Here is a 72089-nt window from a genome sequence, read left to right on the forward strand (position 1 = left end):
AGGATGTTGGAGTAATTGAGATGCAAGATTAGAGTCTGCCAGAGAATTCTAGCTGTGTGGATGGATAAGAAAGGCTATAAATTAGCTATGTTATGCAGAAAAAAAGATTATGTCATAGTCTGGACGTGAGGACCTAGAAAGAAATCCAAGTCATAGATGATGCATATGTTATGGGGCTGAGTGACACAAGAACTAGTGACAATTTGGTGAATACAAAACCTTAAGATTTACAAAAAGGATATCATTGTCACAGTCACTGGACTAACTGCACCTCTGACTGTTCCTTGTCTCTCCAACTGCATCCTTTTTAGGTCTCAGGCCTCTAATGATCACCAGTATCTCAGGGTGGAATTGCGCAATTCTTCCACTCTCAGCCTGGACCCTGGCTGCAGTACCCAGTGTATCAACCATGATTTACCTGAACAGGCCTGATTTATGTCCACACCCTGCAATTCTGTTCTTTCTGGTGCAGTGATGGTGGTAACAGGAATCAAACAGACGCCTTACGGCAAAGTGATATTTATTAGAGCAAAAACATTTCAAGAAAACATATCTTAAAAATACATTGACTTGAAAGGTTAGATTTTAAATGATAATCTTTGGTAAATGTCAATTTCAACGTACACACACAAACTGATGAAAAATATTTTCATTCATAATAATTGAAATTTACAAAATGAATTAAGAAAAATGCTGTTTGAGGACATCTTAGAATTTGATTTTAGGATATTTATTTTGTATATTTTGGAAAGTGATGTTCACAATTTGTGTTTTAGCAGTTATAAAGCTTTAAAATTTTTAATATCAATGTTGCCTGTCATTAAATAATTATCTGAACCCCTGTCCTCCATTTTCTGCAACTGGGAAAATTTAAATTGATAAAATTAAAAGAAATGCTTAAAAATAAACATAGATATTATCCATCAAAACTATAAAACAAATAAAAATCAAATTCTTCCCAGGCTAAATAATACTGCATGCAAATCCAGTTTACCAGCTGTTTAATCCTCTTCCACTTGGGGACTCTATAGGACCCTACTAGGACTAGCTCCCTATACACTCTTCCTTAGAGCCATTCTCAGCCAACTTATTTTCCTGTCTGAGCTCACTGGCACTTCCTGGACAACCCATGGGACTCATTTCCCCTTTGTAGAGGCCAAAACACTTATACCAGTTATAGGTCTTTTGAATTATAACTCCCATCTTGGCAGTACAGCAGTGTCACTTTGGCCTATAGCCTGGAAGGATGCCATTGTCTTTCAGATGTCTGCATGGGTGTTTTTACCTGGTAAGCCACTGTGCCACTTTCTTGTACAGATCCCACTGAATCTGAGAATTGCAGGTTTATAATAAACATTTCACTACCTCTCACATACAGTTCTTCTTCTCATTGACCAGGTCACATAGAATTCATAAAATTATTGCATATCACCTCCACGTGTGTCACAGTCGCATTTTGGAGAAAACAAGAAAAATCCATTGAAAATATTATATCAAATAATCTAGACAAATTCTCTCTTGCTGCTGTTCCCCACCTGAGTTGGTTTATTACCAATTAAAGTATGAAGAAAGCATTCTGTGGAAGTACAGAAAAGAGAAACACTAAAAATTTCCTTCCTGCCTATAATAAATGCATGTTTTCAATTAATGAATATTCAGTGAATTTCTAGTCTGTTTTGTATTCATGAAATAATAGGTTGACTTACAAATATTGTAAAATAGACCTTAATCCAACTCAAACTCCCAATTGTCCACACTGGCATACCATACTCCTTCAGAATTCAGATCCTCAGTGACTACAACAGCTGAAGTTAATTTTACTCTAAGGCTATGTATACTATGTAGTTTTTTCTCAAACTCCTCAGTAGGTACATAAAATATCCTACTATTAAACAGATCAACCTGGGCAGTAACAGTAGGCACCAAGGTTCAACACCTTTTGAATACAGAGAATGTGATGCATGCTGGAGGAGGAGAATGCAAAAGTGCTTATTGTATACAAAGGTAAACATTCATCTGTCGATAACTCATTAATGTGATTTTCTTTCTGAGATAGATAAGCATGTGGTGAGATAAATGGAGCAGGTAATTACTGCAGAAAAGTACTCACAAATTAACTAAATACCATAAGTTTCCTTCAGTGGATCTGCAGCTTCTCATTTGCTCTCTATAAACATTTGAATGTGTGATCTTGTTCTCAAGAGTGCTCACAGAAAGTCAAAGTCTTACCAATATTTATTTAAATGTATGTTTACAGGGAGTCCTTGGACTTACGAGCCAATTCATTCCTCAGAATTGCGTTGTAAGTAGAAATGTTGTAAGTCGAAACCGCTTTTCCCACAGGAATCAATGGTATGAAGGGGGGATTGGTTCTTGAACCAAGGCTTGATATACTATTTTCACCACAATAACCCAGATTTTTGTACTAAATGAATTATAGATGACTCATGTTGCAACATCAATGTATTTACTGTACACTGTATTTTGTAAACAGCATTCAAATAAACATATAAACTCACATATGATGCTCAGAATGCGGGAAACACAGGCCCAGAAAGCCAGGGAGAAGGCACACATGCTGAGCTTCAGCCAATCACTGTTCAAGCTTTCTGATTGGCTAAGCCCGGGGCTGGAAGCCAATAAAAACAAATAGCAACCCTACCCGGCAACAAGCTACCCTGCTGCCTCAAAGCCAATCAGAAGTGACCCCTTCCAGTTCCATACCAGTATAACACAACCAGGAAGTGATTTAAAGCAAACTTTATGCAAATCGAGCTTCCTAAGGGTGAAACAAGCATCACAGAGGAAAAACAGGTAGTCAATTGAAAAGTGTCGTAAGTCAGGCATTGTAAGTCCAAGGACTCCCTGTACGCCAAGGTTTGACCTGAAGAATTTGTTTGCCATCTTGAGATATCTTTGATTCCCCTTGTCCCCCCTGCTAAAAGATTAAGTGATCCCAATCAGGTACAGAAAGACCGCTGTATGGTATAGGGAAGCAATCCTACATCATGAATAAGCAATGGTTTCAGAGAGGTAGTCGTGTTAGTCTGTATCAGCAAAAAGAATGAGTAGTACTTGTGGCACCTTAGAGACTAACAAATTTATTTGAGCATAAGCTTTTGTGGGCTAAAACCCACTTCATCAGATGCATGTAGTGAAAAATACAGTAGGAAGATATATACACAGAGAGCACATGAAACAATGGGTATTGTCATATCCACTATAATGAGAGTGATCATGAAAAAATGGGTATTGCTATACCCACTATAACGAGAGTGATCAGTTAAGGTGAGCTATTATCAGCAGGAGAAAAAAACCTTTTGTAGTGATAATCAGGATGGCCCATTTCCAACAAGACAAGAAGGTGTGAGTAACAGTAGGGGGAAAAATAAGCATGGGGAAATAGTTTTACTTTGTGTAATTGTTGCTGGCACCCAGTGCCAAGAGGCTAAACAACAGCTGGGTTGGTTCGCTACCAGGTGTGCTACACCCAGGAATCACAACGGGGTGGAGAAGTAGACAAGTTTATTTGCAGCTGCAAAAAGGTACAGGGAGAATAAAATCTCAAATCCTGCACCCAGAGCAGGAAGTTACACAGGCTTTTATACATCCTTTTTCCCAGCATACTTATCCAATAGCACGCTGCCCTAAGTATCCATATAGCCAGCCAATCCAGTTCCCAGCTAGTTCCCTTGTTCTCTGTATCATTTGTTAAACTATACATAAAGCCGCTTTATTCAGCATTGTTCTTCCATATCTGCCCTGTTCGGCCTTGCTTAGTTTCAGGCAGTCTGACTCTGCAACATATTGTTGCAGATCCTCAGCATAACTGTTGTGAGTGCCTCCAGGCGGGGGGGCCAAGGACACTTGGGCCTAGTATGCAAAGCTGCTGCGAGTGCCTCCAGGCGGGAGGTGGGGGCAAGGACACTTGGGCCTAGTGCGAGGGGGCTTCATCGACACTCGTGGTCTTCCATCACCTCGAGTTACCTAGTGGCCATGCCCCAGTGTCCCCAACATAATGACCCTGGACACCATTAAATTAGGCTTGAATAAAGACTGGGAGTGGATGGGTCATTACACTAAGTAAAACTATTTCCCCATGCTTATTTTTCCCTCTACTGTTACTCACACCTTCTTGTCAACTGTTGGAAATGGGCCATCCTGATTATCACTACAAAAGGTTTTTTTTTCTCTTGCTGATAATAGCTCACCTTAACTGATCACTCTCATTATAGTGGGTATGGCAACACACATTTTTTCATGTTATCTATGTATATATATATATCTCCTACTGTATTTTCCACTTCATGCATCCGATGAAGTGGGTTTTAGCCCACAAAAGCTTATGCTCAAATAAATGTGTTAGACTTTAAGGTGCCACAAGTACTCCTTGTTCTTTTTTCATGAATAAGCAATAGTAGTCATAAACAAATAGTTTGCATATTTCCATAGGTTGAAATATGGTTGTATAAAATGCTCTAACAAATTCATATGTATTTCTATAAATACACACACACACATGCACACACACACACACACAGGCATTATCCTGCTCTACGCAGCACTGGTGAGGCCCCAGCTGAAGTGCTGTGTCCAAGTCTGGGCACCACACTTTAGAAAAGATTGGTCTCTCTCCAGTTTGTCCACAAGGAGAGCAACCAACATGAAAAAAGTTTTAGAAAATCTAACTTATGAGAAACGGTTAAAAAACTGGACATGTTTAGTCTCGAGAAAAGACAGGTACAGAGGCAGCTGATAACAGTCTTCAAATATGTTAAGTGTTGTTATAAAGAGGATGGTGATCAGTTTTTCACGTACACTGGAGATAGCACAAGAAGTAATGAGTTTAGTCTGCAGCAAGAGAGATTTAGGTTTGCTATGAGGAAAAACATTCTAACTGTAAGGGTAGTTAAGCTCTGGAACAAGCTTCCAAGGGAGGTTGTGGAATTCCCATCACTGGAGGTTTCTAAGAACAGGCTGGATAAACAACTGTCAGGGATGGTCTAGATTTATTTCATCCTTCCTCAGCACAGAAGGCTGGAATTTATGACATCTCAAGGTCCCTTCAAGCCCTACATTCCTATGATTTTATGAAGCCAGCATGGTGCCAGCTACTCTTTATGGCAGAAAAGACCAGAAAGGTTATTCTATAAAATGCCATAGGGCAGGTGGTACTATAATTTCTCCCTTCTCTGTCCCAGGTCCCAGCACACAGCACAGCTATTCCAGCTATGTGCTTAGGAAGAATTTGCCCTCTTCAGATCAGCAATAGCAGATCAAATTTAGTATGTTCTGGAATTTGTCATTTGAACTTTCTATTAATGTTTAACACCAGCTATTTTGGTAAATGGTAAGTTAATTATTTGGTCAAGGGCAATGATTACAGCTTTATTGAGATTCAGGTCCTTACGAACAAAACAAACGTGAATGTGTTATTTTGGAGCAAGTCAACATTTTTTCATACTTCTTACTCTAATGACTTCAAACTTACTTATCATTTCTATAAATTACAGGGTATAAGGACAAAGTCAAATTACTGAGTCCCTGATCCTGTATGTGTGTGCCTGAGTAGTCTACTGATTTAAATATCTTAGGTATGCAAAATTTCTCATGTGTGAAAGTGTTTGCAGGAGTGGGCCCTTAGAAGGTAAATAAACCCCACTTTTCCCTCCTCCCTCATTCCCATTGATAACATTGGTAATGCTATAAATTATATACCTATATGACCATATGATTTGCCTGTTATGGAAGAAAATTCACTGGAGAAAGCAAACGATAAAACTAGGGAAAACTGTAGTTCAAATACTGAAGGCATTGCAACTGATTTTGTCAAAGTAAAAAATGATATCTTAGTTCCTTTTTCACAAAAAATATTTCCTTATTTGCAGTAGCTATAATATGTCTCCTTCATTTCATAAAACAGCTCTACCTCAGGTCTTACATTTCCTTGAGGCAGCTAATTCCCTTGACATGTCTCTTTAACAAATAATTATGATTAGAGTCCCATGTAATTCAGTAGCTGTTTTCCAAGAAGAAAGCTTAATCTAATAATTTCTTATTAAATTCTTAGTTCCTGTAGGAGAGCTTTTGAAGGGTATTTAAGATAAATAATTTCATTCCAGAACTCAACTGCTGGTTACCCTCATCTTTTCTAATGAAAATCTATTTCAACCCCCCAAAAAGATTCACTACTTTACTATACATTGATGAGGAAGAATGTGTGTGTGTGTTGTGTTCAGCAGAGACCACATGCCTCGAAGCAAACAGGTTTATTCCTTCATAAATCGATTGATTAACATCTTGTTGCCTGAATTTAGCCTATTAAGAAAATGATGACATTTTTTGTCAGAGAAATAGCTCAAAGAATTGCAAGAATAGCATTGTCAAGTCACAGAGTAGATATATCCCCACCGGCACCTCTTTAAAATATTACGCTTAATAGAGACATAATTTTAAGTATTAAAACTTTACTTTAATTAATGGGTAAATTGTTTCACTGGTTTATCCTTACTATTTATATTATGGTAAAACCTAAATGACCCCAATGATATCAAATCCCTGTTGTGCTAGGCACTGTACAAACACATAGTATCTGTCCTGACAACTTAAAATCTAAATAGACAAAACAAAGATTGGGGTGAAAGAAGGATTATTATCCTTATTTCCTTTCTCTCACTCTCTCCCTTTTTCTATGGCATGTGAGGAACTGTGGAATTAAGTAACTTGCCCAAAGTCATACAGGAAGTCTGTGGCACAATCAAGAATTGAACCCAGAGCTCCTGAGTCCTAGTTCAGTACTTTAATCATAGAACCAGCCTCCATTTTTGGTATTCAAGAAATTAGAAGGATAATTCCCAATAATAAAAAATGTTGTGCCTTTGGTTCTCTACTGAATCGAGTAAGAGAACACTCTGTTCCCCCATTCCCTGAGCCCCACATTCCAAAGGATTTATAGTAGAACATTTCCCCCTAATTTAACTGGCACTTAGTTTTTATAAAAGAAATAAATATTATGTGAGTGCACATCATACTCCTGGGGGAATACTGTGCCACTGCACGTGTACATAATTAATGGGCTGCACATATTTTTAATTTTTCACGCAAAAGCTTCTACTGGAAAGTTGCTGCAGTTCCATCTTTTGCCCACAAGAGGGCAAAGTGGTGATAGAACACAGCAGCTACTCCCTACCAGTTAGGGAAGAGAAAGAGCCTGCCTTCTTCACAGTGCTTGCCAGGCCAGGTCAGGAGACAGGGGCTATGTAGAGACAGACAGCGTGGAGTTCTGGGGTGTCAGATAGGGGCTCTTAAGGGCTAGTGGGGGAGGACAGACTGGGGCTGAATGGGAGTGGAAGTTTAGGGCCATAAAGGGGAGAGAGGTGCAGGGCCACATGGTGATGGGGGAGGGGGAGCAGGGCCACATAGGGACAGGGGAGTGGCTGAGTGGGGGCACAGACACATGGGGATAGGGGAAAGGGCGCAGCGACACACGGGGATTGGGGGAGTGGGTGACTGAGTGGAGGTGGAGGGACAGATGTGGACAGGGAGTGCAAGGACACATAGGGTTGGGGAGAGTAGGTTTCTGAGTAGGGGTAGGGGGACATGGAGGAAATGGTATGGTGGGATTACATGATTTTGGCAAATAACTGATCTTTAACAATTCATGATAAATAGGCCCAATGGCCTGTGATGGGATGTTAGATGGAATGAGATCTGAATTACTACGGAGAATTCTTTTCTGGGTATCTGGCTGGTGAATCTTGCCCACATGCTCAGGGTTCAGCTGATTGCCATATTTGTGGTCGGGAAGGAATTTTCCTTCAGGGCAGATTGGCAGAGGCTCTGGGGGTTTTCCGCCTTCCTCTGTAGCATGGGGCATGGGTCACTTGCTGGAGGATTCTCTGTACCTTGAAGTCTTTAAACCATGATTTGAACACTTCAGTAGCTCAGACATAGGTGAGAGGTTTATTGCAGGAGTGGGTGGGTGAGATTCTGTGGCCTGCATTGTGCAGGAGGTCAGACTAGATGATCATAATGGTCCCTTCTGACCTTAATATCTATGAGACACATGTGCATGGCTGAATGGGAGAGACTAGGGGTCAGCCAGGATCTGCATGGCATAAGCTTCCTAACAATCCCTCCCCTCCCCCCTGTAACAGGGCATACCAGGGTCCCCCTTGGTTCAGCCTCTTCTCTGCTCTAAAAATCACTCTGAGAACTTCTGGCTCAGGAGTCACTGGTGCAGTTTATTTATGCAGTGCAAACCCACCACCTCTCACCATTATTGCTGGGGGTTCCAGTCCTAGGGGGGCTTTTCTTTTTTGCAGCCAGGAGGGGATAGCCACCCCTCTCCTTCCACTCTCTGGCTTTCTCTGTTCTGCCTCCACCAATCAGGTTCAGGTTCCTCTAGTCAGCTCCAATTCACCTCCCTTAATTGGAGCTAGAGTGACAGAGGGCTGGCTCAGCAGTTCCTGGTCAGCACCCAGTCAACCCCCCCCCCCCCCCCCCCCCGGCCAAAATAAACCTATTCCATACTTTTCCCACCCATACCCAACAACCCTCCAAGTTCACACCCAGACTCCTTCCCAGCAATTATTTTCCTCTCCCTCAACTCATCCATTACCCCTGACTCCCTGCAGCCTTTGCACTGCTTCTGGTGTGTGTGTGAAATATGGTTTAAATGAATTATTACTGAGACTTCTCTATTAATGTGCCTAGTAAGGAATCTATTTGTCAAAAAAACCTTTTTCTGGAACTTTTTTTATTGTCTGCTTTGTTACAGACATACTTGCTGACAGGTATTTTGAAATAAATGACCAAAAATAATTGAAACGGGTGTGATTATATTGTGTTATTTTGACAAATAAAATATGCAGAATTTTGCAGATTTTGAAAATATTGTGCACAGAATTCTTAATGTTTTGTTGTGGAATTTTCAATTTCTTGGTGTGGAATTCCCCCAGGACTAACATCAGAATGTGCTTTCATTCATTTTCCAAGGCAAACATTTCATCAATGGCAGTTCTGGCCAAACTTCAAGGTTACACACTATAAGCCTCCTTGTTTTCTCAGTCTTGTTGAATCTCCTGAGGTCCGACTGCCTTCATGTAGGGAAAACTATTCTTTTACCTGGGGTTCTTTCAACCCAAAGCTCTTGGTAACTTTTACTCTGTGCGAGGTGGTGTCAGGAAATAAATCAGGGGAGAAACAGCCATCCGACTAATAGATGGCTGGCACAAACAGGACAACACAAGAGTGCTTTCACTTAAAGTTAAACTTTACTTAGTCTCAAGCACTTACACATGTCTGCAACAGGCTAGTAAAACACCCCCAACCCTCAATAATTACTGAAGTTGAGTGTGGCTCTCGCGTGGCATAGCAGCAGCCCATCTGAATGCAAGATGCATCCAGAGGGCGAGTCCAGTCCTGAAGAGTCCCACTACCTCAAACCTTCCCCACGTATTTTATATATTAGTAACACAATGACATGTCCCTTAAAGAAAACTTGTCAAGCAAGCAGTTTAAATGGTCAAGCAAGAGGTTTTCTTCTGATTATTGATTAACCGGGCGTGGGTTTTTCCAGAGTTTGCAGCCTTGAGACCCTGTTAGATACATTCTTGAGGGCACATCCTGCTCTTCTAAAATGCATGTATCAGCAACTTCAACACAATTCTTATCAGGAAGGACTCGGGGTCAAGCTGCCCTTTCTGTGGCACCCAAAATCTCCTCCCCTCCTGCCTTGGTCAAGCTGAGGCTGTGACATGGCCAATTTAAAGCCTGCTGACTTTGGCTGCTTTTAGCAATAAGCCATAGTGGTTTCAGGCACTTTATTGGTTTGCTGACATCTCCCCATACACTATTTGCAGATTGTTCACTGAACTGTGGGCAAAGTCCTGACGCTGCAACTTTACAGCTCTATACTGCAGAGTGCAATGCACACTGTGGGGCACTAAAACAGGTGCTCCTGAATGAATTCTTCATCTGGAAGATGGAAGCTGCCACCAGAGTATTAAATTATCAGCTTCAAATGTGGAATACAAGTGAGATAAAGGCAATTTTATTTTATTTTTAATTATTTTAAAAAATTCTGTTCAAAGAAAGCTTTCTGCAAATCATGAGCATGATAAAATCAACACTTTCACTTACAGTACACTGCAAGATGTTGATCTATTTATCTAGGCAAGTATATATGTGATGCTCATCACCACAGTACTTGAATTTCACTACTTTGATGGCCTTTTATAATCAGGGAAAGGCTGCCTAGAGTAGTCAAAAGGGTGTTAAAGTAAAAACAAAGGAGGAGGTAAAAAGAGGTAGGATATGAGCACTCAGCACAAAATTATGATGTTGAGAACAAAATTAATCAAGGAACCAAAGGACATGAAGAAAAGAAATGACTGAATTGCCAATACACCAGTGCTATGACCCAGATAACAAACAAGAGGAAATGGAATTACTCATTTAAGAGCATAAGTTTCATTTAGTTGGTATTACTGAAATCTGGTAGTATGATTTGCACAACTGGAATGTTAAAATCAACAATTTCCAACTCAAAAATTGTAGCCAAAATGGGGTAATTGTTTATTAGACTTTGTCCTAACAGATAAAGAATTAAACATTAATGGTAACTTATGTATAAGGGATCACAACTTGATCACATTTATAATGAGCAAGCAGAATAAAGTATGTATAATATATGTATATGCTTAGTGCTTTAATAGGGCCAGTTTCACAAAGCTGAATGATTATGATCCAAATCAGCTGAGAGGAAGAATTTAATCAGAATATATATATATAAGAAGGTTTTCTTAAATGATTCCCAGTTATTCATATTTTTCTTATTAAATTCTTCCTCTCAGCTGATTTAGCTCATATGTGAAACCGACCTATTAAGCACAAAGTATATGTATATTAAGCACAAAGTACATATATATATATATATATATGTATCATAACTTCGCTTCTAAATCAGCTTTTTTTCAACCAGTTCAGTTTATATAAAACACACACACACAAACAAATGAAAAAAGGGAAGATGATAATAATGAATATTAGGAATTGTTGAAAATTGATAAGGGAAGCAAAGCGACACAAGGAGAAAGCTATAATCAGCAGACTTAAGGACAATATGAAGGAAATTTTAAAATATATTAGGAACTAAAAAGGATCCTGACAATTGCATTGGTCCATTACTAGATGGAAATGGTAGAATTAACAATAATAATGCAGAAAAGACACATGCTCGATAAATATTTCTTTTCAGTAGTTGGGGGGGGAAACAGATGATATAGTTTCATCAATACTGAGGATAACACTCTTTCCATTGCACTGGTATCTCTAGTGGATGTAAAAGAGAAGCTACTAAAGTCAGACATTTGAAAAACAGTAGATCCAGACAGCTTGCGTCCAAGTTTTAAAAGAGCTGTCTGAAGAGCTCACTAGATCACAAAGGTTGAATTTCAATAAGTCATGGAACACAGGCGAAATTCCAGAAAACTGGAAGAGAGCTAGTGTTGTATCAATTTTTTAAAACGGTACACATGATGACTTGGGTAATTTTAGTCCTGTCAGCCTGACATCAATCTTGGGCAAAATAATGGAACTGCTGATATGAGACTTGATTAATAATAAATTAATGGAGGGAAATGTAATTAATGCAAATTAACATGCATTTATGAAAAATAGATCCTGCCAAACTAACTTGATATCATTTTTTGCTGAGATTCCACCTTTTGGCTGATAAAGGTAATAGTATTGATGTAATATATTTAATCTTTTGTAAGGCTTTGACTTTGTACCACATGACATTTTTGTTTTAAAAAATGGAACAGTATAAAAGTAACATGGCACACATTAAATGGATTGAAATCTGGCTAAATGATTGATCTCAAAATGTAATTGTAAATTGAAAATTGTTACCAAGTGGCTGTGTTTCCAGTGTGGTAACACAGGGATCTCTTCTTGGCCCTATGCTATTTAGCATTTTTATCATTGACCTGAAAGAAAACAAAATCACTGATAAAGTTTGAAGACTACACAAACATTAGAAGAGTGGTAAATAATGAAGAGGACAGATCACTGAGTTAGAGCCATTTAGATAGTTTGGTAAACTGAGCATGAGCAAACATGATATGTTTTAATATGGCTAAATGTAAATGGATACATCTGGGGAACAAAGAATGTAGGCCATACTTAGAGAATGGGGGACTCTATCCTGGGAACCAGTGACTCTGAAAAAGATTTTGGGGTCATGGTGGATAATCCGCTCCCAATGTGTCTCTGGCCAAAAGACCTAAAGCAATCCTGGGATGTATAAGAGGGGACTTTTGAGTAGGAGTAAAGATGTTATTTTACTTGTATATGTGTCATTGGTGAGGCTGCTGCTGGAGTATTGTGTACAGTCCTGGTGCCCATAATTTAAGAAGGAGGTTGATAAATTGGAGAGGGGCTAGAGAAGAGCCTCAAGACTTATTAAAGGATTAGAAAACATGCCTTATAGTGATAGACTCAAGAAGCTCAAACTATTTAGCTTAACAAAGAGAATGTTAAGGGATAACTTGATTATAGCCTATAAGCATCTATATGGGAAACAAATATTTAATAATGGAATCATCAGTCTGGTAATGGCTGGAAGTTGAAGCTTGACAAATTCAGACTGGAAATAAGGCATATCTTTTTTAACTGTGAGAGTAATTAACCATTGTAATTTACCAACGGTGTGGTGGATTATCCATCACTGACCATTTTTAAACCAAGATTTGATGTTTTTTTCTAAAACATATGTTTTATGAATTATTTTGGGGAAGTTCTATGATCTGCAGTTTACAGATGACCAGACTTGATGATCACAGTGGTTCCTTCTGGCCTTGGAATGTATGAATCTAGAAAGGCTGAGTGTTTACATTTTAAGTACAATGTAAATGAAAACATTTATTTCTAACCTAAAATGTGATCAGCTGGAAAACACGGATGTCCTAAATCTGCTTTAAAATATTCAGTTTTCTGAGCATCCACAGCTGTGTTGCCAAAACCTCCATAGGCTGCCCAAAGGAGGGTCTTTGAAAATTTACCTGCTCCCCACTCTGGTTGAAGTTTCTCATTTGAACCAGGGGATAATGCTTATTTATGGACCTTACCTGGCAGATATGAAGCTGGATTAATATTTGTAAAATGTTGCATATGGGCATAATCCAACTGATTTTTTCCCAATGGAAAGACTGGGCTCTTGGTGCTAATATGTTGAAGATTGGGTGAGGTATGACACACATCTTGTTCTTTGACTGAGAAAAAAAGGTTTTAATTTATTTTACATCATAAAAATGTGTTGCTGTACATGTTGGTGTCCAGGACAGAGAAAAGAGTCACATAACCACAATCCATTGTTACCCCATATCAGACCTCTCGTGTAAGACAAATTTTGTGTCATCAAATTTGACGTTTCATGGGGGTGGAGTATTATTTCTATATGCTATGGCCTCAATTGCCATTATTCTGCTTGCTGTTTCAGAGCTGACTCTCTTAAACATCCTAGTGGACCTTTGAACAGAGGTGATGAGAAAATAAAGCCATTTGAGGAAAGCTTTAACCTGTTTCTGAATTTGCTTCCTTCTCTCTTACTCTTTCTTGCATTACCCATTACCCTTAAAGGCTTGAATTTCCACAACCCATTCCATACATAATCACAGATTAAAACAAATGTGCTTTGTTTTAAAGTATTTATTTTTCCAAATGAAATTACATTTATATTAACTCATGTCTTTCATTATCATTTCAATGAGTCAATTCTGCAGTCTAATTAATTATTACACATTCATTATATAATATTATATGTTATACAAATATCTGCACCCTCTTTAAACAAAATCTTCCTATTAAGGAGGCTTCTGATGTGCCAAATAATTGTCTGTATTAGTTCTTAATGGTATTGCTCTATGTACCAATAAAACACATTTTCTGACACATTTCTCAAACCAAATCTGAATTACAACTCTGACTTGCAGGCACAGAGAGATTGCACCCTGCTTCAGAACTGATGCACGGTGGCACAAGCTTTGATTTGTTTTTGTTTTTTTCTGAATTGGAGTATGAGAGCACTGGTGATACAGGTTACAGAGGAAAAATAACTTCAAGAATTCATTACTGAGGCATTAGCCACTGGAAGCTTTAAAAGCAAAAGAATTATTCTAGAAAAAAAAAACCCTATCTTTTGTTTCTTCTTTAACTATAAAGGGAAAATATGTAAGATAATATAATTAAGGAAGTACCCTATAAGAATTAAATAAATAATTAAGATAACTTGGGAAGAGTAAATTGTTTAAACCACACATAATAAATTTTCACGTGGAGGAATGTGAGTAGTGTAAGGGAAGAAATACAGCCCTACATAATTTTCACCTTCTGTTCAGTATTTCAGAATGTCTTAAGGACAGAAAAACATCAGATCTACACTGTACATTTTATTAATATTAAGAGTCAGATGATTGCATTTAACTAACTCCAAATATGCACAGCCCTTAACAGATCAATCCATTTAGATCTATATATGCCAGAAGTTTTCATAAGTTTCTCAACCGGCCCCCAAGATGCAAGCATTATATCTATTGCTCATTCTATTATTTTGGTGGTAAGATGAAGACCAGACAATTACACTTACTAAGGGCTAGAATGTAACTCACACTTTAAGCCAGGCAATGGACCAGGAACCATCCCCTCCCGCTTTACATGAACTACACAGACCATGGGTCTAAATATGTAGGATAAGCGGGACATTTGTATTGTTTACATGGAACAAATGGGCACAGAGTGGATGGGTAGAGAGAGGGAATGTCAAAGTCTTGACTCGCTGGCCAGAGAAGCTGAGCTAGTTTTGAGTAGGAGGGTAGCTATTTGCTATAAATGCGGTTGTAGACCAACAGTAAATTACTAACTCCAGGAGCAAGTAGGGAACAGGAGAAGAATGGTGACTTGTAGTGGGGTTTGAGTCATAGTTGCCTCCTATCATAGAATCATAGAATATCAGGGTTGGAAGGGACCTCAGGAGGTTATCTAGTCCAACCCCCTGCTCAAAGCAGGACCAATCCCCAACTAAATCATCCCAGCCAGGGCTTTGTCAAGCCTGACCTTAAAAATATCTAAGGAAGGAGATTCCACCACCTCCCTAGGTAATGCATTCCAGTGTTTCACCACCCTCCTAGTGAAAAAGTTTTTCCTAATATCCAACCTAAACCTCCCCCACTGCAACTTGAGACCATTACTCCTTGTTCTGTCATCAGTTACCACTGAGAACAGTCTAGATCCATCCTCTTTGGAACCCCCTTTCAGGTAGTTGAAAGCAGCTATCAAATCCCCCTTCATTCTTCTCTTCCGCAGACTAAACAATCCCAGTTTCCTCAGCCTCTCCTCATAAGTCACGTGTTCCAGTCCCCTAATAATTTTTGTTGCCCTCCGCTGGACGTTTTCCAATTTTTCCACATCCTTCTTGTAGTGTGGGGCCCAAAACTGGACACAGTACTCCAGATGAGGCCTCACCAATGTCGAATAGAGGGGAACGATCACATCCCTCGATCTGCTGGCAATGCCCCTACGTATACATCCCAAAATGCCATTGGCCTTCTTGGCAACAAGGGCACACTGTTGACTCATATCCAGCTTCTCATCCACTGTCACCCCTAGGTCCTTTTCTGCAGAACTGCTGCCGAGCCATTCAGTCCCTAGTCTGTAGCGGTGCATGGGATTTTCCGTCCTAAGTGCAGGACTCTGCACTTGTCCTTGTTGAACCTCATCAGACTTCTTTTGGCCCAATCCTCTAATTTGTCTAGGTCCCTCTGTATCCTATCCCTACCCTCCAGCGTATCTACCTCTCCTCCCAGTTTAGTGTCATCTGCAAACTTGCTGAGGGTGCAATCCACACCATCCTCCAGATCATTTATGAAGATATTGAACAAAACTGGCCCCAGGACCGACTCTTGGGGCACTCCACTTGATACCGGCTGCCAACTAGACATGGAGCCGTTGATCACTACCTGTTGAGCCCGACAATCTAGCCAACTTTCTATCCACCTTATAGTCCATTCATCCAGCCCATACTTCTTTAACTTGCTGGCAAGAATATTGTGGGAGACCGTGTCAAAAGCTTTGCTAAAGTCAAGGAACAACACATCCACCACTTTCCCCTCATCCACAGAGCCAGTTATTTCATCATAGAAGGCAATTAGATTAGTCAGGCATGACTTGCCCTTGGTGAATCCATGCTGACTGTTCCTGATCACTTCCCTCTCCTCTAAGTGCTTCAGAATTGATTCCTTGAGGACCTGCTCCATGATTTTTCCAGGGACTGAGGTGAGGCTGACTGGCCTGTAGTTCCCAGGATCCTCCTTCTTCCCTTTTTTAAAGATGGGCACTACATTAGCCTTTTTCCAGTCGTCCGGGACTTCCCCCGATCGCCATGAGTTTTCAAAGATAATAGCCAATGGTTCTGCAATCACATCCGCCTACTCCTTTAGCACTCTCAGATGCAACGCATCCGGCCCCATGGACTTGTGCACATCCAGCTTTTCTAAATAGTCCCAAACCATTTCTTTCTCCACAGAGGGCTGGTCACCTCCTCCCCATGCTGTGCTGCCCAGTGCAGCAGTCTGGGAGCTGACCTTGTTCATGAAGACAGAGGCAAAAAAAGCACTGAGTACATTAGCTTTTTCCACATCCTCTGTCACTAGGTAGCCTCCCTCATTCAGTAAGGGGCCCACACTTTCCTTGACTTTCTTCTACCTAAGGCTATGCCTGGTGCGGTGAAGCCTATGCAACACCCTATGGTGGTGCCCAGAGTTAGAATCTATCCTTTAATTTGTTCCAAGTATAATCAGAGCTGAATTTTGCTTATTTTCATGGATATTCCATTTCTGTTTGATTCCCAGTGTGGATATAACTGGAATCCAGGATAGAGGCAATGTGCTAACATGTGTAAAAGGCTCCAATAAAGCCAAGTCTTAAACTATCCTTTCCTGGAGATAAATCTGCAGAAGGACAGCCAGATTTATGGGGAAATATCAGCAAGTTCCCCTTGATTGTTTCCTTCACGTTGATTCCTCAAGGACTAGCAACCCTATGGATATTGGGGATCCACAATCAGGACCTCAAGTTCTCCAGGTGAATGAGGGGTGATTACATGACCCTTGGAGTGAATGTGTTGTGTTAGTTTGTTTGTTGTGTGTTTGTTTGCTTGCTTCTCCTGTGCCTGCTTGACTGAAGTTTATAGTGTTGTCTTTTTGTGTGACTGTGTGCTGAACCTAGCGGCTTAATAGGCTAGGCTGAGAGCTTACTAATGAGGCTGTAGCCTGCTATCCTTTGATTCCTAACCCTTTTAGGACCCCTTGACAAGGGGGAGGAGCTAACTCAGGGAGAACCAGGGTTTAAAAAGCCAGCTCCTATGGAACCAAAGGAGTTAGCAAACAGAAGCAGCAAACAGGGGAGTTTTGTTCCTCAGAACAAGCATCCAGTCTTATGGGGCCTCAGAAGGCAAAGTCCTTCCAAACCTTCCCTAAGGATTGGGGCCCTCCATGGACCAGAGGTCCTGTCTGTTTGCTGGTTCAGGAAGAAGGCCCTGAGCCTGTTTAAAACCAGACTATTTATCCAAAAATTCTTTATTTGTCTATTGGTCTCTGAAGAATCCATTCTGAACTAGTATACACAGTGCCTGTCCAGGGGACTGGCTTCGAAGGGCTGATAATAGAGGAATTACATCAGCATACCCCTCCTACTAGATAAGGTACAGAAAATGCCCACAATAACACATACACAATTGCATTTTTAATATAATGTACTTCAAAGGTATTAAAACGAATTGAATAAGGTTTAACTTAATTCTAAATTTTATTTTAAGGTTTATCTATAAGGTTTGTCCAGGATGTTGCAGGATATCATCAATCTTTTATATCTCTCACTTACAGAAGTGGGTGTAACTAGGGTGCTGACCAGCGGGCAGGTCTTCACTACCCGCCGGATCGGCAGGTAGTGATCGATCTATCGGGGATCGATTTATCATGTCTCATCTAGAGGGGATAAATCGATCCCTGAATGTGCTCCCCATCGACTCCGGAACTCCAGCTGACAAGAGGTGGAAGCAGAGTCAACAGGGGAGCAGCAGCGGCCAACTCACTGCCGTCCTCTCGGCCAGGTAAGTCAACCTAAGATACGCCGACTTCAGCTATGCTGTAGACCAGGGCTAAGAAAACCCACTGGCTTACTGCCTGGAGTCCTTTTAGTCCCTGGATGACAGTTTTGACATTACTTTTCACAATTTTACATTTAAGCTGTTCAGATAACAAACATTCTGCTAGCCAGCATACCTCCTTTAAAAATATCTGTGGAATTTGCTGGCAACCATCTTGTATATATTTTCTCTTTAGAACCGATGGGGCTGAGCTTTCACACATCCCTTCTTACCCTTTTTATCCCAAAATCTTTGGATGTAAACTTGAGACTTGATTCTCCCACTCCCACCTCCATGAAGTTTCTAGGAAGTGTTTGTGGTGATGTCCCTTGGTTCCCCAAGAAGTGAGCTGCCTCAGCAATGGATTGAGGTTCCCCACCCCACCAGGATTATTACAAGCCATCATTCTCTGGACCAAAGGGAGAAATATGTCAGGGGTACCTCCCTATGCAGCGGCTCTCAACCACGCACTGCTTTTAACATCAGGGGAGTCAGAGATGGGAGAGACCCCTACCTCCCCCATAGTGAAATCCCTTCTCTTTCCCACCTACCATGAGGTTGAGATCCAGGGACTCTGGTAGCCTCACCTCTGCTTCTTTGGGGGAGGGGAGCAGTATTGATCCCCCATCCTAGTGGGGTGTCATTTTGTTCCCCATCCAGTGAGTTAAATTGGGTCAGGGTCTGTTCCACTTCCACGTGGCTCAGGGTCTGTTATGTTTTCACAGATCCTCAGGCAGTCAGAGACTGCAGGAAGAAGTTCCCCCTACTTCCTGCCTGTAGCTACCTTCATCATCTCTCAAGCAGCTGTCTTACCTTCTACTTGGGCACTTCCCACTCTGGGGTAGGTGTCATAGATTTGGCAGTGCACTGTAGCTCCCTCAGTGTATCTATTTTTGGTCCCAAGACACTGCCAACACCATTCTGTTCTGCCTCAATTTCCCTTTTAAGGGATGGCTTCCCTGACCTGGGCTTTAAGACCCAGAGAATTTCCCTTCAAGTCACTAGGTCTTGTCCTTCTCTGGAGAGGAAGGTGATCTCATCATCTTTCACCCTAGGAATTTGTCTGCATTATCATTCCTTTTCTACTAGAGGAGGTACATACGATGCCACAACAACACGTACACAATTGCATTTTTAATGCAATGTACCACAGAGGTCTTAATCCTAATTCAATAAGGTTTAGTTTAACTCCATAAAGTTTATCTTAATTCCATGATGTTTGTTCAGGATATTAAAGGATATTATTAGTCTGTCACCAGGACAGCATTCACTATTCTCCTTCCATCCCAGCAGAAAGTGTTTTCCATATAACAATCCCAGAGAAGCAACTTGCCCTCATGAGCCATCTGTTTTTCTTCTAGTTTCTCAATTTATATTCCTTTGATGAACTGACAAATGACAGAGCAATACATGAGAAATTTGAATTGTGACATACTATATTAATGAATGTTGTTACGTTCATACCTAGTGGTAGTAGAGGTGATGGGAGAAATGAAGTAATTTCTAGAATGCTTTGATTAAACTTTCTCATGCTATATACATATAGATAATATATTTATGAGTCCCTTATCAAGTAATATCTAAATACTGCACAGTGAAATACAGAATATTGTAGTCTGAAATAATTAACTAATCTGAATGGATGATCAGTCAGAACCACAGAATTCAACAAACCAGCTTGAAAATGGGGAGTTGCAGCAAGGGAGGTTTAGGTTGGACATTAGGAAAAATTTCCTGTCAGGGTGGTTAAGCACTGGAATAAATTGCCTAGGGAAGGTGTGGAGTCTCCATCATTGGAGATTTTTAAGCGCAGGTTAGACAAACACCTGTCTTGAATGGTCTAGATGATACTTAGTCCTGCCACAAGTGCAGGGGACTGGACTAAATGACCTCTCAAGGTCCCTTCCAGTTCTTTGATTCTATGATGATTCTATATTAGTGTATGGGGGAGCAGAATCTCTGAGGATAAAATTTCACCTCAGGGTTAGGATCAGCAAAAAGACAAAAAGAAAAGGAGTACTTGTGGCACCTTAGAGACTAACCAATTTATTTGAGCATAAGCTTTCGTGAGCTACAGCTCACTTCATCGGATGCATACTGTGGAAACTGCAGAAGACATTATATACACAGAGACCATGAAAAAATACCTCTTCCCACCCCACTCTCCTGCTGGTAATAGCTTATCTAAAGTGATCACTCTCCTTACAATGTGTATGAAAATCAAGGTGGGCCATTTCCAGCACAAATCCAGGTCCCCCCCCGCCCCCAAACATACACACACACACACACAAACTCACTCTCCTGCTGGTAGTAGCTTATCCAAGGTGACCACTCTCCCTACAATGTGCATGATAATCAAGGTGGGCCATTTCCAGCACAAATCCAGGTTTTCTCACCCCCCCACCCCCATACACACACAAACTCACTCTCCTGCTGGTAATAGCTCATCCAAAGTGACCACTCTCCCTACAATGTGCATGATAATCAAGGTGGAGAGCTTCCTCACCCTTGGATGTCTCCATGTGAATATTCTCGAGGAATTCCTCTTGGGCACGGATGCTCCTCAGCCTAGCCACCTCCTCCTGTCGATCTTCCACCTGCTTCCTGAGAGATTCTACGCACAGGCACCTTTCACATTGGATGGTCCCCCCAGCCTGGCTTTCTGAGAGTGGGAAATGCAGGCCACAGTCTCTGCAAATCCACACTCAGGTTCTGAGTAGAGACATCCTGGTCAGACTGTCTGTCTGGATACAAGCGCAGGTGGAGGAGACAGGAGCAGCATTGGCACTGGCGATGCAACCCTTCCTAACCAGAGCGACTATATTACGACTCCCTCTCAAACTCTCCTGTTTGCAGTCACCTGTTTGCTAGCTCCCCTTGGTCACTTAGCCTCTGGCTTTTAAGGCCTTCTGTCCTAGGTCAGCCCTACCCCCTCGTTAATCACACGGGGAGGGTGATCACAAGGCTGATTGAGGCTGATCAAAGATGATCAAGGATGATCCAGGGAACAAAGGCTCAAACAGTCCCCAGACACACAATTCCAACTGGCCCAGTAACTGAAATTACTGAAAATAACTGAAATAACCTGAAAGAGAAAGAATATATATATATATGGTACTATATAGTGATATTGAGAACAGTATTAATTAGTGGTATTGTGGTAGCACCTAAGAACCCCAGTGGTGGCCCAGGACTGCACTGTGCTAGGTGCTATAGAAATGGAGAACACAATTATATCTGTGTCACTGAGAGCAGAATTTGGCTTTATGTGCATACAGTGCCTATATGAAGCATATTTTTAGGACCATTTAGGATGGGAAATGCTAAGTAGAATCTCTCTTGACACACAGATGCTAGAAAGCCTACTTCAAATTTGAGCTAAGAATGCCTCAGAACTGCCATAGTTCTGAACATATTCCATCCTAAAAATGACTCATTATTTCAAGCCAACAACTAAAAACTAAGAAAAGTGTAAAATAAAATAAAAAAATTAAAAAAGGTTTTCAAAGACTTCCAACACTGCATTTCCATGCCAATACTGGTTAAATTTCTACACCAGATAGCTTTTAAGTGGTTTAAATTGATATTATGTTTTGACAATGACTAAGGCACAGAATCATTTGTCATATTTTATATATTATTCCATCATGTATATTTTAAAAAAAAGATCAATTTTTCTGTGTTGATATAGACAAATAATGATCGGTGGTTATACTAAAAGTTCAGTGGATGCCTGCACTGCCTCTGTAAAAGACTGTAAATTAAAAACTATAAAATATATATTTTCGTACTTCATAAATACATAAGATAAAATATGAACAATTGATGTGTAAACTATTAAACCATATTAACATTTCTAGCACTTTTACACTACTTCCCAATTAGTAATTTTGGGGACAAAGCCCTAAAGGCAAAGTAGCAACTATAGTCCATAGGCCAACTTCTCCTCTCAGTTACTTTAGTGTCAATCCACCCTTTGCTTTTTAATGAGTCATTTACTGTATGTAAAGATCAATACTGTCGCTATATATAAAATGTGTAAGATGCTGATATATATACCCTCTTGTCCTTGTACAGAACTTCAGAAATCAGGCTTTTTGTTTCAGCTCTGTGTAAGTCTCAGAGCTCTTTTTGGCAACTTGCTGAGTAAGCTACCACTCACATGAATAAGGATGGAAGAATCAAGCCCTAAAACAACAAGACAGACAAGGACCAGAAGAAAGGAAGTACTGCTAATCCATTTCACAGAGAGGGAACTGAGGCACACAGAGATTAAATAATTTGCTCAAAGTCACACAGAGTCTGTGGCAGAGCTAGAGATTTCTGAGTCCAGAGAACCATCATTCTTTGAGATAAAACTATATCTTTTGAATAACAACCAAGCAATGGTTGAAATTCACAAGCCAGAGGTTCACTAGCCTCATTCTCAGATATTAAAATATATGGTCTTATGTAAGATTTAACTTTAAATAGCACTTTAATTGTGAAATGCTTGCTGAACATGATTTCTAATAATCTCTGGGCTAACCTTGAAGCTCAAGGGAATGTGCGTAACTGTAACTACATATTTTTTTTAATATCGTTTTTCTGCAACCTATTTGGGTTACCTAGGGAGGTGGTGGAATCTCCATCCTCAGAGGTTTTTAAGGCCCAGCTTGACAAAGCTCTGGCTGGGATGATTTAGTTGATGTTGGTCTTGCTTTGAACAGGGGGGGTTGAACTTGATGACCTCCTGAGGTCTCTTCCAGTCCTGATCTTCTATGATTCTATAATGCAGTAGGTTCTCTGATACCACAGTGATGACTGTGGTATAAACATCTGAATAAGGAAGGAAGATTTATACAACTTGAGTACAATTGTAGTTGTGATAATGTTTGGTTCAGTTCTTATTTTGTTCACACCAACTTTTTCTTCCCTAGCTGTAACACACATTGGTTGTGGATTAATCAATGAAGGGGAGGAGAACCATAAGAATTAGGCGTAGCAGCCTGTTGGTTGCAGAGCACTTCCATAATAATACATCTTTCCATAGCAGCAAACATTTTTGAGAGGGCTGGTGGAGGATTTGCCTTTGGCTGCAGAATGCCTTTTCTCTGAAAAGCTAGCTTGCTGTGGAGCCAGTGTCCACAACCTTCTAGCTTTTGCATGACCCTACAAAAATATGGATATCTGTTGCTAAATTGGGTTCTAAACTACTGTATTTGTGTTAATTCTTGAAATTACTTCTATAATCTTGCAAAGCTCTCACATTGGTTATGGTATCTGTATAGGCTGTATCTTTGACGCAACCATAGGACCATTAATTTGACACAAACATAGGACTATTGATCTGCTTCTAATTTTTAGTCAAGGGATAGACTTAGTGCCCAGACTTTCATTTTAGTCCCCAAACAGTGTGTCTAAATTCTCCATCTAAACCCTGGTAACATCACATCAAAATTCATACAGTTTATCTTTCACAGCTGTTGCATAGTCTCTTAGATGGTTCTTTGCTATTAATCATACAGATATTTACCCATGCACTTAGGCTATGTACATAAATTGTTTAAACTATCTGTATCTGTATAATGTATTATTCATTGCATGAAAGATTTCTCTCTTTTGAATTATAGTGTGCTTCTGTGTTCTTTTGTCATCTAGTGAAGCCTCAGAGAGGTAGCTGCTGAATACCAAGGCGGTTATCCAGAAAATGTGTTAATGAATCACCTGTAAAGATGGTTACTGACTACTGAAATCTGTATTGCAGTGCAGGTTGAGTTTAAAGTGTGCTTGAGTGGAGAAAATACACTTTGCATAATTACTACCAAGTGGTGTCATTTTGCTACCAGAGAAGTGCCATGAATTGTCAGAATAAACAACATTTTCTGTTTTGATTTCTGTCATATCCTGAGTTTGACATTATTCCAGGGCTACATCTTTTATTTGAATCCCTAGATTTTTCTTTCATTTGGCTTTTGGCATTTTCCCAACTGAGAACACAATTCTCATTGTAATATACATTAAATTTCAGAATACACTCAAACACGTGATCTCTTTGAAACACGTGATCTCTTTGGCTTCTTCCAAGTGAAACTGATTATTGTTTACTATTTGTATTACAGCAGCAACTAGCCTTGACATAGGCACACCTGGGAGAGCCAGTATTTCCTAATTATTTGTGAATTAGGCTCAAGTACATCTCTGAAAACCTGTATGTGCTGGACAGGCATCTGGAAAACCTGGTCACTCATATGGAGAGTTGGAGGTAGCCTTTAGAAGCTACAGGGCTTCTATTGCCACTGCTGAGATGTCTTAAACAACCCACCATCCTGTGTACTGATAATGTGGGACGCAGGCATAAAATAAAAGAAGGGGAGATAGATAATACTTGGCCCTGCTGTGAGTGTAGGGGACTGGACTAAATGACCTCTTGAGGTCCTTTCCAGTCCTATAATTCTGTGATTCTATGACAGGGAAAGGATATCTTTCATTTTGTCTTCTTGTACCCTGAAGAATTTTTGCATATTCTCACACAAAATATTTGCAAATTTCCCTCTCCCATTATTACCAGGGAAAATTCTCCAGTCTCTACTTTGTGATTCTGATCTCTATTCTGGATAAGCAAAAATCACTCCACCTTTAGATGAATTCCGCAGACCCTGAGCATGTTCGGTGAAAACCTAGGATTTCTTAAATGGTGCCTGGTAAAGAGCCAAGTATGTGTGTTTGTGTGGACCGACAGAATCATAGCTCTGATGTAAATGGCAATAGTGAGCATATGCAAGACTGGTGGCTACTGAGCATGTGCAGTAATGGGTGACAGAGAGGTCAGTTAGGTGAGCAGTTAGCTGGTCAGAACCTACTCATACTGGTCACAACTTGTTTTAAAGGTCAGAGCCTTCAATCAGAACTCTGAGGTAATGGTCAAGACTGAGCATGTGCAAGTGAGGTAACTGTAGCTAAGAATAGGAAGGTTATATAAAGACAGAACTTCCAACAATGATTTCGGAGTTCGGAGTCTGTGTCTGAAGAAGGAGAGAGGCATGCAGGGAAAGCCCAGAAGCCAACAAAAGAAGCCAAAGAAAAACTGCTGCAGAGAGACAAAAGAAAGCTGAAGCAGACCAGAGCTGACTGACCAGGAACTGAACAGCAATAGCAGTGATTTGTAAAAGATAACAGCAATGGATTGATAGAGTAAGCTTAATATTCTTTTAATGCAAAGTTTTGGGAAAGTACAGTATAAATAAGGTTAGTATGTGTATGCTTGAAATGTGTGTGAGTGTATTTTAATTGTATTTTATCTATCTAAACTTTAAAGCAATTTAAGATCTGCTGTCAGCAATTTGTTGCAAACTGTCCACTTACAACAAATTGCTTTGCTTAGAATCATTTAGACTATATGCTATTGCAGTGTAAGTGCTCGTTAACTTGCAATAAGGGATTTGTGTCTCAAGGCTTTTGTGTTTTGTTTAGGATTTTTAGTATACACTGTATTAGGGATTATTAGTTACATCAATAAAAAGAACATTGCCCATGTCAATTACTTTATTGGAAGGTATAGCCCTGTCCTTTAGTGTTTTCCTTAGCAACTCCAGGAACTTTTACCTCAGGGAGAACAGATTAAGGAGGCAATAGGCAAGTTATTATAGCCCTGTCCCTAAATTCATTTTTGGGATAACACCACTCCAGTATCCAACACAGAACTTCCTAACAGATGTGCAGGGGCAAGGGGCAACTACAGCCTCAAAACTTGTCACGAGATATTCTTTCTACTAATGCCTGTACAAGGCAACCAATAGACACCAGCTAACCTGCATTGATTCATTAGACCAGCTATGCCATGCACGGCAGGCAGATTAAAAACATTCCCTGGGCAGTAGTTTGTAGCTGTTTGGCACTAAGCAGTAATATGTGCTTATCCCACACGAGAAAAAGACTAAGGCATAGGACAGACAAGGAATAGGAGAAAGGGGAACAAATTAGCCACACGGATGCTTCTGAGCCTGGTTCTATTCCCAGAATAGTTTTTTTTATGGGAAACTTCTGTAGTATTTAACAAAACATGATATTTTTCTGTATCTTCTTTGGATCCAATAGAATCATATCCATGCTCTAGAATTCTACATGATGGTTGAAAAAAACCTACAGAACAGGGGTTGGCAATCTTCAGCACACGGCCTGTCAGGGTTCCTTCCCCACTCTGAACTCTAGGGTACAGATGTGGGGACCCGCGTGAAAGACCCCCTAAGCTTATTCTTACCAACTTAGGTTAAAAACTTCCCCAAGGTACAAACTTTGCCTTGGCCTTGGACAGTATGCTGCCACCACCAAGCGTTTAAAACAAAGACCAGGGAAAGAGACCACTTGGAGATGTCTTTCCCCAAAATATCCCCCCAAGTCCTACACCCCCTTTTCTGGGGAGATTTGATAATAATCCTCACCAATTTGTACAGGTGAACACAGACCCCAACCCTTGGATCTTTAGAACAACGAAAAATCGATCAGGTTCTTAAAAGAAGAATTTTAATTAAAGAAAAGGTAAAAGAATCACCTCTGTAAAATCAGGATGGAAAATACTTTACAGGGTATTCAGATTCAAAACACAGAGGATCCCCCTCTGAGCAAAACCTTAGTTACAGAAAACAGGAATAAACCTCCCCCTTAACAGAAGGAAAATTCACATAAAACAAAAGATAAACTAATCCGCCTTGCCTGGCTTACCTATACTGGTTGCAATATTGGAGACTTGGATTAGGATGGGTTGGAGAAGATGGATTTCCGTCTGGCCTCTCTCAGTCCCAAGAGAGAACAAAACGTAAACAAAGAGCACAAACAAAAGCCTTCCCCCCGCCCCCAGATTTGAAAGTATCTTGTCCCCTTATTGGTCCTTTGGGTCAGGTGCCAGCCAGGTTAGCTGAGCTTCTTAACCCTTTACAGGTAATAGGATGTTGCCTCTGGCCAGGAGGATTTTATAGCACTGTACACAGAAAAGTGGTTACCCTTCCCTTTATATTTATGACACGGCCTATCAGGGTAATCCGCTGGCAGGCCGCGAGACATTTTGTTTACGTTGAATATCTGCAGGCATGGCCCCACACAGCTCCCAGTGGCTGTGGTTTGCCGTTCCCAGCCAATGGGAGCTGTGGGAAGCAGTGGCCAGCACGTCCCTGTGTCCTGCGCCGCTTCCCGCATCTCCCATTGGCTGGAAACGGCGAATCGCAGCCTCTGGGAGCTGTGTGGGGTTGTGCCTGCAGATGGACAACATAAAGAAAATGTCTCGTAACACACCAGCGGATTACCCAGATGGGCCACGTGCTGAAGGTTGCCAACCCCTGCTATAGCAGGAATGTCATTCTCTATTCAATTCTACAGATTTTAAGAGTCACTTTGAGAAAACCTTTTAAAATTGTATAGAACCCTGAAGGTTCATTCCTTATTTCATACTTTGAGGCAAGGATTGTCTCTTTGTTCTGTGTTTGTAGAGCACCAGCCAATGGGGTTTTGGGCCTGGATCCTCAAAGCCATGGGACGTAATTTCTAAGTATCTTTGTGGATCTGGGCCTTGGTCCATAAGTAGGGTTTCTAAGTGCTAAGTAATATAAATAAATGATAATAATTCTATAGAACAGTTCATGAGGGATGGATTGAAACTAACTGACTCATCAGGTGCATCCTCCATATTACTGTACCCCCTTGCCCTTACCGATTCTTAGTCCCTGCAATGGTTTTCAAAAATGCCACTTTTGCCACTAGGGATTTGACCTGTCTCCAATTGACTTCAATGGGAGTTGGACTTCAATAGGACCCCCAACTATTCACTCATAACTGTAGTTGGTTTTGCACCAGTCCATTCTGCCTACAGCCGCAACCCTTTTTTAAAAAGAAAAAACAAAAAACCCTCTTTTTTTTAAAACTTCCTTTTTACTTTCGGAAGATGACAGTGTAACTGCAAAATCTGGCCTCTACTCACAAGCCATGTAATACTTGAACATTTGCAGATACAGCCCTCACAGACTCATAGGTTTTAAGGCCAGAAGAGACCATCATGATAATCGTGTCTGGCCTCCTGTACATTGCAGGCCATAGGTGCCAAATCTGTGAATGAGCCAGTGCTCAAGCATCCATGGACAATGGCCCCAGCTGCATTCTTCCCTGAGACCCTACCCCTGCTTGGCCTCTTCACCCACTTGTGCTGCACTTCTCTCCACCCCTACTCCACCTTTTCTCCTGAGGCCCCTGCCACTCACTCCTCTCTGCCCCATCCCTCCATCACTCAACTTTAAGGCCAGAGGGGGCAGAGAGAAGAGAGGGGTGGGCAGAAGGCACTCGGGGATGGGGTGGATTAAAGTGAGCAGCAGGTAGATGGGAGGGAGGAGCCTTGCAGGAGACGGCAGAAAGGAGCTAGAGGGAGATGCTCAGGAGAGGGAGGCGGAGAGGAGAAAGCAGTGGGCAGGGGGGCTCAGAAGAGGGAGTGAAGGGGAGTGAGTGACAGGTGGGTGGGGCCTCAGGGGCAGAGAAGAACAAATGGCAGGGACCTTGGGGGTGGGGGCAGAGAGGGCCCAGCAGCAGTCAAAGTGGGGGAGGAAGAGGCAGAGCAGGAGTGGGAAGAGGCAGAGTGGGGATGGGGCCTCAGGGGAAGAGGCTGAGCAGGAGCAGGGCCTCGGGGTAGAGCGGGCGTGGAGCACCCACCGCCAAAACCAAAAGTCAGCGCTTTTGTTGCAGGCCACAGAACCTCACCCACCCGCTCCTGTAACAGATCCCTTGCTTCTGGCTGAGTTACTGAAATGCTCAAGTTATGACTTAAAGACTTCAAGATACAGTGAATCAAACTTTTTCGCTTGTTTAAACCTGCAAGTGACCTGTGCCCCATGCTGAAGAGGAAGATGAACCCCCCACCACCCTGCCAATACACCCCACGGGAAAATTCTTTCTTGACCCACAAATATGGCAATTATTTAGGCCCTGAGCATGTCGGCAAGACATACCAGACCAGACACCTGAATAAGAATTCTCTATAGTAACTCAGAGCCCTCCCAAACTAGTGTCACCGGCCATAGGAGGTATTTGCTTCTAGCAGTCGCAGATCAGCTACATACCATTGTAAGCTGTCTCATCATACCATCCCCTCCATAAACTTATCAAGCTCAGTCTTGAAGCCAGTTACATTATTTGCCCCCACTGCTCCCTGGGAAGGCTCTTCCAAAACTTTACTCCTCTGATGGTTAGAAACCTTCATCTAATTTCAATCCTACATTAATTGATGGCCCTTAATTTCTATAATTTAAACTGATAGAATAAAACCAGCATGCATGTTGAGCAACACAACAGAAGAGATATTTTAATTATGAGAAAGCCATGTGGCTTATGTATTAGCTATTTTACTTGTATTCCATTTAATTGAAATGAAAAGTGAAGGTTTTTATAATTATCATTTTAATATTCCTTGGCAGATTTTAATTTTATGGGGTTAACAAATGGCTCTTGTGTTTCAACTAGGTTACTTTTAATAACAGTAGGAACATTTCTTGCCTGGTAAACATTTTCTGTTGCTTAACTTGAATTTGAGTACGTGTGGGTATGATACCAAAATATTGTAGCTGAAAATGTAAACTTTTCAAACATAAATAATGACGTTGGTGTTATAATTTTACAAATCTGATGGGCAACATGGTAATTGTATTGGACATAAACTTTCAATCAACTTTTTCTACAAGCTGTGCTTTAATGATTCACTAGACACTCAGATAATTAATCATTGACATTCTTATAAGATAATATTTCAAAGGCTGCAGGAGATGCATCTAGATATGTAAGTCTTACTTAGAAAACTAACATTATGTTATGAATTCCAAAGTGTAATTAAAATCTTCCTGTGTTTTATATTGTAGCACTTTGACCAATCAAAAATAACTTTCCTATTTCACTTTCAAAGTGAGTTAGATTAAATAATTTTCATTATAGCCTTGCTCAACCTTGTCCTAAACATTCAATGCAAATCAATCAGTAGTCTTCCAGTTATAAACTTTAAACTGTAATGTAATTTAGATTAGAACAGTTTTCTTTATCATTTAATCTATCACTACAAGTGGTTTGGCATAATATATGTGTTTCCAAAGTTACTTTAAGACACTTATTTGGGAATTTAAGTCAGTCTATGGTAGTCCTGTTTCCAGAACAGTTGCTCTATTTAAAAACAGTAGGGAAAAAAGAGGAGTAACCAATATGCAAGATAATCTTAATGGGGGTATTCATTATAAGAAATACCATGAATTATGGGTATGTAGCTTTCCTAAGAACTAAATAATATATAAATACTCATGGGTTTACTTCAACAATGGAGACTAAGGATGAAATATCAAGAAATTCCCATGTCAAGCTTAGGTGCAGGAGAGATATGTGGTTTCTAAAACCATTCACTGTTTGATAAATTTCAAACTGTGGACAGATCATGGGAGACTCCTTTAACATCTCTTTTGTTTATTTCACATCCTGGCCTCTCCCCCTATTTGTTGATGTCCCTCAGATTTTGGACCTCTGTCCCCCTTTTCCCCCTCTTGGTAACCTTATCAACCCTAGAGCTTTTAATTGCTGCCCCTTGGATGATTTACTTAACTCTGCCCAATCTCAATGTCCAGCTGTTACTTAAGCATCTCCTTCTTCTTGTTCTGCTTCCATTTTACACTCAAGGTGTCCAAAACAGGGTTCCCTCTTTCACACCAACCCTTTTCCATTTCCTCCTTTTTCTCTTACTGTTGACAAATCCATTATTACAGCTTGAGTGCCATCTTCAGCTCCTCACTGTCTGCTTCCTCATTCATTCAGGCTATTGTTATGTCTTATTGCTCCTTTCTGTGTAAGAACAAAAAACAAAACAGAGGTTCACAATAAGATTTTAAGTCTAAAATAAGTTAGAAGATAAGAGCAGTGGTGCTACAATGTGGATATTACAAGGTATCTTTTTTTAATCTGAATTGCTCAGAAAAACTGACAAAGATTATCTTCATATTGACCAAATACAATGACTGTAATGATAAAAACTCTGCCAGCCAGATATGGTGAAAGACTGTCGTTATCATGGTAGTTACCTCCTTCCCTAACCCTTCTAATCCATCCTGCAACTGAATCCAATAAATGATCATTTTTACTACAGAAAACAGCATCAACTCTAAGCCACAATGGAACATAAGGAACTGCTTCCCTCCACAGAAGAATTCATGAGATTTCTTTTGTTCCTGTTCACCAGTTTTCAACCTTCCAGCCACCACAATATTTTTTGCTGATTGTACCAGGTTCACCATTGGAAATTTATGGTAGGTTTCCTCAGGTTTCCATGTTTTGTGTTATTATTCCATGTGGTTTTAAATAAAATTATTGAAGGCCATCTCGTCTGATACACCTCTTTTTCTTGTGCATTAAAAAGATATTCATCCCGAAGTGTTTTCATTGGCAATGCACAGCCAGATCAGCCTGACTAAAGACAATCCTGCAGTGTTTTCCTGCAAATTCACATTAAATACAATCTGTCTGCTTCTTTAAGTCACTTATTTATTTTAAAGAGTTAATGAATGCTTCTAGTGTTAATTTACAGGATCCAGTAGTGTGAAAGCTATTTTGAACGTACAGCTCCAGAACAAGAAAAATATCAGATTTGCCCACAGCAGTGTAAGTGGTGAGAAGAAGGGGGAAAAGTGGAAACAGGGAAAGAATAGGTTATTGTAGAAAAGATGGAACTGGTTATTTGAAGTGAAGAAAGAATGTGTAGAGTCACTGGAGAATATGGACCGTCCATTAGGGTAGGAAAGAATCAGCAATGAGAATAGGAGCTGGAATATGATGAGAAATGTTTTCAGATAACATTTACAATATAGTAAATCCCCATGAATCGTCCTGATTTTCAGCAATGAAATGGCAAAGAAATAGCTATATGTTTTGTACCAATGTTCTTAACTTGACATATCAGTTATTCAGTAATTTCTAGACTTCCAAACCAGTCTAGGCAGTAATACAAATCAAAATATTTTGGTATTTGGCATCAGTCAGATTCATATTGTCACATACTTCTTTTCCTTGATAAAAAAGATGTGTATGTCAATTTTAAAGGTGCTACTTTTGGGCATCCCAAACCAGGAAGAATTTATAGACTAATGTTAAATTATCCATGTATCTGAAAATTGGATTAAATGTTTGGCCACTCATGGCCAAAATCCCACTATAAAAAAAAATCCATCACATTGTATTAATGTTCTGACCATTGTTCCTAAGTGTAACTATATGCACACAATGCCTATCTCTTTCCGACAGTACAGAATCTCTCTTCTGGAACACCTGTGACTTATAGGGTAAGCACTTTAAACATAACAGGAATACATTTGAATTGAAAGTCATCATAAACACAAAGTGTGATGATTGTTGCAATGGTCCCTGATTTAAGAAAGCAACAGTAATATAGTTTATGACCTCTCTACTTGAATGGTGCAAAAGTGAAATGCATAGCAGTGACGGTCCAGAGTCCATATTCTAAGTTCTATGCTTCTCCAGTGATATATTTTGAACGGATATTAGATCAAAATAGATAAGACCAGGTCTTCTAAAGGGATCTGAGTCATGAATGACCAAAGAGAGGCACTTGAGAAGACTTGAAGCCACTGAAATGAGATATTTGAGGGCAGTAAATAGGGGGATCATTGCTGGACCTCATGCAGAATGATGCCATCAGGAGTAAGACCAAGGACTGTGGTATCAGAGAGAATGTGCAAAAGAGGAGGCTGAAATGATATGCAAGAAAAACAGATGAAGGCAATCCTGTTAGAGAGGAATTTGAGACTAGAACTTGTGGGCACTGAACAAGAGGATAGCTAAGAAAACAGCGGATAGACTGTGTATGAGAGGATGGAGTGAATATGGAGTGAGTGCTGGACTGGCAAACCTGAAAAAGACTGCTCTGTCAACCTGACCCCAGCCGGCTGATAAAAGGGGAAGAAGAAAGATATTAGGTCAGAATATGTCCTGAAGTCTCTCCTCACTCATGTTACCCAAGCCCCCCCTCCCAGATAGCCCATTCAGAGAGGAACTTCTAGAACACAACTTGTGTTCAGCATATCTGAGATTATGGAAACTGATATTTAGCATGTCCAACAGCTCAGTGTTGAACTTTTTAAAAAAATGCTGCAGCTTGCCATCATGTCCGATTACAGAGGTTGAGCTACAACTGCAGGGGGTCAGAGGTTACCTTGTCCTATTTGAAAATGAAGTTGGAGCTCTTGTGGAATGTATTTCTGAAATAATTGAATCATAGAAGATTAGGGTTGGAAGAGACCTCAGGAGGTAATCTAGTCCAACACCCTGCTCAAAGCAGGACCAACCCCCAATAAAACATCCCAGCCAAGGCTTTTTTCAAGCTGGGCATTAAAAACCTCCAAGGATGGAGGTTCCACCACCTCCCTAGATATCCCATTTCAGTGCTTCAGCACCCTCCTAGTGAAAGAGTTTTTCCTAATATCCAACCTAGATCTCCCCCACTGCAACTTGAGACCATTGCTCCTTGTTCTGTCATCTCTTACCACTGAGAACAGCCTAGCTCCATCCTCTTTGGAACCCCACTTCAGGTAGTTGCTATCAAATCCCCCCTCACTCTTCTCTTCTGCAGACTAAATAAGCCCAGTTCCCTCAACCTCTCTTCATACGTCATGTGCCCCAGTGCCCTAATCATTTTCACTGCCCTCCTCTGAATTCTCTCCAATTTGTCCACATCCTTTCTGTAGTGGGGGCCCCAAAACTGGATGCAATACTCCAGATGTAGCCTCACCAGTACCAAATAGAGGGGAATACTGACTTCCCTTGACCTGCTATCAATGCTCCTATTAATGCAGCCCAATATGCCATAAACCTTCTTGGCAACAAGGGCATACTGTTGACTCATATCCAGCTTCTCATCCGCTGTAATCCCCAGGTCCTTTTCTGAAGAACTCCCACTTAGCCAGTCAGTCCCCAGACGGTAGCAGTGCATGGGATTATTCCATCCTAAGTGCAGGACTCTGCATTGTCCTTGTGGAAGCTCATCAGATTTCTTTGGCCCAATCCTCCAATTTGTCTAGGTCCCTCTGTATCCTATCCCTTCCCTCCAGCGTATCTATCACTCATCCCAGTTTAGTGTCATTCGTGAACTTGCTGAGGGTGCAATCCATCCCATCATCCAGATCATTAATAAAGATGTTGAATATAACCAGCCCCAGGGCCAACCCTTGGGGCACTCCGCTTGATACCGGCTGCCAACTAGACATTGAGCTGTTGATCACTACCCACTGAGCCCAACGATCTAGCCAGCTTTCTATCCACCTTATAGTCCATTCATCCAGTCCATACTTCTTTAACTTGCTAGCTAGAATACAGTGGCAGACCGTATCAAAAGCTTTGCTAAAGTCAAGGTATATCACATTCACTGCTTTCCCCATATCCACAGAGCCAGTTATCTCTCATAGAAGGTAATCAGGATTGTCAGGCATGAGTTGCCCTTGGTGAATCCATCCAAATCACTGCTTTGCTTACCACTGTGGATTGAGACACAATTAAAAGCAAACTTAATTGTTTCCCAAGACAAATAAATTGGAATTTAGCCTCTCCCCCTGGGCATGTAAGCTCCACTCCACCACATCTCCTATATCTAAGCCATAATCTAATAATACTGTCCACCTGAGGACAACAATTAGCACTAGCTCCAGAAGAAACCTATTCAGAAATAAAAAGATATATCATGTGAGATTTGCAATAAACTTTCTTGCTAATTATTCCTTAAATTAACATATTGTGTTGCAAGCACTATGTAATTGGGGCCATCTTGCAATTTGGAGAATGAGTACTTGTGGCACCTTAGAGACTAACCAATTTATTTGAGCATGAGCTTTCGTGAGCTATAGCTCACTTCATCGGATGCATACTGTGGAAACTGCAGAAGACAGCTCATGCTCAAATAAATTGGTTAGTCTCTAAGGTGCCACAAGTACTCCTTTTCTTTTTGCGAATACAGACTAACACGGCTGTTACTCTGAAATTTGGAGAATGTTGCTCCTACATAGCCAATAGTAACAATGTGGGGCATACTATGCTTTATGAAGCTGTGAAATTAGTCAAAATTTCTGCATCAACACCTCCAGTTGGTGGCATTCTTGGCATTTCTCATTTCCATATTACTGCACTAGGGTAAGTAATTAGATGGCAGGGACAAAATATCCTCTGAGCCCCACTCCTGCATGTAGCATACAATCCTACTGTGCAGCTCTTGCTCTCTCCTGGAATCGGGCTCTCCAAAACTGATTGCACTGGTACAGTCAGAGAATCACAGATGCACGGCATGTCATCTGCTCTCTGCTAGACACAGGCAGCTGAGACAGCAATTACCGACTGCCAACCGTAAGCTGCTCTGACTAGCAACAGTGCTTAAAGGCAGCCCGAGTGTTATTAAGTACCGAAGTACAGGGGATAAATAATAAATGCCTATGGATTTCTCTGTGGTTTAGTGCCTGCAAACGGGTGTTTTTCAGAACAGCAAAGGCAAATATCTGGACTATATTCCCAAGCACATGCATGTGCGTGGAAACACACACACACACACACATAGAAGGGTTAGGCTTAAGATAGTCATGGAGTATGGAGGTGCAGGAAGCTGTGTGGTTCATTACCAGCACCATTTTCACAGGTTTGTACGCAAATTTCCTTCATGCCCAAATCTGATGATGATACATCCAGGCCATCTCACCTTTCCAATGCTCATTATCTTATTGATACATCTGTATTTGTTATGGCCTGGACAGAGATAAATGATCAAGCAGTTTCTCGCTGTCACACACAGAGGCAATAACTGCACAGCATTCATTTGAGGACAATCTGAACCTCTAAAGCTTAGACTGTGTGTGAGTCCCCATAAAAATCGCATGCATTCAGAGTCTGCAGAATCTCTCCAGCAGCTAGAAGGTGAGACATCCATTAGACAGCTGTCTGAAGGAGCATCTCAAATCCTGAGAGGATACCATATAAGGAAATTGTGTAGATCCTAAGAGGAATACAAAGGGAGCATGAAAAATGTGCATCCAGTCAGCTGGACCTCTCCTTCCAAAATATTACCCTGGACCCATGCAGAGGTGTGAACGCTGGTGGCCCTAGTTAACAGCTAGAAACAGACAATCAGCCACACCCAGGTTTGTTTTCTGTTCCTTTCTTTAGGGTTCTGTTTATTGTTGTCAGAAACGAGAAAGAAAAGTGTAAAAATTATCACAAACAACAATCTGGTTAGGGATTCAGACTGGGATCTTCTGGCCTCCACTAGCTATTGGGTAGGGCCCTCTCTGACAATTCAGAGGGGGATCCACAGGATCTGCCTGCCTACACCTTCCCTCTCTGGTTACAAGATCCCCCTTTTTCCTGGTTTCCCCCCTTTATATTGTCCAGATGAGAGTGTGGGCTAATCATGCGGTGCTGATCAGCTGTGCCAGCTGATTCACAGCACCTGCCTGCTTGGCTTCTCTCTGGTCAGGGTCAGCTGCTCCCTGTTCTCCCCCAGCTAGTAAAGAGGCAAATCATGTTAGAGGGTAACTATATAAACATGGGAAACCCCGTGCTTTGGAAGAAATGAAGCCTGCTCTGGCTACTTAGGAAGTTCATGGTGGATTCACAAAGGATTTTGGATGGGTGACAGGCATCTTTTTTGTGGAAGTAATGTCAGCTGAGTGATCCATACCTGCAGCATTCCCAGATTTGTAGCAGCTTCTATCCTGCTGCCAAACTAGTTTGTAGTATAAAATGATCAAAGTCCTTTAAAGATATTTTATAGGAGTTTAAAGTGCATTTGAGTCTTCAAACTAGGTCAATGCCCTCAATTGCCATAGTTTTATGAAAAGTTAAGAACAGATAGATGTTGGGTCCCTGTCAGCATCCATAGCAAAGAAATGGGTTCTTTGCCACTGAAAATGAGAAATAAACCATTGGTGATGCTGTTCATCTCATCGATGTTGTCATGAATACTTACATTGTACTGTGAGTGGAGAATTGCAATACACAAATACAGAAAAAAGTTTGTGATAACATTGCTATTATACTGCGTGGTACCGCTAGTCCAACTCTTTTTACTCTGGCCTGATAGTCCAACTAGAATACAACCCACAAATGTGATTGCTGCCTGATTTGTCAGTAAATGTCTCATTCTCCATGCTCTCAGCTTCCAAAACAATGAGTGAACAGATCAGCTTTGTGTGAAGCTTTCCCTTGAATCCCAAATATTAATAATTGGGAAGCTGCTTCACCTGGTGCATTGGATGAAGCACATTGTTATCCTCCATACTAGAGGGAAGTCTGGTGCTCCAAAGTTACACAAGTGGCTGCAGTGAAGAACAATAATGAATGGGTTAATTGCTTTCATTCTCCTTATTTCCTTTGCTTTTAAACGTATAATTCAATAGCGCATCCATTATTTATTCTGTATCATTATCACATGCTTGTATAACATCATACGCTGAAAGGAGTTGGCAAGAGCCAACATGCTTCAACTGAGTTTACGGTTCAATTCTTTTGTTATTTTATCATTCAATAAAATGCTCTGCATACAGAATAATTTTCTTTGCACAATATTTATTTTTGTTTTACCTTCCTGGAAATGGAAATTGTAGATGCTTTGATAAAAGGATTACAAGGTCATCCAATTTCAAGTAGTTCCTATAAGTACCACAAAAACATCCTCTTAAATGCTAATTTTGTACAGTCCTACAGTAGTGGAGTACTTTTCAGTTCAGTAATTGAATACACAAAGGAGGAAATGGCTGGGAGAGGAAGCTGTTTTTGGACTCTCAGCCACAGAAGCCCACCTCTAATACAAATTAATGTGCTTAAGCATTTCTATGCCTCTCTATAGTCTCACCAACAGATCGAGTACTTTTAATTGTAAGTGAATTTAATGTCATATTAATAGACTTGGCACTGAAGTTGTTGAATTGTCCTCCAAACTAACTTCAGTAATGTCTGTAAAATGCTTTGAGCTGCTTAGTTGGAAGTTCTAGCCACACACACTCACTGCATTAAAAGTTATTGTCTTCTATGCCTATCCAGTTCCCTGCCTCTCCACTAAAGCAAGTTGTGATGGTGATTTTTATTGTGGCCCCTTTTCCATTATGAAGTGAATTGAGGTCAGATAGATGATTACTTAGCACAGAGTCATCTGATGGAGATAACATCTGGTCAGTTGTCACTATTGAACTAGACTGAATTGGATCCTGTGGCCAATGTGTGAATGGTTCTCTAGCCCTTACTTACTAAAACTTTCAATCCAGAGTATTTGCATTTGTGTGGTACAGATCTATAACACTACCAAGTTGGCAGTCTGCCTCAACTTTGCAAACCTGAACCAAAGAGTCTATTAGTCTCCTTCTATAAACCTTACCTAATTTGATGTAAAAATCTGAAACAAAAAATGGGGTTTTAGGTTTCACTTTGTAGTCTGAAAGCTATGTGCTACAACTATGTTATGCTGTATAAAGTAAATCAGAAAATAAGAGTAAACAGAACACATTTGTTCCTTTTATTGTCTGTGAATCCTTAAAAATGACATTATAAGAAAACTGGAGCTTGAAATTACAGTAGAAAAGATTCTCACTGCAGACAAAACCCATGAAAATTAATGGTTTCACAGATTTTCATTAAACCACTTTTTTTTCCATTCTTGCTTAACATTTTTACAGAGTTTGAAATAAATTTTAAAGGTGGAAAACTACTGTAATTTTGCAGTAAATAGAGTTTTTCCTATAAGACTGCTGGCACTCCTGTGCAAAAAAGGGTGAGTTTCAACAATGAAGCAAGTAACAGTTTTGATTGGTGCCCATATGTTGATTTTTTTCTTCATTAAAAGGGGTATTTGTTTTCAGAAATGGAAATACAGTTCCCAGGATAAAATTCACACAAAACAATGAAAACTTTAGGCTTTGCATCCAGTATTAAGTTTTGAAAATCAAAATTTGACTCTGAAAAATAAAATTGTTAACTTTGATCAAAAGGAAACTACAAAAATGTTGGTGAAAATTACTAGATTAATGCTGATTTATTGAATTTTGCTGGGGATAATGTCTCTCAATTGTTAGCAGATTTCAATAAATATTGATAGTGTAATTGGGAAAATGACTAATATTCTCCATGAATAGTGCAATGTTTTCACACTGTGTAATATTTATATCTATGGATATATATATATATAATAGCATGTATAAGCCCTAACCAAGATCAAAATCCCATTCTGCTGGGCCTATATATATGCTTACATACAAAAATATACACAATAAAGAGACAGTCTCCTGTCTTGAAGAGCTCACAATCTAAAGAGACAAGACTTGGGAAGGGAAAGAGAGGCACATACAAGTTAAGTGTCATTCCCAAGGACATACACTAGGTCAGTGGCAGAGATGAGAATAGAATACAAGCTTTCTAAGTCCCAGTCCAGTGCACTAATCACGGGACCATGCTGCCTCTCCATCTGAGGGCAGTACTCTTACACCCAAGGAATAATTCAGCCAGAGAGAAAACTGAAGCAGAACAGGTTTCAGAGTAGCAGCCATGTTAGTCTGTATGCGCAAAAAGAAAAGGAGTACTTGTGGTACCTTAGAGACTAACAAATTTATTTGAGCATAAGCTTTCGTGAGCTACAGCTCACTTTCCGATGAGCTCACGAAAGCTTATGCTCAAATAAATTTGTTAGTCTCTAAGGTGCCACAAGTACTCCTTTTCTTTTTGAAGCAGAACAAACTTTTTATTGGTAATATGCAAAGATTCTAAAAAAGAACTGCATCAGAACTGAAAGTAACATTTCTCTCAAGATGTAACTACCTAAAAATTCAGATAATGTAGTCTGTAATGATATTGCAGGGATATATTGACTCTATTAACATAAATGCTATGTTAAGTAATTACTAGACTGCTAGAACATGCTATGAAATTATTATGCTGACTTTGAAATGTCTAGACTACTATACAATTAATATTATAAGACTGATTCACAAGCTTTCTGTGAGATAGGAAGAAGCCTAAAATAATACTGAAGATATGCCAAGATCTCATCTCATATGGCATCATCTAATCAATGACTTTACTTTGTGGCATCAAGTGAGGTTTGTTCTGAGATGTGAAAGAGTGGGCCGTTTTGCTTCAAATGGCTTTAAAAAAACACTTCTTTTATGTTCCAAGCCATGTGGGTTTGCCCCTCCAAGTTTCACTTTGAGTTCCTGGTTATCAAACACACTCTCAGAACAAACAGATGAACAAAATGACACCAATTGTACCTTCCCACCTAGTTTTGTGTCATTAGAGTATAAAACCAAAACATTCTCATGAAATCATAGTGAATATCTTCCTCAACGGTAGCTGAAAAGTCATCTGAAGTAGTCTTTATGACTGAAACTAAAACCTCTCAGAACAATTCTGGAACCAGGCCCCAAAGAGAAAAATAAACCAATCCCATGACCCACACCTGAAGAGCTATATGGTTATTAAAAGCCCAAATCATGAAGTCAATCACATTCTAGGAGACGCTAAACCCAATACTCTGTATAGGAAAATATGCATTGTTTTGGCACCAATGGCGGTGCCTTTGGTTTGTACAGTCTCCATAACACTGTGAAAAATGGTGAAAATAAATTCTCCACTAAGCGACAGAAGAGGTTTGGTCTTTCTGCATCAGAACTATGGAAATATATGCTTTTTAGAAGATGCTGTAAACACTACCTGAGAGAAAATGTATTCACCAAAGATGTATTGTGAGTGATCCTCTGTCATCATTGTGTAAATTCAGCAGTTCCAAAACCTATTTCAACGTCCAAAAAATGGCTGCAAAGATACTTTGAGAAAAGACTTGGGCCTGAATACCTGTGAAAAATGTTGAATGAATATTACTAGGAATTTCCAGAGAATTAGACCCTCCGTACAGATAGTTCTGGACACAGATTTTTCTGGACTGCATCTGGTAGCACAATTTGGTTATTTTCTCAGAGCTAAAATGTACATACAAGCTATGAAATCCCAAAGCCACTGAAGTCAATGGGAGTTTTACCACCAACTTCAATGGGCTGAGGATTTCCTTCATAATCTGACACTGCTAGTGATAAACCAAATTTGAGAGCTTTTGAAGACTGAGACTTGCATTTGATCAAGCCTGATTTTCAGAAGTTCAGATCATTCACAACTCTAGCAGAAGTCTGCAAGTGCTCAGCACCCCTGTGAATAAGGCGGATGTGGGGCTATATTCTCAGCTCTGCTGAGTCTGCCTCCTGCTGCAAAACTTAAATTGGCCAGAGAATTCCCCCAGTACTGGGGGAATCTCCAACCAGTGGAAAGCAGGTGGAGGAGGCCATGCCACCCTCCACACCTGCTCCTCCATGTCTCCTCTACCATGGGACAGAAGAGGAGAGAAGATGGAGAAAGGGGGTTTTGGTAGAATGAAATTCTGCTACACATGATTCTCCACTACTGTAATGTCCCTTAGGGATGTTACACCAGTGGTGTATGTTAAAACAACCCCACTGCTCCCTGCAGCTGTACTATGCACTGGGCCAGGGCAGAGCAAAACTAGGGAGCCATGCTCCGCTCCCTGTCAGCTCTCCAGTCACTGCACTAAGCTCTGTATGGGAGAATTCAACCCTGAGGATAATATATCTCCATTTCTCTTAGCAAAGGTTGGTGAACTGTGAAATACATTTGCAGAAGGACATGAACAGCAGTGCTGTTTGGCCAGCTGAATATTACTAATAATGTTCAGGCTGCCAAATTTTCACTCATCCGTTCCCATCTGACTCCTGCTTACAGCAATTACAATGATGAGGCTCCTCTCACAAATTACATTGAGTTATTTTCATTAGAAAAGATAGCCAGCCTTGTAAACATCCTCTGGTGTCTTTGGATGGTGATCTCTCTCACCAGCTCAGTCTTTTAGGGGACTAATATGGAGGCCTGATACCCCATAATTAGAGAAAGATTTTCAGAGAAACAGACTGGCTGCCCACACCTCCCATGTTGCACTATCAGGCAGGAAAGCTTCTGCTGCCAATCTACCACTGTGAACTGAAACTGTGTCCTAACTGTGTGGTGACCAGGGATATGTGGTGTGACCTTGTCATAAATATAAAGGGAAGGGTAAACACCTTTAAAATCCCTCCTGGCCAGAGGAAAAACCCTTTCACCTGTAAAGAGTTAAGAAGCTAGGATACCCTCGCTGGCACCTGACCAAAATGACCAATGAGGAGACAAGATACTTTCAAAAGCTAGGGGGAGGGAGAAACAAAGCCTCTCTCTCTGTCTGTGTGATGCTTTTGCTGGGGACAGAACAGGAATGGAGTCTTAGAACTTAGTAAGTAATCTAGTTAGAAATGCGTTAGATTCTGATTTCTTTAAATGGCTGAGAGAATAAGCTGTGCTGAATGGAATGGATATTCCTGTTTTTGTGTCTTTTTGTAACTTAAGGTTTTGCCTAGAGGGAGTCTCTATGTTTTGAATCTAATTACCCTGTAAGGTATTTACCATCCTGATTTTACAGAGGTGATTCTTTTTACTTTTTTTTTTCTATTAAAATTCTTCTTTTAAGAAACTGAATGCTTTTTCATTGTTCTTAAGATCCGAGGGTTTGGGTCTATGATCACCTATGCAAATTGGTGAGGATTTTTATCAACCCTTCCCCAGGAAAGGGGGTGTAAGATTTGGGAGGATTTTGGGGGGAAAGATGTTTCCAAACGGACTCGTTCCCAGTAACCAGTGTTAGACATTTGGTGGTGGCAGTGAAAGTCCAAGGGCAAAAGGTAAAATAGTTTGTATACTTGGGGAAGTTTTAACCTAAGCTGGTAAAAATAAGCTTAGGAGGTTTTCAGGCAGGTCCCCATATCTGTACCCTAGAGTTCAGAGTGGGGAAGGAACCTTGATACACCTATACTACATATATAAGTGAATAGAACTGTTCGATTGTAGCATGTGTTTATTGTTATTTAACCAAAGATACCTGCTGCATTTGGGATAGTATAGTTTATATATTGCATTCAGTCAATTAACTTGTGGCTAAACATAGATATTAAGGACCCATAGCACCTCTCATCCCCCACAGCTATCCTTTACATCCACCTTTCTACTGGTATAAAAGTTCCTTTTTAGGTTTTATTTTCATAAGGAGATTGCTTGGAAATTATCAGTTAATGAAAAGCTTTTCATTATCTTCCCTAAGGCTAGCATTTCAACTTCCTGCAGAAAAGGCAATAACTAATACTTATGCAGAGGATCAAACTGATACCAGTGACTTGAAAGACTTGAACCATCATATATATAACCAGTATATCTCTAAACTTTCTGGAATTTACCTGTAAATGGTTTATTTGTAAACTTCTAGAAGTATTTTTCCTTCTCATTGATGATAATCTTCAATCTGTTATCCCCTTACTTATTTTAGAAAACTGATTTTGTCAAGTGAAATATTTTTTCAATTAAAATACTTATTGTGGCGAATGTGAACTGCTATAAGGATACAGATATGTAACCCAGTTATTGCGATAGTCTGTATAACTTATATTGGGGTAGTGGAATGTGTATTATACACCTCTATTGCTTTAATTCAATGTATTATACACCTCTATCGCTTTAATTCAATTTTCAGAAGTTCAGAGCATTCACAACTCTAGCAGAAGCCTGCAAGTGCTCAGCACCCTTGTAATGGGTGCTATTGGAAGAACAAACAGGAAGGCAATGGGATGGTTTCCCAGCTAAGAACATCTTAACACATACTGTTCGGCAATGGAAGAAGCTCTTACCTTTGAGAATCTTACATCCCATCTCCAAAAAGTTGCAAGCTTTTATTGCTAGTGATGAGACCTTCGCTATCAACAGTTACGAAGCCACAATCCCTGAGGACCAGAGTGATCAGAAAAGACTGAACGGCTTTTACAAGAGACTTTCCCTGAAGCAGGTTGGGAGACATGATTTGTTAGTAAAGGGAACAGAAAATGCCAGTGAGACCCTAAAGGTGTTGGGAGGTCCATAGGAAGCTTACATCTTCCAGGATCCTCATGTTGAAGATGGATAGATATGTACAGACATGTCTAGACTGTTTATTTGTTTTAAGGCCAGCTTTCTCTGAAAACTTTAGTTCTAAATTAATAACACTTTGCTTTAAGTCGTCAGTTTGGTTACTGGATACCACTGTCTCAGCTCCTGCAGGGAAGTGAACTGGAGATACTGAACCTAAGGCAGGCCTGCTGAGGTAATTGTGGCTGACCACACAGGGGACTGCAGAGCAGGGCCCACTCTGACAGTGGGAGAATTGCGTGATTCTACCTGAGAGAGGTGACGGTATGAACTTGAATGTGGGGGGGTGTGCACGTGGAACGACCAGGAAGGGTCAGAGATGCAGTAAGCCCAGTGGCTGTGACACATTTCATAAGTTTTTTGTTTGTTTTGTTTTTTGCTTATGGCTTATTCTCTTGTGTTAGTTTTAAACAAACAAACATTTCAAAAATATAATTAAATGGCTTTTCTCACATAAAATAATTATTTTGTTCAGTCTGTTTGCTCTATAGTATGGATTTACATCTACTAAGTATTCAGCATTGTTTTTTATTCCTTATCTCCCTTTGCTATTTACTTTTCAGCTAAGTGAGATTTTTTATGGCGGGAATTCACTGTTCATGTTACTTTCCTTCCTTTGGTACCATATTTTGAATTTTAACTTCTTATATTTTCCAACCCATTCAAGCAGTTCAGAACAGACTAATCAAGAAAATCTACTTAGTTCTAGTTGATGTTCAGTTATGAGTAACAAGGGATAGAAGTGTCCAAGGTGAACAAAAAGGCATCATTGACTAAAGACTATTATTTATTTGGGTAAGGGAGAATTAATTGGGTGCAATGGTATATTGCAAAATCTCACTCAGATTTGAAAGCCAAAAGGGACCATTGTGATGACCTAGACTGACTCCCAGTATAACACAGGCCATAGAATTTCACCTTGTAATTCCTGCAGTGAAGAGAGTTATTCTTCCTAGGATAAAGTTAGTTGAGGGGAAAATGTCCAGTACGTCCCCCAAACAGCACTGCACAATGGCTAGATGCATTACAAGATTATGAGGTACAATCACCTGGTGCCAGATTATGATACCCTTACTCACATTGAGTAATACCCTACAACACAAGCAGTCCCATCATCTTAAATAAGACTACTCATGGTGTAAGTTATAATACAATGAGAGCAAAAATATCACAATATAGGATCTAGCTTTGAAGCATCAGGTGCTTGCCACAGCTAGAAAAATACTGGATCATATGGTCTAATCTAGCATCAATAACTCTATGTTGCTACATTTCTACTATGTCAATATTTTTTCTTTATATTTTCAGACCACTTTCTTTATGCACTATCGGTTATCCATGCATTTAGTTTCAGAAACAAGCTTAGTTCGTACAGTCTTGTATATAGGACAATCAGTAGCTGGTGAAAGCAGAAGATGTGTCTTCATGATGTCTTCACGAACAAGGTCAGTTCCCAGACTGCTGCACTGGGCAGCACAGCATGGGTAGGAGGTGACCAGCCCTCTGTGGAGAAAGAAGTGGTTCAGGACTATTTTGAAAAGCTGGATGAGCACAAGTCCATGGTACCAGATGCACTGGATCCGAGGGTGCTAGAGGAGTTGGCGGATGTGATTGCAGAACCATTGGCCATTATCTTTGAAAACTTATGGCGATCGAGGGAGGTCCTGGAAGACTGCAAAAAGGCTAATGTACTGCCCACCTTTAAAAAAGGGAAGAAGAAGGATCTGGAGAACTACAGGCCAGTCAGCCTCATCTCAGTCCCTGGAAAAATCGTGGAGCAGGTCCTCAAGGAATCAATTCTGAGGCACTTAGAGGAAAGGAAAGTGATCAGGAGCAGTCAGCATGGATTCACCAAGGGCAAGTCATGCCTGACTAATCTAATTGCCTTCTATGACGAGATAATTGGCTCTGAGGATAAGGAGAAAGCAGTGGATGTGTTATTCCTTGACTTTAGCAAAGCTTTTGATATGCTCTCCCACAGTATTCTTGCCAGCAAGTTAAAGAAGTATGGGCTGAATGAATGGGCTATACAGTGGATAGAAAGCTGGCTAGATCATCAGGCTCAATGGATAGTGATCAATGGCTCCATGTCTAGTTGGCGGCCGGTATCAAGTGCCCCAAGGGTCGGTCCTGGGGCCAGTTTTGTTGAACATCTTTACTAATGATCTGGATGATGGGATGGATTGCACCCTCAGCAAGTTTGCGAATGACACTACGCTGCGGGGAGAGGTAGATAAGCTTGAGTGTAGGGATAGGGTCCAGAGTGACCTGCACAAATTGAAGGATTGGGCCAAAGAAATCTGATGAGGTTCAACAAGGACAAGTGCAGAGTCCTGCACTTAGGACGGAAGAATCTGATGCACTGCTACAGACTAGGGACCGAATGGCTAGGCAGCAGTTCTGCAGAAAAGGACCTAGGGGTTACAGTGGATGAGAAGCTGGATATAAGTCAACAGTGTGCCCTTTTTGCCAAGAAGGCTAATGGAACTTTGGGCTGTATAAGTAGGGGCACTGCCAGCAGATCGAGGGATGTGATCATTCCCCTCTATTCGACATTGGTGAGGCCTCATCTGGAGTACTGTGTCCAATTTTGGGCCCCACACTACAAGAAGGATGTGGAAAAATTGGAAAGAGTGCAGTGGAGGTCAACAAAAATGTTTAGGGGGCTGGAGGACATAACTTATGAGGAGAGGCTGAGGGAACTGGGATATTTAGTCTGCAGAAGAGAAGAATGAGGGGGGATTTGATAGCTGCTTTCAACTACCTGAAAGGGGGTTCCAAAGAGGATGGAGCGAGGCTGTTCTCAGTGGTGGCAGATAACAAAACAAGAAGCAGTGATCTCAAGTTACAGTGGGGGAGGTTTAGGTTGGATGTCAGGAAAAACTTTTTCACTAGGAGAGTGGTGAAGTACTAGAATGGATTACCTAGGGAGGTGGTGGAATCTCCTTCCTCAGAGGTTTTCAAGGTCAGCCTTGACAAAGCCCTGGCTGGGATGATTTAGTTGGGGACTGGTCCTGCTTTGAGCAGGGGGTTGGACTAGATGACCTCCTGAGGTCACTTCCAACCCTGATATTCTATGATTCTATTTGCTATCTTTACGTAGACTAGTCTAAACATAATTAATGAAATAAATAAAGAACAACTAGCTTTTATACAGCACTTTTCATCTGCAAAACTTTAAGAGCTTTATAATCAAGGTAGGTACCACTGTCACTAATTTACAAATGGGGAAACTGAGTCAGAAAGGTGCAATGACCTACCCGAGGTTACCCAACAGGCCACCTGAAGAGCCAGGAGCAGAACCCTTGAGCGGTAAAGTAAAACAGTTATACTGAGAAATTCTTATTTAATATAAAAGAGTTTGACAAATTATTACTGTTCTATTACATTATTTAAATATTTTTGGTATACTGGAAAGGTTTGTTTTTAAACCAAAGCTATGAGTACAGATTTTTTTTAAAAAGTTATTTTTCAGTTTGCGTGACTTTACCTTCAAGAATACAAAAAAAACCAAAAAAACCCAAAACCCATGAGTTATCAAGGAACATATTTTATGTGAATTTAATTGAAACTAAAAACTAGTGATTTTTCTTGAAATCTGAAGGGGAAAAAATATTGTTTGTCTACCTGCATCCTTCTTAAGTGACAGTATTCAGGCTAGCCTGAGTCCATCAGAACAGCAAGTAAAGAAAACCATTGTTCACTAATTTCCTTTTGTTGAACATGGCAACTAAGCATGGGACATAGGAGGAGGAGGAGGAAAGTATGTTCTTTTGGACATCAGGGAAGGTCAGAATACACAGAGAAAAGATCTAGATCTTTTTGAAAACAAATTTGTACGTAGGGGGAGTTGGGAACTGGTTGGAGTGTGATGAGGAGGTCCATGTCTTCCCCCCGCCTCCTAAAATGTTGGTTAGGTTGGGAAAGAAAGATGCTACCTGAATAAGACATGTTTCCTAAAGCTGACAGCCTTTAGTTAGACATTTTTGCTGCTGAAATGTGCTAGCCATACCATTTTTAAATGGACAGAAATAAATCATTTATACTTCCTTTCAGTTACATGCAAACCTAGTTAGATCTGCTACTGTATATTCTTCTTATCAAAGGGGAAATTGCCCTCCTCAAATGTCCAACTTTTAAGAGAAAGCCACTAGAGCCAAGTGTTTTCCCAGCTATGTATCTGCCATGAAGCATTTTGGAGGTATCAGTGTTTTAGTCTGTGTCACTAATTCCTTACATTAAACCAAAACATTAACATCTGATCAATGTTTAAGACATGGTTATTACTGTACTTGGATAATGATCTAAAAATCAAATTTAAAAGACTTGAATTGCAGTGCTGGAGACTTTTGAAGGCAGCATCACCATTCCTGGGGGGTTGAGTCACCACATCTATCTTCTTCATTTAAATCACTGAAATTATTCACATTACTTTTGCAATTAAACTAGTAAAATATGGAATTAATTGCCATTCAAAAACTATAAAATTGAAGAAAATTAAATTCAAAACTAGATTGGAGACCAAGCTTTATACTGTGGCCAGTTCTGAGTGCATTGCACAGAGATAAGATAGAAGCTAACATAAAGATCAGACTTATTATTAGTCTGTGTTTATGTCTGTGTGGTGGTGATACCCAGAGGGTAAATTGCAAAGCAATAGCAAATTGTTTTGAACATCCTACCTCCACCTTGCCATGTAATCTGTCCCCCCAGAAGTCCAGTAAACCTCAGAACACTTTTTTGCAGACGTCAATGTTAAAAAAATAGCTAATATTTGTTTTTCCCCCCCATCAAATGTGGGTTTTCCTCTTCCACAAAGCTGTATCTCAAGAAAGCTTATGCTCAAATAAATTTGTTAGTCTCTAAGGTGCCACAAGTTCTCCTGTTCTTTTTGCGGATACAGACTAACACAGCTGCTACTCTGAAACCTGCACTGGACTGAATCCCAGAACCAATAATCTTCAATACAGGACCAGTGACAGGTTTTTCCACTCAATTCCCCACTTTAGGCACCTAAGTCCAAATATAGGTACTATTGAGATTCTTAAAACTTTCGCTCAACCACTACCTAACCTTGTAGGTATCTGATATTCCTAGGTTTCTGCCTCTGGGCATGTGCATGGTACCACACTGTTGGTACCTGGATGACTATCTCAGTTCTAATCCCCAGTGGGATACGTGAAGATAGGCATTCTGCCTGCCCACTAAGTCCCTGATCACAGTGAAATCATCAATGGATTGTGAATTGGGTTTTAAAGAGAATTGGTGTTCAGAATTTAATAAAATAGTATCAGAACACATACAAAAAAAGTCCCTGACTGGAGACCCCTTGTCCTCTGGGGCGGCATCAAGGTGGATATTACATGTTGCCTGAGGCCTTCTCTGAGAGGGAGCGGGGAACTTCAGGCCCCTGTTTGGTGCCGGGCGTTTCTGGAGGAGGAGCCCATTCAAGCCCTTCTTCTGCTGCAAGAAGGCAGTGTGCGAGCAATGTCTGAAGAAACACCTAAGCTCCCAGATAAATGTGACTATCCCTACCCTGTTGTGTGCCTGATTGAAAGTGTCACAGCATATGAGTGGGAGCAGAGATATAAGATTTTGTTTCTACTGTGAAACACACTGCCACTGGGGATCAAAATAAGTTTGAATCTTACCACCAGTGTAACACTTAACACTGAGCAGGTGTTTCTAAGGCAGGTATCGACAACCTTTGGCACATGGCCCATCAAGGAAATCCACCAGTGGGCTGGGATGGTTTGTTTACCTGCCACGTCTGCAGGTTCAGCCAATCACAGCTCCCACTGGCCGCGGTTCACTGCCTCCTGGCTCCTGCCCCCGCTGGGCTGAGAAAGTCACCCAGAAACCTTGGTGCAGTTCTCACCTGGTGCTTTTATTTACAGGTTGTCTTCCCACCCCCTTTCCACCATACATATAGTCCCCTTCTTACAGTCCACCAGCAGGAGAGAGGGGGCAAGCTATCTCTCTCTGCTTCCTCTCACTGCCTTTCTTCTAGTGCAGCTTACAGCCTGTTCAGCTCCTCCCCCGACTTCCTTCCCCTGGGGCTTTTATCCAGCCCCAGCCGGATGAGGCAGCAGCTGTTTCAGCTTTCCCAGTCAGGGCCAGGTGATCTACCCAGCTCCAATTCACCTCCTTTAATTGGAGCTGGAGTGACAGAGGGTTGGCTAAGCAGTTTTCGGCTTAGCACCCTGTCACAGGTCTAAATTAGTTGTTACCACTCAAGAAAGACATCTTGGCGTCACTGTGGATAGTTCTCTGAAAACATCCACTCAATGTGCAGCGGCAGTCAAAAAAGCGAACAGAACGTTGGGAATCATTAACAAAGGGATATATAATAAGACAGAAAATATCATTTTGCCTCTATATAAATCCATGGTATGCCCACATCTTGAATACTGTGTGCAGATGCGGTCGCCCCATCTCAGAAAAGCTATATTGGAATTGGAAAAGGTTCAGAAAGGGCAACAAAATAATTAGAGGTACAGAATGGCTTCTATATGAGGAGCAATTATTAAGACAGGGACTTTTCAGCTTGGAAAAAAGATGACTAACGGGGGATATGATAAAATGCTAACTGGTGTGGAGAAAGTAAATAAGGAAGTGTTATTTACTCCTTCTCATAACACAAGAACTAGGGACAGCAAATGAAATTAATAGGCTTCAGGTTTAAAACAAATAAAAGGAAGTATTTTTTTCACACAATGCACAGTCAACTTGTGGAACTCCTTGCCAGAGGATGTTGTGAAGGCCAAGACTATAACAGGGTTCAAAAAAGAACTAGATAAGTTTATGAAGGATAGGTTCATCAATGGCTATAAGCCAGGATGGGCTGGGATGGTGTCCTAGCCTCTGTTTGCTAGAAACTAGGAATGGGTGACAGGTGATGGATCACTTGATGGTTATCTGTTCTGTTCATTCCCTGTTCAGGTCCCTGGGGCACCTGGTACTGGCCACTGCCGGAAGACAGGATACTGGTCTAGATAGACCTTTGATCTCACCCACTATGGCCATTCTTATGTTCTTAGGCTCTTTTAAAAAGTTGAGTGTCAGTGTTAAGTGGTTTTATAATTACAGTAGAACCTCAGAGTTACGAATACCAGAGTTACAAACTGATCAGTCAACCACACACCTCATTTGGAACTGGAATTATGCAATCAGGCAGCAGCAGAGACAAAAAGAAAAAAGAAAATACTGTACAGTACTGTGTTTAAACATAAACTACTAAAAAAAGGGAAAGCAGCATTTTTCTTCTGCAGAGTAAAGTTTCAAAGCTGTAATAAGTCAATGTTCAGTTGTAAACTTTTGAAAGAACAATAATGTTTTGTTCAGAGTTACAAACATTTCAGAGTTATGAACAACCTCCCTTTCTGAACTATGAGGTTCTACTGTGTTAGCATCTTTCAAAGTGTTATCATGTTTAAAAGAAATGCCAATATAACATGGAGTCTCCAAAATTAAACAGGGAAACAGTTAATATTGAAGGAAGGAAGAAAGTCTATTTTTCACTGTATGCTAGCAGCTACAAACACACATTAACATTTGTGAAGAAGCTTGTAGATAACCCTAACCATGCCATTTCAATGGATTCAACTAGTTGTGCCATTACTATATTGTATAAAATCATTGCAATGCATTGATTGCCAGGCAACATTTATTCAATTATCCCTATACATAAGGCATCCAATTAATCAGGGTGCCAATTAAGCAGGTTCTGTTTTAAAATATACATTTACATTTAAGGAGTTATTTTGAAAAAAATCACAGTAATTGATGGAAATCCAGAACTGAAATATGAAAGTCAACTGATGGTAGCTGATAGTTGACTGAGTTAGGTCTGAAAAACATACTTTCCTTCAGCGGCCAGTGCAATGAGAGTGGGAGGGGAGGGAGTCGTGGCACTATCCACCCTCTCCTCTACCTAGTCACCTACTCGGGGGGAAGTATCAGCTGAATATCCCTTCCTCCTCTTGCAGGATCCACCGAGACATAAGGATGTGCTAACACAGCCATGCACAATAGCGCAGGCAACTTTATTCCCTTTTACAGCTGTGTGGGCCACAATTTGGCCATCTATACAGCATTTTTGTATTGCCAATAAAAGATGTGGGTGCAGGTGTGCTTTCACATGCACAGGGGTAATCTTTTCTCTCTCTCTCTCTCTCTCTCTCTCTCTCTCTCTCTCTCATTTTTTTTAAATTGGAAGAATAAGAAGAATCTGCCAATACAAATATAATAATATACTTTGAGTAACAGAATTGAGTTCTGTGAGTCAGATTTACACAACTGACTCCCTTCCTCCAGATTTATAACAGTGTGAGAGAAATCACTTCTGATTTTTCACTACTTTGGGCTAGATTCAATAGCCCAACATTTAGGCACCACTGGCATTTACTAAACCTAACCTAACCTTGGCAGAAACTTATTTGCCTAAAAGTCCTTGAGGTGCCTAAACTTCAGCACCTGGGCACCCAATACAGCCACCTCAGTCCTGACATTGCCTAACAGCTCTGCACCTAACTCATGCCCAAGACTCAGAGATATTCACAAACGAGGGATTTCCCCACCCCCCCCCACCATCTTGCCTTTTGGTCCTGATATGAGAGGCAAGCTCTGAGCACACTTAAATCCATAGAAAAGCTACTGCCAATAGAGGAAAAGGTGGGTCACTTTTGGCCCAGGGTTAGTGTACACACTTATGAAGTGGAAAACCCAGGTTCAATTCCCCCCACTACATAATGTAGAGAAGGGATTTGAATGTGGGTCTTCAATCTTCTAGGGGAGTATCCTAGTGACTACACAATAGAATATTCTGATGTGGCCCTGTTGAAGCTGTTCCACTTCATATGAAACGCTGACTCATCATTGGACCTAAGAAAGATCACGTGACTCTACAGCCCAGGGATTAGAGCACCTACATGGGAAACCAAGTTCAAGTCCTTATTCCAATAACTAATTATTTATACAAAGTATAACAGCTTTAAAGGGGAGAGATGGAGAGAGCCCTACTCTGCAATGTCCCATAGCTCAGGGCTTAAAGCACCCTCTTGAGAAGTAGGAGAACCAATTTAAAATCCTTTTGCTGCCTCAAGCAGAGCGGGAAATTGATCAGGAATCTCCCATATGCTAGGTGAGATCCCTAAACCACTATCCTAAAAGTTACAAGGGAGGACCAACAATCACTATCATATTACTCCTTGAAAAAGGACTAACCTGGCCTAGGTGGCTAACTCAAGGAGAGCATTCATGGCTGTGAATCCCAAGTGCAGACAAGCACTTCCCACTGCTCTGTATTTAGGCACCTATGTCACTTTGAGGTGTGGGACTTAAGCCTTCTCAGCATTTCCTAGTGGCTAGTTTATGCTGGTTCTATGTTCATTGTGCTGCCTTTTGCACATCCCATTCTTAGGTGCTTAATTGTCCCCATGCATTGTATAGGGAACCAGGGCACCTAACCTTGGACTGTGAATTCCACTGGATGGTAGGGTGCCTAAATTTAGGCATTGCAACAATCAGTATTACAGTGCCTTAGCTCTTTTTCCTTCTTTTTGGACAAACATAGCTCTCCTTTTAGATTGCAGCCTTCATTCTCATATTACAACTGCAGGGGGGCTGAAGTAGAACAGAATATATCCAGAGTAGCAGCCGTGTTAGTCTGTATTCGCAAAAAGAAGAGGAGGACTTGTGGCACCTTAGAGACTAACAAATTTATTTGAGCATAAGCTTTCATGAGCTACAGAATATATCCAGTAGTGGGTTGTGGGATCCCAACTTCTGCTAATTTAAGAGAAAAGCCTGGAGTCAGACATTATGTCCCTGTTCCTCCCAATCCAAATGCAGTACATTGCACTGCAGTCAGACTGCCGGAGAAATATATATTTTCTCACTTTGTTCCTGGGTGGATTAACATATTGGAAGGAAAGGAGTACTAATTACACTAATTTGTTTTTTCTTGATTTGTTTATTTTGCATGTGTCACCGTTCAAGTTTGTGTTTTTCAAAAATCATGTGAGAGAATTTGATGCCTTTGTGCTGCAGATGCTTTTATACAGAATCAGGGTTGGCATGGTTACATTTTAGATCCCATGCTTGAGACACTTACAGCAGACATCAATGCCTAACAGGAACAAAAGATATAATGTATCTATTCTTCACTGCAGAATTACAAGCTACACATGAATTAATGAAACTTTACTTAAACAACACATCTACGTTCATTAAACGGTAACCCTCCATTTGTTCCAAATGTAATAGCATTTGCTGGTTGTTATTTTGTATATTTGGGGAAAGGACATATGGAAATGCATGTTAGACCGGCCCAAACCACATGGGGGCAAATCTTTTCTGAATTTTCAGTCATTACTTACGCAAAACTCCCACTAACTTTGAAGGGAGTTTTGCTTGAGTTACAATTGGGCTCATATACCTTAGCGCCCTGAACAGGCCCCACACTGCGGATTCAGTGATACCAACATCACCATACCTCCACTTAGCTTTTGGAGCTTTCGGAGCCCCTCCTCCCTCCCTTTCTACCAAAGAAGAAGGAGGGGGAAAATGCTATTAGTGGAAAAAAGGCCAATAAAAAGACAAATTTAGGCCCAATCCTACTCCCAATGAATCAATATTAAAAAATTCCCATTTAAGTCAATGGGGCAGGATCAGGCTACTTTCCAGTGCCTGGTAAAAAAAAGCAAAAAACAAAAAACATAAAAACCCTCTGTTCTTCAGAAAGTCCAACCTTGAATTTTCATAGACCATATTTACAGGCTTTAAGCCAAACGATTTATAAACCCCAAAAAGACACATCTTTAACTAGTAGCTGCAGAAAAGAGATCCCAATATTCATTTCAGCATGTGTTTTTAAATCCTTTCACTGAAACTCAGAATCCTTTCACCAGCTTAGAACACTGATAGTAATTCTATTACCACTGCAATAGCCATCCCTCTCTAATTTTCTAGACACAATTACTGTGCATCGTACAGGGTGAATACAAATGAACAAAAGAAAAAGCTTCTGTGGAAAAAAAATTAAGCATGGCCTAAAATGGTCCTGCAGGGGATGCTCTTGCACTCTGTAGCCTAGCAAAATAAGCCTCCAAAATAGTCAGAAAAGGAATGGGGGGGGACACCCTAGAAGTCCTCTGTGTATGATTTTTACCTCTTCCCTTGGTAATTCATACAGATACAATTAAAATTTTAATTAACCCTTATCTGGGATTTTATTTTATTTTATTTTTATTCTACACAGGTATTCACCATTTTAAAAAAGCAATTAGGGCTTATATGGAGAAAAGTTCAGTTTTTTTCAGTTTTTAGGCAAAATATTTAGTCAATTAAGTGTTTCTAATAAAATATACATTAAATCATATCAAATACCTAAATTAATAGCCTTGAAGATCCTGTCATGGGGTACTGGGGGTGCGGGTGGGGGGGAGGGGTTCAGACCAGTGAGGGGTTGTGTCACCACTTGACCTGTAAGCCTGGGTGCCCCACAATGCTTCTGTGCAGTAGTTGCCAGCCAAGATTGCTCACAGCCAGCCTACAACCATGCAGATCACACCCTGACTTGCTGTGTGCTAGACAGTGCTGATTCATTAGCTCTGACCCCAGCAGCCTGTCTGCAGCCCCACAGATGCTTCCACCAACCTTGGTTACAACCAGCAAGGTGACCTCAATATAGTCCCATTCCAGAATTTCCCCAGAACCATGTGCCTTGAAGTGTCAAGCCCTCTTCTGGACAGCTCAGAGAAATAATAAGGCCCATCACAGTTCATTAACTTAACTGGGGTAAAGTCACCCTTCCCTGCAAAGATAGCACTGGTTTAAAGTAATAATAAAACAAATGTATTAACAATAGGGCATAAGTTAAGTGATGCCAAGTAAAGGGAATAAAGTTAGAAATGGTTACAAGCAAATAGAAGCGAAAACACAGATCTACAAGTCTAAAACTTAATTTATCAAGGTACAGATTTTGTTCAAGATGTTTTCTCTCACCAATCTTCATTCTTTCCAGCCATTATGCTTCTTTTCACAGAAGCAGAAGAAGCTGGCTGTCCTTGTCTTCCTAGGTGAAAGATATTTGCTTAAGCAAGCAGGTTTCTCACCCATATTCAGTTTCCAGAGACTTCAATTCCACCCCTACCCTCCCGCCTCGGTAGAAGGACTTTTCTTTCTGAATTTGCAAGAACTCTGTTCCTTGTGTCTGTCTAGTGTTGGATAGCAAAGATTACTTCTATCTTTGCTTATATCTTCCAAAGTTCAATGAACTTGTTTCAGGAGGCAGAATGACCTCATGCAGTTTCTCCCTTCCTGTGGGCTTCCCATCCCCCTGCTGAGTTGAATGTAAATGGGACTTCCATTGTTTTTGGTCACACCTTACTTAATTTCACTGGAGATAGATTGATAGCTTTGACTTTCTCTCCTGTCTGGGTGATACACTAATACGCTAATATCAATGAATATCCATAATTCTTTACATAATGTAAATACATACATTTTATGATACTAATCACCAGTGTGACACAGGGTTTCTTAAAACACCTTACTTGATAAATGTTTATGATACAGTAATATTGTACATAATCAGTTGATTCAATTGCTTATTACTTGAGGTTCAGACCCCTTGTGTGAATAGCACAGATGACATTTCTCTTACCTGCTGGAAGTTGTATCTTCCCCTGCTTGTTAGTTTCATAGCTTCCTTACCTAATATGTAAATGGACCTTCATTGTCTCTGCTTGCTGACTGGGCTTGTCAGAGAAGCAAATACACATTCCTTTGTCTAGGGCAGACCTGTTTACCTACTCCCCTGACAAGCCGGACTTAAACACATTGTTAACATCATTCTAACATACATCCATAACTCTTAATATACACTGCATACGTGCATCACACAAGAATAGTAATGATCAGTGAGCTCTTAGTTTTCCAATAACATATTACTTGACACTTTTTTAAACACAAACTATAACCAATGTGAGTTGGGATAAACTGAATTGGTTGGGCCAGCTGAAAGACATTCCCTGATACCAATGAGCCCCTTGTCCTCTGGCACTGGGATGCTCTTAGGTTTACAGACCCCACCCATGTGTCCACATTTATGAGTGACTGTTTACCACAAAACATTAGTCGTGAGAATACAGGTTTCAGAGTGGTAGCCGTGTTAGTCTGTATCAGCGAAAAGAATGAGGAGTACTTGTGGCACCTTAAAGACTAACAAATTTATTTGAGCATAAGCTTTCGTGGGCTAAAACCCACTTCATTGGATGCATGCAGTGGAAAATACAGTAGGAAGAGATATATATACACAGAGAACATGAAAAAATGGGTGTTGCCATACCACTATAACAAGAGGGATCAGTTAAGGTGAGCTATTATCAGCAGGAGAAAAAAAACCTTTTGTAGTGATAATCGGGATGGCCCAGTTCCATGGAGTCACAAAAGCAATTGCAAAATACTAGTAGCTTGGGCTAGGCTTGATATTGGTTAAACAACACTGGTATGGCAGGTTGAAAATGGTAGGGAAGTATACGTTGTCACCATCTCTGAAAAAAAAAAACCCACGTTATAAGTCATGATGACAGTCTATTTTAAGTTCCAGAGAAAGTTCCATTTAAAAGAGAGATGCACCATTACATATTTATGTTTTGTTAATAGGAAATGCTATTTAGAAGTTGAACAAAACTACTTTTACATTTATTTTTACTTTATATTTTTTTATTCCTAAACTGACATCTTTAATAGAAAAAAAATCATTTCAGTTGCTTAACTTTCTTAATGTCATGTCACTCCCCCACCCCTGCACCATAGTTCAATACCAAGAATTAGAAGATTGTAATGAAGAGGTTACTTTCAATGGTCCAGTCCAACCCTACACAGGAAAAACCTGCAGGGGCAAACTATGGGAGGTATTCCTCACAGAAATTCCAGTGTCTCATTCCCCCAAGGGACAGGCTTTGAACACTCACAGAAGAAATAGGAATATTTCCTCCAAATCCATTGATATCTCATAGCTCTCTGCCTGAGGCTAGGGGCTCTGGGCATGATTCATCATTATGCATCAGGGGTGAAATCATAATCCCAATAAAGTCAATAGCAAAACTCCTCTTGACTACAATGGAGCCATGATTTTGCCCCTCATTTTACCCAGTTAGTAACATTTTACATGGCACTTTGCATAGGTACATGGCAATCAGTCCACTATGTCTGTACTCTGGTTATCTAAAACTCCCATTTGCCACATTGTTTAGTGTCAGAATTTGAAAACATATTATTATTTATTGCTCAAATAAATTTGTTAGTCCCTAAGGTGCCACAAGTCCTCCTTTTCTTTTTGCGGATACAGACTAACACAGCTGCTACTCTGAAACCTGTCATTATTGTAGAGAGTTTATCATATCTTCAGTTGAAAGGGTTTGTGTTTTAATTTCCCTGTTACATTTTTATAATATGATACTTGAATGTCAGAAATTTAAGGTAAAATTCTGAATGGAATCAGGGAGCTGGGGTTATGGGTCAAGATGGATGTTCAAGGTGAGGTCTAAGAAAAGCCTGTCTGAACGAACACGAACGCCTGTTCTCACTTTCAGGTGACACTGTAAATAAGAAGCAGGCCACATTATCTCCTGCAAATTGTAACCAAACTTGTTTGTCTGAGTAATTGGCTGAAGTAGGACTGAGTGGACTTGTAGGCTCTAAAGTTTGACATTGTTTTATGTTTGAGTGCAGTTTTTTTTGTACATAATTCTACATTTGTAAGTTCAACTTTCATGATAAAGAGATTGAACTACAGTACCTTTATGAAGTGAAGTGAAAAATACTATTTCTTTTTTTTCCAGTGCAAATATTTGTAATAAAAGATAAATATAAAGTGAGCAGTGTACACTTTGTATTCTGTTTTGTAATTGAAATCAATATATTTGAAAATGTAGAAAACATTCACAAATATTTAAAGAAATGGTATTCTATTATTGTTTAACAGCGTGATTAATCGCACAATTAATCACGATTAATTTTTTAAATCGCTTTACACCCTAGTAAATACCAATATAGGAGATCATAGAATTAGAGGGAGATTCATTTCACAAATTACACTTTCCTCTGTCAAAAGAAGTACGGCATACTGTACAGCAAGAGCTAAACTTTTAGTGACAGCACAGAGCAGTTGCTGCCTTTATGGGTGGTCAGGGGCCAAACCTGCTCTCTCGTGAACTCCATTGACTTCAATGGGCAGCAAATAGAACAAGTTGAGCAGAATTAAGCTTTGTCTTGCTAGAGTTTCTATTGCTGACTACTTTACTGTAGTATGCCTTTTTGTGAGGGGAGCATATCTGCTTACTGTAATAATAAAATGAAAGGATAAATATCATTAGCTAATATGTATTCACAGTAAACATTAGATTTCTGCATGTTGAATCATTTCCATGTAAAAATAGGAAAAGACTATATACTGGCAAATACAGTAAGAGGCCAGCAAATCTCTATGTAGACAAAAAAAACTTTATATGTCTCATTTAAATGCAGAAAATCTATAACATAGTCCATAGATAGCCTTGATAGAAATCTCTTCAAATTCACCATTGCAATTAAAAATATAACCTCCCACTTAAACTTAAACTATTTCTCCTTTTTTAAATACATACCTGAATGTAGAAACACACAAAGCAGTTTTGCAGTGGCTATCCCCCACACTACACTTGGTTACTCTAGAATCCAAATAGAAAAGAACTACAAATTTTAATTTCACAAAAAATGAATGCAATTCAGTCCTTTAATTACCTGAATTTTTTGCCCGTAGGGTCTAAATTATATTTAATCCAATTTAAAGCACTACATAGAATTATTTGATTTGATTCCTGCCAGGTTATTGAAATATTGACCATCTGAGGATGATCACCTTCGGAGTGTCAAGCAGACAGTTGTGATAAGGACGTAAACCATGGTCATTCTCCTTGGATCAAATGTTCTCATAATGGCCAAACCAAAGATAGTTAACATTTACAGTGTAACTACCTGCTTTAGTTGCTCATAATCCTGAATCTTTCACTTTCTAAAATGAATTTTCCATATGTAATCTCTGACTAAAGGGTGTTCAGTGTTTTGTTTTGTTTTTTGGAGGGGGGGGGGGGAGAGGTGTTTGCCCATAGGAAGAACATGAATTAATGTATTATTGAGTTTTAAGAAAAAGGGAAAATGTACTTTTTCTATTATACAATTCTTTCCATCTTCTTCATTTATTGGTGAAATGACTGTGGGTTAAAAAAATAAATTTGGCATACAAATAGCTCACACTGAAGTGCAGTTCTTCCCTCCCCATCCCTCCCCATCCCTCCACATGCCTTGTTCCTGAGAAAATTGTTTTTTATTTTTCTAACTCATGACCCTTTGGAAAATGGTAGTCTAAGTATACACAGATAGATTATGGAGTTGACAGTAGCACCTCCTCAGATAGAGTTTTTCACTTAAAGAGGGAATCAGCAAGTTTGTTTTGAATGAAGATTATGGTGTGTCATCCCTAAATTTACAACATATAATTTGAGAGTAAAGACTAAATTTTCTGAGCATTTTTCAATAAAACTGATAATTTATCAGTTAAAGCTAATTAAAATGAACCCTCTAAGAAATTTTTCAGCAGTCACCTTTTTGAGTCTCTGTAACAACCTTTCAATCTTTCCATAAAGTTTGAAATTATTCAAAACTACGGGAACAGACACAATAGAAGAAATTAGATTCTAATGAAGAAGAGTTATTAATAATTATTTTCTATAATGTATAACTACAATGAGGCCAAGTTCAACAACTTAAGTCATTCTTAAATAGTGTCATTGTGACAGATGCTACTCAACCAGTCATCAACATGCCACTCCAGTTAATATGCATGCGGCAATTCTATTGATTTAAATGAGTCAGTGGACTAAGAGGACTGTATACATAAATCAAGAGTTCTCAATTGGAGATGAATTGATGATTTCTATGCAAACAGAAAGCACAGAGCATTGACATGATGCCCCTGGATCTAGGTATTAGGGTTCAGGTCCACAAAAGGATGTCGGTGTCTAAGTCCAAAGTTTAGGGGTCACTGAGATCTCCATAAAAACCCACTCAGTTGCTACCTAACTGTTGAGTAACTAAAATCCCCCAGTGCCTAAATTTTCTATATAAAAGTCCCCCCTAGGGGCCTATTATTTTCTGCCTTTGAGTATGGGCAAAATTCCTCAGCCTAGGCTCTTGGGTGCCTATTTCATACCTAAGCCCCAGTGTGATCCTCAAACCAGGTGAAGATAGGCATTTTCCTGCCTACCTCAACTGTGGGGCCTAATCCAATAGGAATGTTGAAAGCATGCCTAATTCCATGCAAAACAGCAAGGAGAGGGAGAATCCTTAAATCCCGTAGCTAGAGAATGGAGCCAAGATGTGGGAGGTCCCCATTCAATTCCCTCTTCCCACATCATCTGATGAGGAGAAAGGATCTGAATTGTGAATTTCTCACCTCTCAGATGAATACCTGAGACACTGAGTTCTGGGACAGTCTGATGTGGGTTTCTCTCAATCTCTTGCTGCTTCATTGTGTATAAATAATTCACTATGCACTGGACCAGAGTGAAAATGACTCTTTAGCCCCTTGGTTAGGGCACTCACCGGAGTGGTAGAAACCCAAGACAAATCCTGAGCAATAGCATCCCCTCATCGGCAGCAGAATGCATATGCTGCAGTTCTTCACCAGTGACAATCTTGAACCTTCCACTTTGAGAGGACATATGGTAGTATCAGACCCATAATTAAGGAGAAGTTATGGCATGTGGTGCCTCTACACCACCATCCCAATGCCTCCTCTAATTTATGAGTTAGTTAGGACTCATTATGCCTCTGGCCTTTATGGCAGTGATGAAGCTCCTCCAGACCTGTCTGTTTCTGTCAAGTCTTTCAATGGTTCCCCATCTGTTCCCCAGGTTTTTCAGTTCAGCTTCCACAGCTCTTTGCCGTGTTGTTTTCAGGCGGCCTCATTTTCACTTGCCTTCAGGTGTCCATCTTAATGCTTTTCTGGTGCTAGAATCAGTTTCCGTCTGAAACACATGGCCAATCCATCTCCAGCACCTCCTGGTAATGATGGTTCTCATATCTTCTTGGCTGTACTGTGTGACTAGGTCTTGGTTTGAGATTGTTCTGGGCCAAAAGATACAGAGGATTTTTCTGAGGCAGGTTGTATGAAATGAAGACAGTAAAGTTTCTGTAAAGGTCTTTGGGCTAAATTATTAAAATTAGTGAATTTTACTCTGGGTGCTCACAAACTATGGAAAAAATAGCAGGGAACACTTCCACATGCTCCCTACCATTAGTTTAACTTTGCTATGTCTAAGCAGGCTATGAATTTAGTAGTGACCCACAGCCAGAAACAAAAGCTGAAAGGCCTTGTCCAAACATGATTAGTTTGTTGCTAAAGTTATTTCTTGGAGCAAGCAAAAGCTGGGTTTGAAAAACCTGCTTCTACTGGTGGAGAATAACCCCCTAAGGATATAGTGGGTATAACCCCAATACTATTAAGCTTTTCCTGGATGGTTGACAAGCTCAAGATTTTGCAGAATAGAGCATACAGGTCAAATCTCATCCACATGCCAGCGGGGACTGAAGATCAAGGTATGGTACCTTTTCTGCAATCCCCATCTTCATGCCTTCTTTCCAAGATTCCTTACTGGCAGGAGAAAGCTCAAATCTCACAACATTAAGTTCTTGAAGGTAATAGGCCTATTAGCATCATGTTTATGAGGTTTCATAATAGGGAATTAATATTGTATGAGACCATAAGGACAGAAAATGCTCAAATGAAGTAACCAACTTTTTTGTTTCACCCTCTTTTTCTGTTTAGAAATCCAAAATAAGAGATTGGTATTTGAACCAATTGAATATATATAAATATATTCATCACAGATCTGTGATTTGTATCTGTAGCAAACCTTCACTGTCGCTGTGCAACAAAGAATATTTGAGTATCTGTAGCAAACCTTCAGCTGGGCAACAAAGAGTGTATATATATACTCTCTTTGTTGCCCAGCTGAAGGTTGGCTACAGATCCAAATCATAGATCTGTGATGAGCCATCTCTGGAGAATTTGGTTTTGGAAGTCTACAAGGAAGTCAAGAAATCGGGTTTACTTGCCCATCTGAGCTTCATTTGTCTATTTATTTTGCTTTGATTTGTGTTCTTTGGGGATATTTTGGGGGCAGATAGCATTATCTCTCTGTCCACACAAGTTATGATAAAGCTTTTATATAGTGCATTGATTTCTTGTAAGAGGTACATTCTTTGTTGAGTCCACACATAATTATATTCACAGAGAAAGTAAACCAGTGACTGTTTTCAGTTTTTTGCATGCCTGCTCTTGAATACACTTCTACATTTACCTTAACATTGTATTAATTTGTTGATTTTACAATATAAGGTATTCCTCTTGTTTGCATTACATTTAGTAGATGCTCAGGTTGGCTGAGGGCCCTCAGAAACCATAGAAACCACACTTGGCTGCATGCTACAATTGAGCAGTAGATCATGGATGTTTTATTTTTTCTTCTCATTGCCAGGTGCTAAAATATTTCTCCCTTAGATCTGCTTCTTGTTCATTTAATGATGCTGATATTATCTGAGTCGATTGTAAAACCCCAGTGTGAAACTCAAGTTCCGGCAACAGACCCAGCAAAGTTTGACTTTGGAGATTCACCAGTGTCCGGGGAGTGGAAAGATCGCCTGAGGAAGAAACTTTGTGAAAGATCCAAAGTATTCTCACAGCATGAGTGGGATGTGGGTTGTGCAAAAGGAGTAGAGCGCAACATCAGACTACATGACTCTCGACCTTTCAGGGAGAGATCTAGGAAGATTGCTCTCTCTGAGATGGAAGATGTGCGACATCCTCTACAGAAGCTGGCTGCGAATGGCATCATTACAGAGTCCCGCAGCCCATACGCCTCACCCATTGTGGTGGTCCGTAAAAAGAATGGGAAAATCCGGATGTGTATTGACTACCGCACCCTAAACAGCCATACTGTGGTTGACCAGTACACTATGCCTTGAGTCCAAGATGCCTTAGACTGTTTGCTGGGAAGCCAGTGGTTCTCTGTGTTGGATCTTCGAAGTGGATACTACCAGATCCCTCTGGGAGAAGAAGATAAGGAGAAGACAGCCTTCATCTGCCCATTAGGGTTTTATCAGTTCGAACGCATGCCCCAAGGGATTTCTGGAGCACCTGCCACATTTCAACATCTCATGGAGAAAGTTGTGGGAGACATGAATTTACTGCAAGTGTTAGTTTATTTGGGATGACCTGATTGTGTTTGGAAGAACCTTAGAGGAGCATGAAGAAAGACTTCTTAAAGTGCTTGATAGGTTGGAGGATTATGGTCTGAAGCTTTCAATTGACAAATGACAGTTCTGCAGAACCTTAGTGAAGTATGTGGGTCACATCGTGTCCCAAGATGGTGTGAGTACTGATTCCCGATAAAATAGAAGCACTCACTACATGGCCATGTCCAAGTAACTACAGAGAACTTAAGACCTTTCTTGGATTTAGTGGCTACTACCGCAGATTTGTGAAAAACTATGCTATGATTGTAAAGCCTCTGAATGATCTTACCAGGGGATACCAGTCCAGCAAGAACAAATCTAAGACCAAGAATAAGGGGAAGTCCTCAAAGCCTCCTGCGCAGAGGCACTATGGCCCCTTCAAACCATTTGGGCCACAGTGGGATGAGAGATGTGAAAGGGCTTTTCGAGAAATCATTACTTGCCTAACTCATGCTCCAGTCCTAGTCTTTGCTGACCCAAGCACACCATTTATCCTGCATACCGATGCCAATTTGGAAGGTCTGGGAGCAGTCCTGTACCAGGAAGTGGAAGGCAAATGTAAACCTATAGCCTTTGCCAGCCGAGGATTGTCTGATAGTGAAACTCGCTATCCCACCGACAAGCTGAAATTCTTGGCCTTGAAATGGGCCATCACGGAGAAATTTTGAAACTACTTGTATGGTGCTCAGTTCCAGGTGTGGACAGACAACAATCCACTGACTTATGTGTTAACAAGTGCTAAGCTGGATGCTACAGGGCAGACATGGGTGGCCACCTTGGCTAGCTATGAGTTCAGCATTCAGTACAGATGAGAGAGAAGCAATGTAGATGCAGATGCATTGTCCAGGAGTCTGCAGGCATCAGAAGTTGCTGTGATACCCACGGATGGAGTGAGAGCTATTTGCAGTGTGAGTCACTGAGAGCCAGAGGCCCGTGAGAGCCTTCATGGATGTGTTGCAGAAGCTTTGGGCCTGCCCCTTGAATGCATGCCTTCTGCTTCAGTGAACTATATTGCATTGGACCAATCTCCCTTGCCCATGCTTAATGCGGCTGACTGGCAAGAAACCCAGCTGCAAGATATTGACATTCGTGCTTCACTACTTGCCAAAAGGGAGGGGCGAAGCCCGGCTGCGGTTGTCCCATCTAACCCGGAGGGTAAACTACTATTGAGAGAATGATGCTAGGGTACGTTTGCAGGAGCTCCAGCTGGGGGACAGAGTTCTGCTGCAAAATTTGGGTATTGCTGGCAAACACAAGATAGCTGACAGATGGAAGCCAATACCTTACTTGGTGATGGAAAAGCTGGGAGACCTGCCGGTCTACAAGATCAAACCTGAAGAGGGTCCAGGGCAAATAAAGACAGTGCATAGAAACCTTTTGCTTCCTGTGGGGGAACTGGTAGGCACCCCTTATGAGATGGGCCACAACAGGGCAACCGGGCAGGATAAAGGTACTAGACCAAAGCCATCATCCAACATGGACAGCCAGCCCCCTGCAGCTAACCTACCCCTATGCAGCACATCCGTGAGTGAGTCTGAGGAGGAAGACACAACCATGGTGTATCCTGGAATGGAGACAAGATTTCAGTCTCGATCAGCTGAACCTAAAGAGAGTTCCCCCTCTTCCGCCCTAAACCCCATGGCGGAATTATTTAGGCCCATTTCGGACACCCCTGTGCCGCTGATGGGACCCCTATGTGATGACACACACAGGTTATTGGACAATGGAGACACACAGGTAGAGGATCCTGGGCACCTTGGACCCTCCACTGTTAGAACTAGAAGTGCAGGGGCTTACGCCAGTAGCTGAGGGACCCTCGAAGGAAACCTCTCCATCCATCGCTCAAGAGGATGTCCCCCCTACCACAGCAACAGAGATTCTCAATAGACGAGACAGGGTGATAAGACTAGTAAAACGGTTAACTTATGATGCACGTGGGGTGACTAGTGAGGAGCCAATACATTTAGCACACAGGCTTGTGGAATCTAAAGTGGGCTTCCTGACGCCCTTTGGAGGAAACCAATGAGTTGGTATAAAGGGAGTGTGATTTGTCAGGACGACAAATTTTCGGCTGGGGGGAGGATGTAAGCAGAATCAGGATGAACTCCACCCTGACATCTGGTGGTGAGTTGTGGCAACTTGTGGAAAAGAACTGCAGGGGCTGATCTCATTTGCATAGGCACACCCACCCCACATAGCATGAGTCCATAGCTGCCCAAACGGTCACTTTGGCTGCTGTGGGATCCCCAGTTTCTCTGTTATTGGAGCAGGAAGAATAAATTATTATCCTGATTATGTGAATCAAGGACAGTGGAACTGTACTTGGCCTTTTGTTATGATGGAGGGACTCGCCATCAACTAAGTAGCACTCGCTAAGCAAGGGACATGGGTTCCAAAACTCAGTGAATTGAGAGAGGTTGAAGATAGGTATTAATACCTTGTGGTATAGACCCCCTGGTGAGGGCCTTACATGCTAATTGCACTTCCTCCTTTCTCCACTGTGGAATATCAGAGCTAATTTTGATTCTATTAGGAGTCTAGTTACAGACTGCTGAGCTGAATTCACTTTGGGCCAATGGTGCACCAGCACTGAGGCTCCCCTATTACAAGCTGAAATCACAAAAGAGCTAAACTTACTAAGAGCTGAAATCACTGAGTGTTGTGTTAAGTAGTGGGAGAGCCTGAAGATATATTGCGGAGCAGTTTGCGGGACAGCTGGCAGAGCAGAGTGGCTCTTGGAGCAGAGCAGTTTGTGGGATGCCTGGAGCGGCTCATGGGACAGCTAGCAGAGCAGAGCGGCTCTTGGAGCAGAGCAGTTCGTGGGATGGCTGGAGCAGCTCATGGGGGCGGCTGGCAGAGTGGAGCAATTCATGGGACGGTTGGTGGAGCGGAGCAGAGCCCCATGGAAAGGTTGGGGCAAACAGTAAGGTGCCCCTTAACTCCCCCCATCTCCACCCAGGTTGGGAGGTAAAACTCTGCAGATAAACTTTCAAACTCTGGTGCTGCACTGACCAGGGACAGAGACTTTTGGGTTGTTGGACTTTTGGGACTTTGGGTTGCTGGACTCAAGAACCAAAGGGAAAGGTCACACCCCAATTTGCTTGGGGTGGGTTTTTTTTTGCTCATGGGTTGTGTTATGAATCCTGTTGGTGGTGTTTCCCCAACATAATGCCACATCGTTTCTCTCTGTTATTAAAAGGCTTTTGCTACACTCAGACTCTGCTTGCGAGAAGGGAGGTATTGCCTCTTGGAGGTGCCCAGCAGGGATGGTATATATTTGTCCCAGGTCACTGGGTGGGGGCTCGAGCCGGTTTTCCATTGTGTTATTGGAATGAAACCCCTAGATACTGAACCCGGCCCTTGTTGCTGCCAACTCTGACGGGCAGAAGGGTTACATTAGTATCAATGATGTACACTTTCACATTTTAATTTTCCACTCTTTCATTTTTGTCTCTCTCTTCCTCCTTCCTGGACAGAGGAGAGTTACTTTATATTTAAGATTAGCAAAACATACATCTTCTTTTCTGTGCATGCATCACTTTAATTTCGGTTCAGGAATTCTCTGTTGACTACTCGAGCTCTTAAAGAAGCTAGAGTTCCTTAAAGAAGTAATAGCTTTTTGTCCTGAATTAACAGTAGCTCAACTATAGTAGCTGCTCTTTGATATATATAAAGGTTTCAGGTTAAACACTGTAATTAGTCTGAGTGGTTTTTTTCCTCTTCTCTTTTGCAAAAGTTTAAAAAACATATTGTACAATTCTCTCTAAACAGTTTAAGATACAGTACACGTCCCTTACTATTTTTATAGACAGATAAAGAGGAAAGGGAAAGTCAAAAAGAGGGAAGGAAGTTTTGCTGTCTTCTTTGCTTTCTCTTCTCATACTTTTTCATTTAAACTTGTTTCCTTTAATGGATGGAACAGATGTAGTGAAGTGTCAATTTTCTGATGTATTTTAAGTAATGGGGCATTTTTCAAACATTATGCGGGTCAATATAGTATCTTTCAACATTAATGCATCAAATAGCTCCGTCAAGGGACGGAATATTGGGGAAAATTCTCTGCTGGTGAAAAAATGAGTGAAACTTCACTGAAGTGAATAGAACTGCACCTGTTCAAACAAGCACAGCCACTGTGTCACACACAGAATGCACATCCCAGTAAACATCCTCAAAGCCTCTTCATTGTTCTCCTTGAATCCCTCCTTAAACTTCTCCTTTGCTGTGATGCCTTAAAAAAACAAACCAAAACACATGACCATGGTTAGATTGCTGTTACACTAAGACCACTGCCTATCATGCCAACCAGCATTGTGTGATTTTTTTTTCCTGGTTTGCCCCCATCCGTCTGTATCTGTTTTTTGTTTCTTGTTTTAAGCTTAGATTGTAAGCTCTTTGGGGACATGGACTGTCTTTTTGCTCTGAGTACAGTGCTTAGCCCAGTGAATCCTTACTCATGATTGGGGCTTCTAGGTGTTGCATTAACACTAATAAATAGGGATATTGATTAATCGCAGTTAACTCACGTGATTAATTCAAATAAATTAATTGTGAATCTTTAGCACATCTGGCACGTAAATATCATGCAATGCCAGCTACAACAGTGCTTGTTCTCACTTTCAGGTAACATTGTAAACAAGAAGCAAATGTCTCCTGCAAATGTAAAGAAGCATGTTTGTCTGAGTGATTGGCTGAACAAGAAATAGGACTGAGTGGACTTGCAGGCTCTAACATTTTACATTGTTTTGTTTTTAATACTTTTTTTTACATAATTCTACATTTGTAAGTTCAACTTTCATGATAAATAGATTGCACTACAGTATTTGTATTAGGTGAATTGAAAAATACTATTTCTTTTGGTTTTTACAGTGCAAATACTTTAATCAAAAATAAATATAAAGTGAGCACTATACACTTTGTATTCTATGTTGTAATTGAAATCAATATATTTGAAAATGTGAAAACATCCAAAATATTTAAATAAATATTCTATTATTGTTTAACAGTGCAATTAATCATGATTAATTTTTAATCACATAATTAATTGCAATTAATATTTTAATCGCTTGACAGCCCTACTAATAAATAAATAACAACAAGAATGTTATCTCTGTTGTGAAGGATATAGAGAACTAAAGCATAATTGGACCAGATAAGGTTTTAATTCTTGTGATGGGGTGTACAAACCCCACAGTGGGCAACAAGGGGTTAAGGGATTACTTTGGACTGAGCCAGCCCAGCCCCACCACACCTGCAGCAAATGCTTCATCTGCTGGAGTAATTAAAAGACAGGGAATTAGCTCATTTGGGTGGCAGAGTTGGAGGTGAGCAAACCTGCAGTCCACAGCTCCAGCAACACAGAGCAGAGGGGAGCCTAAAGGCCCTGACACAGCTGCCCAAAGAGGCTCTCCCTGAGGGAAGGGAGGACCCCCGGAAAGACAATTAGAGATGGAAATATCCCCCTCTCCCCCCACCCCCGTGGATCCTGGACTTTGGTAACTCCTCTAACTTATTTTGGTTTGGACTTCCTCAACAGGGGAAAGCCATGGATTTAAGCTGACCCAGGGGAGTGGGGGTGATGAGAGGAAGAGTCCAAGGGAGGACAGTCTTAAGCAGCCTCAGTTGCTGACCACTGGTAGCCCAAAGGACCCTGGGTTGGATCCCGGTAGAGTGGGAAGGCCCGGTTCCCCTCTCCACAACCCTCTTGGCAGTCAGGGATTGGCGACGTGACCACTAGGACACGCTCTCCAACCAGACCTCGAGTGAGGACCATTACAGTTCTCATCTGCACAACTGTCCTCACCACCTGAAAAAAAAAAGATGAAAAAAGTATGGCAATTATTATTCACAACTCTTTTAATTTAAAATTCAACGACTGTGACCACACTCTTAACAGTTCAAGACAAATTACAGGGCAGAATCAAGTATGGTGCACAAGAGTTTATTCAATCAGTTCTCTGTATCCTTTCCTGGGCAGGTGCTGCCTGTAATGGTCTCATTAAGCCCTCCAGGCTGCACAACAGTCTCTTGGTATTAAAGCAAAGAAATAGTCCCCCGGAAGAAAATAAACTCAATAGCATTGTGCCAGGCCTGCTTTTGTCCAGGGGACTCCGCCAGTCAGCACCCTCTTAAAAGGTTCTCCTTTGGTCCTTCCCTCAGGAAACAAAGGACAGAAGGTCTGTTCACTCTGGTCAGCCAACTACTGAACAGTCCTTGTCCCCTTTTAACTGCCTCTTCATTACCTGACAGTGAGTGACAGTGCAGCTGGGCGGGGCTGAGAGGTCCCACAGCAGTTCATTAACACTTGCTGGTTCAGTGTGGGTTGGTCTACCCACCACAAAGGCAAACAAATACATAGCCAAAACAGAGTGAAGCTTGAAATTGTATTTTGATGGAGTCCATCTTACACCCAAAATTCAACGCCTTTTAAAAAACACAGATGTTAGACTATTTTGAAATAAACAGCTAAAATATCCAGCCACTTTAGTACTGCCCTCCAATTGTTCACCGTTCACTATCACACCACACTACTTACACTAATGGCATCCTCTAATGCAATTTAGAAAGAGGACTTTCACAGACCACCGGCAAGTATTCTGAAGACCACCGGTGGTCCATGGACCACAGTTTGGCAATTGCTGAACTAATTTGTCTGCCAATCTACTTATCCTACACACAGTAGCCTGGTATCGGAGCACCACCATGTTCCATTATCTTGTGGAGGGCAGGAATTTCATGCCAGGGACATATATCCAGTATCCCAGTATAAGAACAAGAAATGATAAGTAGAGACGGCCCTGGGGTGGCAGTGCCAGAGGATCTACTGCTATGTGTATCCTCCTATATTCCTTGGCCAGCATGGGAAGGACACATAATGGATACTCCAGCCACTGACTTCCCTCTCAGCGTCTCTGTGTACTGAAGAAGGTTTTCTCACCCAGTCCCCATGCATCTGCCCCATTTCTGGAACAGTTACTTGAGCTAGATTTTCCTCAGATACATGACTTATATAATTTTTAAAATAAGTGACCACTGTGCCTCATTGGGTAATTGTAGCTAACACTACACAGGAAAGTTTTATTGATTGGTTCCACAGAGAAACCAATTTACAGAATACTAGTAAATGGAATTGATAGCAGGACTGTGCAAAATGCAATGCATAACTTTAGTCACTTTGACGAAACCAGCTCTGATGGCATGCTGATATGCATTTCAAATTAGTCTTTAGACAGGAATATATTTATCTAGAAAATTTAGAGAAATAAGAACATCTCATAAATATCTGACCATTTCCAACAGAGAGCTCATTATTGGCTTAAGCTGTGTAAGATGATACTAGGTGTATTCAGTTTTAAGGCCTTAGTTTTCTTAAAACTACACGGAAATCTTTGCAGAACACAATATAGGACATACAGAGTCTAAAGGGCTAGGGAAGTGATTATACTTACTTTAAGAATTTTTTTAACTGTGTAATTATAAGGAT

At 40.7% G+C, this 72089-nt stretch overlaps 1 long non-coding RNA gene across 1 annotated transcript; it reads left to right on the plus strand.

The window, feature by feature from the left end:
* Positions 1-25197: 25197 nt before the first annotated feature.
* On the plus strand, positions 25198-44852 carry LOC119565215. The gene is made up of 3 exons (XR_005223859.2): positions 25198-25378; positions 31335-31494; positions 43839-44852. It is a non-coding gene; the product is annotated as an uncharacterized LOC119565215 (long non-coding RNA).
* Positions 44853-72089: the final 27237 nt, after the last annotated feature.

Source organism: Chelonia mydas, chromosome 1 (assembly GCF_015237465.2).
Source record: "Chelonia mydas isolate rCheMyd1 chromosome 1, rCheMyd1.pri.v2, whole genome shotgun sequence".
Lineage (NCBI taxonomy): Eukaryota > Metazoa > Chordata > Testudines > Cheloniidae > Chelonia > Chelonia mydas.